At 49.3% G+C, this 72,089-nt stretch overlaps 2 protein-coding genes and 1 pseudogene across 2 annotated transcripts; 2 read left to right on the top strand and 1 right to left on the bottom strand.

The window, feature by feature from the left end:
• Positions 1-7,270: 7,270 nt before the first annotated feature.
• On the bottom strand, positions 7,271-7,714 carry LOC136470305 (uncharacterized). Its single transcript, XM_066468193.1, has one exon. The coding sequence runs from the start codon at positions 7,712-7,714 to the stop codon at positions 7,271-7,273; it is 444 nt and encodes a 147-aa protein (XP_066324290.1).
• A 3,506-nt stretch (positions 7,715-11,220) lies between these two features.
• On the top strand, positions 11,221-15,183 carry LOC136474242 (uncharacterized; annotated as a pseudogene).
• Positions 15,184-42,504: 27,321 nt separating this feature from the next.
• LOC136474241 (uncharacterized) lies at positions 42,505-69,985 on the top strand. Its single transcript, XM_066471835.1, has 5 exons — positions 42,505-42,666; positions 63,873-64,007; positions 66,748-68,544; positions 68,855-69,041; positions 69,127-69,985. The coding sequence occupies exons 2-5, from the start codon at positions 64,005-64,007 to the stop codon at positions 69,789-69,791; spliced, it is 2,652 nt and encodes an 883-aa protein (XP_066327932.1). The 5' UTR covers positions 42,505-42,666; positions 63,873-64,004; the 3' UTR covers positions 69,792-69,985.
• Positions 69,986-72,089: the final 2,104 nt, after the last annotated feature.

Here is a 72,089-nt window from a genome sequence, read left to right as displayed (position 1 = left end):
GGCACCCACTGCTCTAGCGATGGCTCGATGGAGGCAGAGCTAATGCAGGTGAGGTAAGGTGAGGAGGGGCGAGACTCTTCGAGTATTTATGCAGGGGGAAGGCAAAACGAACGGGCGACGAAATCGGGGAAGTTTCCCCCCCAATCCGGCGCAGTTAACCACGAGCCGATTTCGCCGACCCACGCGCCCACTTCTTTCTCATTAAATGCGAGAACAGTTACGTCCCATCCACCACGTCACGCTCGGCCACTACGGTAGCAGGCGTCGTTTCGCCTCCCTAGGAAACCGCCTCAAAAGGCACGCCACCCGTTGCCGAGCCAATGGGGAAGATATTCCCCCCGGCCTATTCCTTTCATACGAAGGAACCAGGCTCTGAGCCTATTACGGTCCAGGGGTTTGAAGGCTAGGCCCCAAGGGGTTTCGACAGCCGCCCCAAGACTACAGAGTCAGGGACGACAGCGGGCGAGCCTATACGGGGCCAAGGCCCAAGCAAGCGAAACGCTTGGGACGCCCTAAGTCGTGTCCGAGACCGGCAGGAAGGTCTCTGAATGGGATCCCACCGTAGGGAGGCACCGAGCCATCGAGGCCCAGCGAATGGCCTCGGCACCCACTAGAGAAACCCTCTGGTACTCTTGGAGTGTGTCTCTGGACCTTTAGTCGTCCCCTAGCGAATGGGGCATGGGCCTCCACTCGGACTTACCCGATAACAGCTCACCGGAAGTGCCAACGCTTGTGCCCATCGAGGGTAGCCTGGCACATTCCACCCCTCCTTCCGAGCAAAAAGGAAGCATGAGGGTCGCACAAAAAAGTCAGGGGAACCCCCGACGGACCTCTCGCCCCGTGCAGAGGCTAGGGGCTCTTCCTACAATCTTGCCGAGACCTAGCGACCCCGGCTCGCACTCGAGGGGGCTCGGCAAAACAACCCCTCCTTCTGAGCGAAAAGGAAGCGCGAGGGTCGAACAAAAAGCCAGGGGAGCTCCTGACGGCCCTCTGCTCCATGCGGAGGCTAGGGAGCCCTTCCTGCAACCTCGCCGAGACCCCACGACCAAGGTTCGCGCCCAAAGGGGCCTCGGCAAACAAACCCTCAAGCGCGAGGGGCGTATAAAAAGCCAGGGGAGCTCCTGACGGCCCTCTCGCCCCGTGCAGAGGCTAGGAGGCTCTTCCTGCAACCCTATCGAGACCCAGCGGCTCCGGCTCGCACCCGAATGGGCTCGGCAAACAAACCCTCCGTCCAAACGAAAAGGATATGTGAGGGTCGAATAAAAAAGCCAGGGGACCCCTGACCACCCTCTTGCTCCAGACGGAGGCTCGGGGGCTCCTCCTGCACCCAAGACAAAGACAAACGGTCTAAGTCCGTGCTAGAAGTTTCATTACAAGTACGATAAAGGGCACCAAGCCTGTTACGGTCCAGGGGTTCGAAGGCTGGGCCCCCAGAGGTTTTGATAGCCGCCCCAGGGCAATAGAGTTAGGGACGACTTCGGGGCGAGCCTAGAATGGCCGAGGCCCGAGCGAACAATCGCTCGGGGCGTCCTAAGTCGTGTCCGAGACCGGCAGGGAAGTCTCCGAATGGGATCCCACGGTAGGAAGGCACCGAGCCACCGAGGCCCAGCGAACGGCCTCGGCACCCACTAGAGAAACCCTCTGGTACTCTTGGAGTGTGTCCCTAGACCGCTAGCCGTCCCCTAGCGAACGGGGCACGGGCCTCCACTCGGACTCACCCGATAACAGCTCACTGGAAGTGCCAACGCTCGTGCCCATCGAGGGTAGCCTGACACATTCCACCCCTCCTTCCGAGCGAAAAGGAAGCGTGAGGGTCGTACCAAAAGCCAGGGGGGGCCCTGACGGACCTCTCGCTCCGTGCGGAGGCTAGAGGGCTCTTCCTGCAACTTCGCCGAGACCCCCGCGATCCGAACTCGCACTTGTGGGCTCGGCAAATACGATAAAAACTCCTCACTCAAACACGAAAACGAAAAAAGCCCCTGGAGGAGTAATTCCACTCCTCCAGGGCCTCGGGGGCTACACCCGGTGGGTGCGCTCGCGCGCACCCACTAAAACCTCAAAAAATAGAACACAATCCCTAGGGAGCGGCTATAAACCAAGCCTCGGCAAAACCCTTAGGGAGAGTGCACGCACTCCCCTGGAGGCTCGGGGGCTACTGTCGGGTACCGTAGAACGGGGTACCCCGAGCATACATCAAAAGGGTCACTTAAGTCCCATCAAAAACAAAGCTAGAAGGTAAGCCATGGGCTCATCACCGGCCACGTCCGAGCCCACCAGGCTCTCCGCCTCACCTCGAGCCTCGCACAGGAGGTCTCGGCGTCCTGACACAATCTTCGTCTCGCACGAGGCCTCTCACGGAAGGCCTCGGCAAGGAGTCCAATCTCCGTCTCACGTGAGGCCTCATTCTCCGTATCGCTCGAGGCCGGCTTGTCCCTAGCCCGTCACCCCTGCCTCGACTGATCTTCCCGACAGCACGTCATGTCCCATTAATACGTCAACCACTCCCGCAATCTCAGCTGGACGATGGCTTGACACCGTGGAATGGCCGACGGGACGTGAGGTCGCATCAGCGCCATACCAGCTGAGACAGGGCACGGCGGGGATTACCGGTCACTGTATCCCGACGCTGTGCCCACGATCAGCGCCCGCACTACACTGTGCCCCACGATCCCCGCCTCGAAAACAACACGACATGGGCAGCCTCGCCTGGGTCATCATCGCCTCCAAACCTGCACACCAGATCCACCGCTCCCTCCAGGCCTCGGCACTCTGCACCAGGGTCTTAGCCATCTCGGGACTCATGTCTGCTGAGACCCCCCACCGCGATTCGGCCTCGGCACCGACCGAGCCTCGACCTCGTGCACAGTCAATCCACAGCGATCCGCACCCTGACCGCCACACCCGCTCCGAGGCAACCCAGGAGCTCCCATGACGCACAGGGTCGGATGTGACCGGCACGTCGCCCCAGCGCTCCAAGGACGGACCACTCCGACGACCGCGCCGCCATAGGAACAGGCTACAGGGCCCGGACACGCCGCCTCTGTTCACACGACACCGTATAGTTAGCACACGTATCGTCCTTGTCCTCCCTTCAGGCTATAAAAGGAGAGGACTTGGGCCATTTTAGAGGGGAGATTGATGGAGAAGAACGCCCTGTAACACACACTTCCCAGCCACCTAAGAGCAATGTCTCAAGTAGCCCACACCTCGCCGAGACCTGGGACTAACTCCCTCTCTCACCTAGCTTGTAACCCCCTACAACAAGCATTTCGGTGCAAGGAATACAAGATCGATCTCCCAGACTGGACATAGGGCCCGAATTGCTCGAACCAGTATAAACCTTGTGTCTCTTTGCATCACCATCTGGAATTGGGAACACACAGGATAAATTCACTAGTTGGTTGAGGACCCCCCGGTTTGGAACACCGACACACAGTTACAGCAAAACGACATCTATTTCACGAGAAAATCAAGAACTAAACAAAACTCCAAACCCTAAGGAGAGCGACGACTGCTAATTATAGAGCCCCGGACGTCAGCCACCCTGGACGCCCCCCCTAATGGGCCCAAACACGATACACGGTCCAACGGACCAAAAGACAGTGTCATAGCACCTTGGCAGATTCTGGACGCTGACTTATTTCAACGATTCCCATTTATTCCGAAGGGCTTTTGATGTGAGACCACTTGCATTGGATTCCTTATCTAATTAGCTTTACATCCATATGTGGATCGTCAAAAATGGAGCCCGGACGCGCCCGTGTGACTAGTTTTATGACAGACTGGTCCTAAAACCTGAGATGGGCTCGAACTTGATTTGGGCCTCCACCTTGGTGACTCGAACCGAATGAGCTTCGGGCCTCCTTCTCAGTTAGGACACCCTCGCTGATCTCCTTGTCCTCTATCTCCAAGCATGGTCGTATGCATGGAGCTCATGTCCTTATCAGGCACTGCCGCTCTGCTGATTTGCAGCAGGGGTCTGCTCCCCCTCAGCATTAGGTACGTCAGCTGAAATTGGTGCAGTAGCAACTTGAGGAACCACCACTTCAGTGACTTTATCTTCTTATGGTCTAATATCACCAATAGCTAATTGCTTGATTGCTTCACATGGTAGATCCTCCTTTCCTACAACACTTGAATCAACTTGCTCCACTTGAGAGCCGTTAGATTCATCAAATGTCACATCTACCACAACCTCAACTCTCCCGGAGGTTTTGTTGAAGACACGGTAGGCATGCTCATTTGATCCATAACCAAGAAGAAAATCTTCATCAACTTTAGGTGCAAACTTAGAGATTTTGGGTTTCTTGTTAAGTATGAAACACTTGCACCCAAACACTCTAAAGTAAGACACCTTAGGTTTGTTACCGGTTAGAAGCTCATATGAAGTTTTCTTCAACTTTTTGTGTAGGTAGAGGCAGTTGATGGCATGGCAAGCGGTGTTGACGGCGTCACACCAAAAGATGTCCGGCGTCTTCTACTCATCTAGCATTGTCCTTGCCATGTCAATGAGTGTGCGATTCTTCCTCTCTACCACACCATTTTGTTGAGGGGTGTATGGAGTTAAAAACTCATGCTTGATGCCCTCTTCATCAAGAAACTCCTCAACTTGGGTGTTCTTGAATTTGGTCCCATTGTCGCTTCTTATTTTCTTGATGGGGAGACCAAACTCCTTTTGAGCTCTTCTAACAAAAGTCTTCACTTTGTCTCTAACTTGACACTTGTCAAACAAGAAAAATACCCAAGTGAAACGAGAATAATCATCAACAATAACAAGACCATATTTGTTACCCCTGATACTTAGGTAGGCGACCGGTCCAAAGAGATCCATGTGTATGAGCTCCAATGGTTGTGTCATGGTCATGATGCTCTTTGGTGGGTGAGGTACGCCAACTTGCTTTCCGGCTTAACAAGCGCTACATATCCTATCTTTCTCAAAGTGAACATTTGTTAGTCTAAAAATATGTTCATCTTTTAAAAGTTTGGCCAAGTTTCTCATCGCAACATGGGCTAGTCAGTGATGCCAAAGTCAACCCATGCTAGATTTTGCCACTAAACAAGTCTCAAGCTTAGCTTTACTTTTGTTGAAATTAACTAAGTAAAGCTTGTTTTTTAATTGACCCGTAAAGACAATAGAGGAATCCTCCCTTCTAAAGACTTCCACACCCTTATCCGAAAAGAGACAATTATAGCCCATCTCACACAATTGAGAAACAAACAACAAATTGTAACTTAACGAATCAACATGTAATACATTTATAATTGAATGCCCAAGGGTTATAGCAACTTTACCGAGACCAATCACATCCCCCTTTGAATTGTCTCCAAAGACAATATTTTCATTTGAATACGTCATCGGGGATTATGACGAGAACATGCTCCTTTCTCCGGTCATATGATTTGTACATCCACTATCAAGCACCCAACTTGATCCACCAGAGGAGTATGCCTGTAAAACAGATTTAGTTGCTTGATTTAGGTCCTCAATTTGACATGGGGCCTTGCATGTTAGTCACAAGAATCTTAGGAACCCAAATAGAAGTATTCCTAAATATGTTGGTTTCCTTTCCATCATATTTTGCAACCATTTTCCCACTGTTGTTGTTCCTCAAAATAAAACACGAAGTCAAGCTTTATCGAGGTGGTTGAAACTTTGGTTGGTAGGCATACTTGTTTATAGTGCCCCACACTGATTCATTTGGCTTCTACTGATACACCTTCTTCTTGGGCTTAGTTTGATCAGGAGCAGAATTGGTAGCCTTCCCATTTTTGCGGGGAGCGGCATAGCCGGCCTTCACTACGGCACTGCCGTGGTGCGGCACTGCCGCTCTAGACTACAACACTACCGCTGTCTGTGCAGGCTGATCTGTACCAACTCTTTCCTTACTCTCAAACTTGACACACTCATAGCCATTTATGATCTTTATTTTATTTGTCTTGGCTCCTGCAGTGTGTCCAAGCCCATGCTTGATTAAGGGGTGTCTCCCTTGCTTGAATTGAGGCACTTTTGAATCATTTGCCTTCTTGTTACTTACTTGAGCCTTACCACTCAAGCAGCCCTTGCCAATAATCTCATTGAGTCTAGCAATTTCTTTTCTCATTGCCTCTATGTTTGCAAGGTTAGTGGAATAAGCATTCAAATCAGTATTATAACATTTTCTACAACCTTGACTAGTGGAGGTAGTAGAGGCATCCTTTACCTTAGAGAGATATGAGTTGTTATCCCAAAGAATGTTATATTACAGCTCAAGTTCTTTGTGCTTTTCACCTAAGTCACAATACTTTTTCTTGAGAGCAATATTTTCTTTCTTTGTGATAGCATGGTCCCCTTGTTCTTTGGCCAAGGCCTTACGCATGGATTCCACCTCACTTCTCTCTAATGCAAGAGCTTCCTTGCTAGCAATGTAGAGATTCTCTTGTTGGATAAGAGTTTTCTCTCTAGATTCTAGCTCAGCTTGGACACTCTCTAAATCCTCTATTAGCTTAGTGATGAATAATTTGGTATTTCCATCCAAATTTTTAGTTATCATGTCTATTTCTTCATCACTAGATTCATCGTTACTAGAGCTATCACTAATATCACTACTAGAGATATCACTAGGAGATGGAGGTGGAGGAGCTTTGGCCTTGGATTTACTTTTTACCTTCTCACCCTTTGCCCATAAGACAAATGTGAGGGGAGTAGTAGTCATCATCGGACATGTTGGTGAAGAGTCTTGGTGAAGAAGATGGCTCATGGATAGCTATGGTTACAACTTTCTCATCCTCTTCACTTGTGCTTTCTTTAGTTGAGTCCCATTCATGCCCAATGTGAACCTCTCCCATGTACTTCTTGCTCTTTCTACGGTCGGCCTTCTCCTCTTTCTTGTTCTTCTTGTATTTGTTGTCCTTGATCTCATATAGACACTTGGTAATGAAGTGATCGGTGCTTCCACAATTGTAGCATGTCCTCTTTTTCTTATTTGGGAAGCTTCTCTTCACTACCTTGTAGCCTTGCTTCTTTAGCCCCTTGTGATACCTCTTCATAAAGAGAGCAACATCATCAACTTTCTCATATTGATCATCATCATTTTCACTTTCACTTGAAGATGATGTGGTCTCTACTCTTTCTTGAACTTGCTTGCTTGCTAGTTGAAGCTTGCTTGTTGGTCTTGGACTTGCTAGTAGAGCCTTGCTTGCTTGATTTGTTGGCCTTGAGAGCTACATCCTTATTGATCTTGATATCTTCTAGCTTTGCTTGCAATTCTCCAAGCTTCTTTCTTTCACTTGCTTATTCTCTTTGCATGTCAAAGGTCAAGATCCTCTCAAGTACATCATTTAGTGTGAAGTACTCAAACTTCTTCTTGTCTCTAATTAGAGTTACTACGGTCTCATTTCTTGGTGAATAAGCTTCTAACATAATCTTGACAACTTTGTGATCATCTAGCTCATCACAACCATAGCCTCTAATCTTGTCCACCATAGTCATCAACCTATCAAATATCTCTTGTGGCCCTTCTCCATCCAAGATAACAAATTGGTTGGGCTTGGACATCAACAAATCAATTCTTGCTTTTCTCACTTTGTCAATCCCTTCATGTGCAAGATGCAAAGTATCACAAATTTGCTTGACAACATCCACACCAATCACTCTATTATACTCATCACCATCCAAGGCACTAAGTAGCATACTAGTAGCTTGATTGTTGAGGTGGATGATTCTCATTTCCTCCATGGTTGGACTCTTGGGATCAACCGGTGGCTTAAATTCATTGCAAACAACCTCCCAAATGCTGGGATGAAGACCTATAAGATAGGCTCTCCTCAAGTGCTTCCACTTGGCAAAGTTAGTCCCATCGAAATGAGGTAACTTGCCCGCGAGCACATTAATGAAAGACTTGTGATCATGGTTAGTTATAGACATAGAAGAATAGTTAAAGGATACGGCGGCACATTTGTTGTCGTTATTCTTTTTGTCCTTTCCTTTCTTGTCCTTCTTGCTATGCACTTGGAAGGACTCATCATCATCACCATCTTCGGAGCTGCTAGATAGCTCACTTGAAGATGCATTGGAGGCTTTTGCTTCTTGTTCCTTCTTTTTTGCTTCTCTTCTTTTTCTTCTAGCTTCTCTCTTGAGTCTTCTTTCTTCTTTTCTTGCTTTCTTCTCTTCTAACCGTTGTTGCTCCTTCTTTTTCTCTCTTGCTTCTCTTTTCTCTTTTCTAGTTGCCCTTCTTCTTCTTTCTTCTTCATTTTGAGCTTTTTCGGCATCAGTTGTCTCTAGCTACGGGAGCGTGGAGTTGCTCGCTGTAGAGGCGCTAAGCTCACTGCCGTCAGTGTCATGCAGCCCAATGTTCTCCAGATCGACGTTGATGGGCTTCACAACACCGGATCCTCCCCTAGGCTCCATACGTCATGCGGTGAAGTGCACACGAGGTAACTAGCTCTGATACCACTTGTAGGATCTCTGGTATGCCTAGAGAGGGATGAATAGGCCTGTAAAAATTCAACTCAAACCGAAGTCAAATTCACCCGCGGCACTGCCGCTCTATGAGCGTAGCACTACCGCACCTACTGGAGAGATCAGTTCACAGTTCAAAATCTACCCAACAAAATTTAGATCGTGTAAATTTCTTAGCTTCCTGCAAGGCAGTAGATCACAGATCGACAGCTTAAAGTGGTGGGAAATCCACACACAAGTAGATCGGCCTCAAATCCTAAAAATCACCTCAACCATAATATGTCACGCAAGTAATGTAAATCAAGCACAAGTGACACAATAATTTATCCCGTGGTTCGACTCGCCACCAAGGCTTGCCTACCTGCACTTTGTTGAGGTTAGCCACTAAGGCTCAGGGCTTTTCAACCCTTCCTCGTTCTCAAGTCAAGAGACTTAACTCTTGAGATGAGGAATGAGTTTACTAGCTTCAAAAGATGGTTACAAACCTCTCAGGGCTGCCACATAAGTTGGCAAGCTCCATGGGCGACGCTCTAACCGGCTAGGAGCCAAGCTCCAAGAGTAACAAACACAACCGTCGGCCAAAACGTGAACCAAGTGCTCTTTAGAGTTAGGAATCAATGGGGCTGCTCTCTAATCAAGTTTTGGACCCTTTTCCTCAAGGATTGATGGGAAATCAATGGATTTGCTTGAGGGCTCAAGGTCAATAATGGAGAGAGAGAGAGAGAGCTCCTGCTCTGTTTTGAATGTTCTGAAGTGAGGAAGAAGAGGCAGGTTACCGTTGGGAAGGAAGAAGAAAGGTATATATGACCTGAGCCCCCAACGGTCACTTAAATAGTAGATAGCCGTTGGGGAGAAAAGGGAAATATATATATATACCCCAGCCCTCAACAGACATTGCGCCCAAGAGGTCGGGCGAGACGAGGCCACGACCAAAGGGTCGGGTGAGCCGGAGCCCACGACCTTGGGGTCGGGCGAGATGAAGCCCGTGACCTTAGGGTCGGGTGAGACGGAACCCACGACCAAGGGGTCGGGCGAGCCGGAGCTCGCGCATAAGGGGTCGGCCGAGTCGGAGCTCGCGCACAAGGGGTCGGGCGAGTCGGAGCTCGCACCCCGCAAGACAGCAAGGGTAATAGTGAATTGTAGACTGTCTTGGCTGTGAATCTAAGGATGCTTATGGTTGTTTGAGCACTTGGTAGTATATATTAGCTTAATCATTGTGCCCCTCTTTATAGTACGACTTTTCCTATACTTAAATTCAATATAAAAGAATTTAAACCTCCTTTGAGTTTGAAGTCATCTATATTTATAATTGGGGGTTCCTCCGTTTCGTGTACAATCATTGAATATAAATTTCCTACTTGTCATCTCGATAATTCTCATTAGTTCTCTAATTGCATGGTTATTATCACCAAAACCATACAATTAAGGCTTGATTGCACTTCCAGCTTCCCTTCACTTTTCTGTGGGGGTTCATGTATAGATCGATTGCTGAAAAACACAAATGCTTGTGAATACTAGCAGTTCTATTTGTGCAAACAGTTGCTTGGCTCAATACTTGAATGATTTGTTTTCTTGATGTGATGTTGGTTATTAGATTCATTATCTCTCCCCTCTCTACCTATTTTACTTATATACTCTCCAGTTCCAAATAGTAAGTCATTTTAGCTTTTGTAGATACTCCCTCTGGCCCGTAATAAATCAATTCCTAGAGTTGTCTTATTTTTTTTAAAAATTAACTCAATTTATAGAACAAATACTAATATTTATAACACCAAATTAACATCATTTGATATACCATAAAAATATATTTTCATAATATATATGTTCATTTAGTGTTATATGTATTTGTGTTTTTTCTATAAATTCATTCAAACATAAAAATGTTTGACTTAAGATAAATTAGAAATTATTTTATTCAAGGATAGAGGGATTATGCAGATTTTGTTATGCAACTAGATATACACTTTGAATCTGATTGGTTGCTTGTATTAGAGCCTTAGCCTGCATTAGACCTTATGTAGCATAAAAGTATGCAATATCTTGATTCTGCATAAATAAGTTGCATTTTATAAAATTATGTTTGGTTATTTATATTTTGTTACATGTAGTTACCTCCATATTCTAGTTAAGAATTTACATTTCTAGTAGAGGTATGTGGGACAAGAAATATTTTTATTTTTGTGAGAGCATTGGATCGTGGAAATTTGCGTTGTTTAATACTACCTCTGTCCTGAAAAGAATACAACTATGGATTGCGTGCCATGAAAAGTGATTCACGTTAAACAAGTTTTTAATGAATAATATTTACAATTATGTCTTTAAATTAATTTATTATGAAAATATATTTCGTAATTAATCTAATGGTATTTATTTGGTGTCATAAACATGAATACTTTTTTATATATAAATTGGATCAAACTTAAGTTACTAAAACATGATACTATACTAGAATTGTATTCTTTTCAGAGACGGAGGTAGTATAGTCAAATCTGTCGTACTAAACACTATGCAAACCTATTGCATAACCTTAGATAGATAGATATATATAATAAGATAATAATACAGGGCAACCAAGAATTGGTCTTGTTTCCGCGTATTATTACCGTTGTCAGTGTACTTAAGGCCGGGCTAAAATTGCGGGCCTCGTGCCAGCCCATTTAGCCCGGCCCATCTGGCCATCTATAGCCGCAACCGCAACTGTCAACCCGCAACGCGTGAAGGTGAAGTCCCCGACACCCGAGTTTTGGCGCGCGCCGACCCAAAACGACGGCGCGGCGGCGTCGATGGACCGACTACAGCGCCGGAACCCTAGCAGCCGGACCCATTCCACTTCGCTGAAGCCCCCGCGGCCTCCGCGAGGGCCAACCTTTCAGCCCCTGCCGGCGTCGAGGCCCCTACGGGAGCCGGAGCCCTCCTCCCCAGGTCTTTCCTAACTCCCTCCGTTTCTTGTTTCTTGTTTCGTCTTCAGGAATCTCCCTAGTTTTCTTTTGACGTATGTAATCGGAGATGTGTTCTTGAATCGGAGCCGAAATCGCTGGCTTGTGGTTGAGCTGGGATTAGTGAGGTTGGGTTGGATTAGAGATAACTCAGAAGTTTGATTGCAACTGAATTGGAACGCAAGGCATGAGTTCTTGCGGTTTGCTCATGAGGGGAAAGAAGACCGGTTGTAGAGTTAGTGTGCGTAGGTAGATTTGTTTTGCTTGGTTTAGTTGATTTTGGTGTTGTTTAAGGCCGTATGCTTCTCATCCTTACATCCATGGACATCCCTCCCTCGTAGCAATCGTTCTGATTTTTTTGGTCTGATGCAATGATTACCTGATAGCAGATGGAAGGCAAAGGAAAAGGGTTCGATTTGCAAATGAAGCTGGTAGTCATTGCATAGGTGGGAAACACGTTGCGAACATACGCGAAGATGCAAAAAACAAACCTCAAGGTGCACCACCCCTAGTGTTAAGCGTAACTCCATCTCTTTTCTACAATGCTGCATGCAAATATCCCTCCCTTTTGGAATTTCTTATTAGATCAATGTCGTTTTAATTAGCAATTTGTTTCTTCATCTTCACTTCTTGACATTTCGGTACTTCCAGGAGTGTTACTGTAGTAACATAAATTTTACATTGTTCTTATATAGGATTATATGATCTACATAGTCAACATTTTCAGTTGTAAATTGTAATAATCAGAAGTATTTTTCTGCCTGTAGCTGTTAGATGCTTGAGCATTTTAACATTTTCGTTTTATATGCTAAACCCATCATTTTCTATGCAGTTTGTGATGCGAAAACTGCAGAATATAAATTCTTTAAGAAATTGTGTGAACAGTCAGGCCATAGCTCTCGTTCATACAAACATTCTCATCAAAGCTTTGAATCAAAGGTTTCCGAGCAAAAACAAGGTATGGGAATTGGGTTCATACACTCTTCCATTGCTGTTCTGTTCTGTTGTTCCTTCTTACTGTAAATATTATAATGATCTGCAGTGGGTGAGTAGAATGAATTCCTGTGTTATTGCTGTGTCTTGTAGGATCGTGCAATGTGACTGCCCCGAAAAAGTTCTATGTCCATGAGAATACTGTGTACTGTGATGACCCCCCTGCTACACCAGCTAAGAATGAGGAAATTCCTGGCGAGAAAATTAGTGTGCAATCCACCCATTCTGGTCTGATATCTCTATCAGGCCCTCTCTGTTTATGAATATTGCATATCTAGACTCTTATAACTGTGGATCCTCTTCTACGCAGAATATGGCGATAAAGATACACCTCAAGTCAGCCCACATGATCGCCTGCTGGGTATTCATGTTCTCACACCTATAGCTCAGGCATCATTTGATGTTACAGGGATTTCAGGAAATGTTGGTGAGCACGTGTTAATCTCTCAGATCTCAGCATACATGCATAATTTAGTTGCTGCTGCTGAAGTTTTACCATATCCAGTATTTACATTTCTGGAAACTTTTCAGCTATATCGCTTGCATGAAAAAAGTTACGAGACAAGGACAATCATAAAGATCACCCTGATTCTTTATTTAGAAGTTTATAGGAGAGAATAAAAATATATATCTTGATAAATGAGAATAAAATTAAACTATGCCCACAATCATGGGCTGTTTCTTAAAAGTATTTTTTTGCCTTGCTGATGCACTGAATTAGTATGTCTGCAATCTCATATGCTACTTGCAACTATGGGCTGATACCAGCACAGGTTGCTGACAAGTCTCATCATCGGACATGACGATTCCTTATGTATTGATTCAGGAACATTTCTTAATTTGCAATAGGTCTTTTGAAATTGGTACTTACTTTTGACAACTTATGTTTTGTTGCATATCTCGGAATATGTGTGTGCATTATTATTCTCTACAAACTAACATTTCCTGCACTAAGCTGGGATGTTAAGCACATGACACTTACACTTATGTTTATAGACAGAGAGCCTGTCAGGTGGAGAGATCTTTTCAGAAAAGAGAAGCAATTTATTGAAGATAGCAGCAAAAACAGTGTCAATGGGAAGTGCTGAGTTGTCTCAAAGAAGGTTGTGGTTCTATATTGCAGAAATCCATTCGGCTTATATTTTTTTTTCTTATACGGTTGCATAATTATAGCAAATTTCTCAGGTCAGAATTTGTAGGTAACATCCTGCAGAGACTAGGCACCGACAACATCACGAGAAAAGGTATGCTTTGTGCTTTGTAATTCAACACTTGGTGCAAGCATACTGCTACATTTGTTGTTATAGTTACACCATTGATTATTATTATTAATGTAATGCTGCAGCAAGAAGGGTCCATGAGGCACAGGGAAATGGACTGCAGACAAGCTCTTGCTATTCCCAAAGGCCATTTTGATAACTTGCTAGATTACAAGCGAAGTGACTTTAATTCATTAGCTAAGCTGAGAAGAACTGGTAAAATGTCATCCTCTTATGCAAGCGATGAAGAATGTGAGTTCATGGCTTTACCATGGGGATACAATCAGGGCCCTGTTGATCACAAAAATGACTTATCTCATGGGGGTAGTGAAGCACCTGAGTGCATGGCATTGCCATGGGTGTGGGTTAATGATACTCTGAGTTCTGATCGTAAGGGAGACATTGATCACAACCAGGTTTCAAACTCATTACTAGAGGATGTCAATCTCAATCCATACATCCATGGAAGATGTGCTTCTGCTAATGAATTGAGTTTGAATGTTCAAACTGATTCATATGATCAACATAGATGGGATCCTATGTTGTCAGTAACACTTTCCAAGTCATTTCGTGACAGATTGTACTTCCCCTGTCAGAATGAGGAGCAGCATGCAGTACCATTTGGAATTTCAAATACTTCTGGGCAACCTGACCTATGCAGCTCCATAGAACAATATACTTCTAGTTCAGTTGGATTGTGTGGTAATTCTGATGCTGGGTTTTCAACCAGGCTTGCTCAGTTAGTTGTGAAACCAACTATTTCAAGCATTTTGGACAGTGGGAATGAAATTCTGGATCACAATGATTTCAGATGTATCTCCAACTTCGATGTAAGTCAAAGCAATAACATGTTCAGTTCAAACTCAAGTTGTCTGAATTCCATGTCAACTCCAGAGCAGTCGTACAAGGTTGACGCAAAGAGCCTGCTTGAATCTTCAGTTTGGTCTATCTTGTTTGGCTGGACTGGAGCAGTACTCCACGGAGGTAGAACTGCCTGATAATTCTGATAGGCTTCTTCAGGTGTTGGATCAGTTACCTGTGAAGCTTCATCCCTTCAAGTTTTGCAAACGACGATTCCAGAATTTGGGACCATCAGTCTTCATATGCAGAGCCTGCTTGTAAGCAAGATTGGGGTAGCTTACATGAGTCTTCTACAGAATTGTGGTCATCAGTGCATCAATCTCCAATCTCATGCTGATTCGGGAGCTGTGCTTGGTTTCATGCCAAATGGAAGTGCTTACAGTAATTTAGTGGAACGTCATCACAGCCTCATGCTAGCCCAAGGAATCCTGAACAATGACATTATTGGTACTACTGATGTATCATTCTTTGGTTCTTGCTTAACTTTGGATAACATCACAGAGGCTCCTATGTTATCTTCCGATGGCATAACGTGGTAGTTGTGTTGGTCCACTCTGAAATTTCCATCCAGATAACCTTTTCAATTTAATAGTATTACTGGAGACCAGTTTTGCTGTATGAAATTTTAGATTTGATGAAGTTGCACGTATAGGTTAAGTTATTAGCTTCAATTTAAGTTGGAAACAATGACCAGAAAGATGTGTGATATTTGCAATCATTACTAGACAAAGGACACTTTTAACATGAAGAGATACCATGAGGTCCAAAATTATGACTTGAATTTTGGTACTTAATTACTGAAGAATAACAGCTCTAGTCGGCACCTCTTTGGCGCGTTTGGTAAGTTTGGCAATCCAGCTTGCCTTGTCTCGTTTGGCAAGGTCAGCATTGCGGGGGCCGAGAGTGTTTTTTGGCCCTCTCTTCTTGTCGAGAGGAATCCAATAAAGTGTGAAAAACGAAGTAGCAAGCAAGACAACCAAACATGGATTTTCTTATCCAGTCTGACAAAACAAACCACGGCAAGGATTCCAAACAAGTCTGTTACACCTAAAAAATAGGGAGAGCTTTCGTCCAACAAATTTTTCGTGCGCAAGCCTCTGTTAAACTCCGAGCGGAGTCACGGTATAGGTGGAAACCACGGGCCCCACCTTCCTCTGTTCCTACCAAAAGAGATAGACCGGCGCTTCCTCTGTTCCTACCAAAAGAGACACACCGGCAGGCCCCACCTAGATCCCACCTGGGCCCTACTCCACGTCCGCTCTGAAGCTGATTTTGGAAGGGAAAATTGCATAAAAAAAATCAGTTCTACAATCATTTCAAGCCTAATAACTCAAACGTTTGATAGTTCGATTATCCATTGCTCTTTATAGTAAACTTCCACATTCATCACCGACCACTGCAACAGATTTTTTTTAAATGATCAGATCAGCTTAAACTTGTAAAATAAATCATCATAAATAGCACAAGTATTTAAAAATATAAAACCAATTTTATTAGGTTTCTATAAAATAGATCTATACAATATAGGTGATAGATCATGAAACGAGCTCTATATTTTCTATGTAATTAAATTATAGAATTCTTAATATATAACTATGCCACAAGCCACGTGCGTCACTAGAGGTGTGGATAAAAATTCATGATCCCGTTGCATCGGGCACATATCTAGTTAAGGAAATAAATTGGTAGCACAAAAAAATCTAATATAGAAAATTAAATATGGATAATCCATTATGAAAGAAACGGAATACATTCTTCGAAGAATCAAGATTCGTAATCAATTCTTGTCTGGATTGGGCCTAACTTTCTTAACCAAACTGCAAACATGGAACTTTACAAGAAGAACTAAAAAAAGATAATTGAAGTAACTTTGAATCAACTTTCGTCAGGGTTCCCAAAACAAATAAAAATAAATAGAAAAGGTAAATTCATGGAAGATTTCCCTTGGTGAGGTTAACATAAAAAAGGATAGAAGAATATTCGATCGAAACTCTTCTCCTTAATACAATGATACGCAAATCTTTTGCGTATTCGAGAAAAAGAAAAATATTCGACCGTTTGCTCAAAAAGAGAATGAAATCCATCCTACTAAAAAAAGCAATAATCTAAAATAGATTGAACTTTTCCAAATTATATTCTTTATTTAGCTTTTATTATAAAAGTCTCCCGAAAATCCATTTTATTTTTCAACGGGGCTAGATGGACATATGGATAGAGGGGCTAAAGGAGTGACTTCTTCCATTTCAATTTTCCGTTGAACTGACACGCTCTTTTTAAATAGCACTTCCTTTTAGGTTTCTCTTTGTTTTTGACATTAGATACTTCCTTTGCTGCTATATCGATACCGTAATTAGCTATGTTTAAAGTACATCGAGAACCTCCAAGATCGAGGTAAATCTCGAGCTTTGTCCGTGTAAAGGGAGTTGCCTCCGTAGCTTTTTGACTGAAGATTTTTACCCTAAACACGTGAGACTTTGTTCTAAGGAATTTATTTATAGGAATAGAGCTCGACAGTGAAACGACCCAATTTCCGCGAAGGGAAAATCCACAGCGTCGAAGTGTAATAAGATCGTTGTAGATCGTATTACCCAAATTCTAGTCGAATATCACATCCATACGATGATAATATCAGAGTACAAATAGTGCGGAATTACATAATTTATTGCATCGCCGCATTGGCGGAATCAAAAGTAGCATTCATTCAGAACAGCTTGAAGATAAGATCGTCAAACTCGAGCGTAGGAACGAACCCCTCAACCGTCAAACTCCTCGGAGCTATACTCCTCAGCAGAACCTATGTGCCAAAATTTATCAGTACGATTTGTACTGGCCACTCCCAACCCTATGAGCATTGCTTTGTGGAAATTGGATGCAAGTTGGATATAATCAAAAGGAACCTATAAAGCTGGCGTTTCCTATGTATTAGCATATCAAGTTCATAATAATGGTTGGTCAAGTTTTAACACCATTCTCACCCATTCCACTCCATTCCCATTCTAGAGCCAGGTTTCGATCCTGGGATCGATATACCACCATATCCACACCATCACCATACCACACTCATTCCATCGCTCAGTCGACAGGCCAACTCCCTCTCGGCACTGTCTCAGGGCCCGTAGCCCCTGGCTACGTCCGAACACTCATCCCAGGGGGAGAAAAAGAAAGACTCATCTCACTATCTAGTTTAAGCGAAACCCAGAAAAGGTCCATAGCCGACAAGTCGGCATATGTATCGATCGATCAACCATACACTCTGTAGATGTTTTACATAACCACAAGATCTGCCTTCCTCGCTGACCGTCATCAACTAGGCTAATTCCGGCCGCTTGCTAGCCTAGGATAATGCCACTCTACCATTCAGCCCTGGTACACCCCAAGTCCAGTCTGGGGTGGCTGAAACTGTGAGTCATGAGCCGGGCCCACAAGGTCTCCATGAAGTCTCGGAAGGGTGTGGGGGAAATCCTCCGCACCCCGTACCTCCTTACACTGTCCGCTAACAACCTAGCAGTAGTGGCAATATCCTACCAAGTAGTCCGGCCGTCCCGCACCATATAGGGCGAGTGGTACGTAAGGCTTCCCGGTGAATCTGAGTACTAGTAAGTCCTTAGGGATGACCAAGCCAGAATGTCTTCATCAGGGTTTCCATTTACAGTGCCACCACAGCACCTCCACCCTGGACTCCTCCCATCACAGGTTCATACCTAGGGCCACCTTATATAACATTTACCCACCACAAGTATCCATTCCAGGGGTGCCTAGGTAGCACCCCACGGCAAGACTTGCCCCAGGCTCGTCGTATACTCCAACTTGGTCGACACAACCCTCACCCTGCATCACCCAAGTCACACACGCAGCACTCTCCCCATGGTCCAGATAACACCAATTTTCACCACGCCTCCATATAGTGCAAGCGTAGTAGAAGTAGTAAGCAATGAAATATATTAGCAAGCGTGTGACTAGCCTAACAGCAGGGTGAGCAGGGGTAAGGTTGCGTCAAGGTAAAGGCCATCAAGAAAGCATACTACCATGCAAGTCCTACCATAATGTGATCATGACAATAAAGTAAGTGCTAGCATTTCTATATTAGCCATGCGTAATAGGTGCTACGAGATTGGGTGGGATGTGGCACCTTCAGTGTAGTTGTCTCCGTACTCCTCACGGTACTCATGATCCTCGTTCGTCCGGTTCTCCTCCGAGTCTGCAAACGACCGCATTATAGTCGCGTTAGCGACGTCTATAGAATAGCACAAAAATGCAATGAAAATTCAAAAGAGCCAAATGCACTCAAACATGGGTCCATTGCGTAGAGCTCGATTTTAGATGAATTTTGGTCCTGGTTTCGTATTTTTCCGAGGTCGTATGAATTAGTTATGAATTTCCGAAGATTAATTCCATTTCTGAAAATGAAAAAGGCTGAATTAATCCTGGGCTGACACGTGTCACGCTGTGGTTGGTCCACGTGGCTTGCTGATGTCAGCATGACGTCAGCATCAAGGTTCCGAGCTGACAGGTGGGGTCTAGCTGACGTCAGCATGACGTCATCAACGTCATGCTCACCGATAGGTGGGGCCAGAGGCTATTGAGTCACTGACAGGTGGGTCCGGTCAAAGTCAACGACGAGTCAACAGTCAACGTCTTTGGTCAACGGTCAGGGTCACTGACGTGTGGGGCCAGGGCTGCTGACGTCATCAGCTGATGTCAGCGTGACGTCAGCATGACGTCACCTCGGCTGTGCTAGCTTCTGACATGTGGGTCCCGCGTGACGTCATCACGACACCAGCATGACGTCATCATCTGATGTGTGGGTCCAGCAACACTGTGTCACTGACATGTGGGGCCAGGTCAACGGTCAACGTTGACCGGTCAACGATCAATACGGGCTGGGTCCGAACTGGGCTCTGGTGGGTTCGGGTTGGGCCGGGCCGAGCCAGACACGTGGCACGCTGTGATGCTGCCACATCACAGCCATGGGCCCTTATTGGGCTTCGTCCACAGCGCGGCTCACACCGTGTGGTTCACGGTCGACCAGCGCTCATGGTCCATGGACCTACAGCAGGGCGCATGGTGGACCAAGTCCACCGTCTCTTCTCCTTGGCTCGGCTCATGTGCACCGAGTCTACGCACGGGTGGTTGGTGAGGGGGGGTGTTCCCCTGTTTCTTACCGCGGCGGTGCTCCTGCCGGCGGCGAGCTCGCGGTGAGCCCCCACGGTGGCTCTGGTGTCCGATTGGGGAGGGGAAAAGCTTCCCCGGGTCACGGCGACTGCGTCTGTGGGGTCAAGGTGGCGGCTAGAGCTTTCCAAGGTGCTAGCCACGGCGAGCGGCGGCTCGGTAGTGCTTGTCGACGGTGAAGTCACGCGTGCGGCCTTCCGGGTGGCTCGACTTGAGCGGGTATAGGCTACTGCGAGTCTGTGGGGGCACGGTGAAGTGTCCAGGGCTCAAGGCGGGGCTTCGGCGTTTCCATGTGGCCAGCAGGGATTTCCCGGCGGCCACGGCGCCATGGAGACGACGACGAGGCGTGTGGGTGATCAACGGGGCTCCAACGGGGTGGTCACGGCGTGGTCACAGACGTGTGCGTGGGTGCGGGTGTTCCCAGCGGCCGGCGACGGCCTTGGCCTACACGCTCCTGGTGTGGAGCACCATGGTCGGTGTGACAGAGTCCAGCGGCAAGCAGAGGGATCGGAAGGAGGGCTCACCGTGGGTGCTGTGGAAGAGAGGATAGCGGTGCCGTGATGAGTTGCGGCCGTGTAGCTCCGAAAGTCGTGCAGTGCCGACCTGTGGCGGTGCTCTGAACTCCGGCGTGCTCCCGATCCTTCCCCGACAGCGGCTTCGGCGTTTCCCTTTCCCCCTTCTTCCCCTTCTCCCTCTTCTCTCTTGGTTCGGGTGTGCTGAGGTTGGCCACTGAGGTGGCGGCGGGCGACGGGACGAGTGCTAGGGCTCTCGGCCGAGGCTCTTATAGCCGAGCGGGGATCGGCGAGCCCGGTGATCGGCGGTTGGGAATTCAAGGGCGATCGGGGCGCGAGCTTGCATCCAACAGTGTGTGTGGGGTTGCGTGGGCGCGGCGCAAGGGGGAGACAGGACCATGCCCCGGGCATGACCCCTGGCCCACCCTACCATTGCTGTCGGAGCTCTATCGTGCGGTGGTTTGAGCGTGGCATGGGGAAGAAGCACAGTAGCGCTGACGTGCAGGGTCCAGCAGGCAGCGGCTGCAAGCGGAGATGGGGAGACACACAGGCATGGGCAACGTGCGGCTGACACGCGGGGCCAAGGTGGCAGCGACCGTGAGCGAGGCTGACGGGCGCGCGGGCGACGCTGGGCCGCAAGCTGGGCCACGCGAGCCGAGCGGCGGGCTGGCTGCAGCGCGTTGGTGGGGCTGGCCGGTGGCTGGCTGGGCCAGTTGCTGGTCGTGCAGGTTGGGCCGAACAGCTGGCTGGGAGGCCTTCTTCTCTTCTTCCTTTTCTATTTTTCATTTCTTTTCCATTTGTTTGAATTCAAATTTGGTTTGAAATTTGATTTCACAACTGAGGTGACTTGTTCATTGGAGTTTAGGGAATTTTGTTTTAATAATAACTTTTTGGTTTATTATTTTATTGGAGTTGTTTAGCAATCATAACTCAAATGGAAATTCAAATCACATTTTGAATTTAACAATGTATGCAACATTATATTTGTTGGAAATTAATAAACACAGTTATCTAATGACATGCCATGCTTATATGTTGACTGGGGTTAGGTTAGACCTAATGCATCTCTTAGGTTGGGTTTCTATACATGGCACTCATCATCACATGGGATTCTTGAGAAAATTTTGTAGCTGGTATTTTTTGGTGTATACATTTTTGGGTTGTTATAGTCCTACCCCCTTAACAGAATCTCGTCCTCGAGATTAAAGCGTAACGTTCTCTTCAAAGAGGTAAGGATATCGTAGCCGGAGGTCAGACTCTTTTTCCCATGTTGCTTCTCTCTCAGTATGATTACTCCATTGGATCTTGCACATAGGAATAATCTTGCTTCGGGTTTCTTTAGTATCTCTGCCTAGAATTCTGATAGGATGTTCTCTATACTCAAGTGTATCCTGAATGTCAAGTGTATCAGTCGAGATCACTTCATCAGGCACTCTCAAACACTTGCGTAGCTGTGAGACATGGAATACGGGATGTACACCCGTCAATTCTTCAGGTAACTCGAGTTTGTAGGCGAGCTTCCCAATTCTCTTGCAAATCTTGTATGGGCCAACAAATCTAGGGGCAAGCTTTCCTTTCACATGGAATCTGACAGTCCCACGTAGCGGGGATACCTTGAGATAGACAAAGTCTCCCACATTAAACTCAAGTTTTCTTCTCCTTTTGTCAGCATAGCTCTTGTATCGACTTTGAGCAATTCTCAAATTCTCTCTTACTTGAGCAACTCCTTCTTCGGCATCTTGAATCTTAGCGGAATCAAAGAATGATCTTTCACCCGGTTGAGACCACATCAAAGGTGTCTTACAAGGTCTGCCATATAGGGCTTCAAACGGCGACATCTTGATACTAGCTTGGTAGCTGTTGTTGTAAGAGAACTCTGCATAGGGTAAGCATTTCTCCCAATCAGAGCCATAATTCAGCACACTAGCGCGAAGCATGTCTTCTAAGATCTGATTTACTCGTTCTGTCTATCCATCTGTCTGCGGGTGGTAAGCGGTACTGAAATCAAGTTTAGTTCCAATAGACTTATGCAGAGCTTCCTAGAATCAGGACACAAACTGAGGACCATGATCAGATACAATACTAGAGGGAGCTCCATGCAGTCTGAGAATATGCTCAATATATAGATCTGCTAATTTTTCTGCATTGGTCTTGGTCTTCATTGGTACAAAGTGAGCAATCTTGGTTAAACGATCAACAATCACCCATATGGAATCATTGCCTTTCTATGAACGGGGCAATCCAACTATGAAATCCATGGATATGCTCTCCCATTTCCACTCGGGAACGTCAAGAGGCTTTAGCAATCCTGTAGGCCTTTGATGTTCAGCCTTGACTCTATTACAGGTGTCACATCGTGACACATGTCCTGCAATGTCTGTCTTCATGCCTTTCCACCAAAAGTGTTTCTTCAAGTCTTGATACATCTTTGAATTTCCAGGGTGGATACAGTACTTAGAATCATGGGCTTCTGATAGAATTTCCTCTCGTAGGGCTGGATCAGAAGGTACACAGATTCGGTCCTTGAACCAAATGGTTCCTTGTTCATCTTCATGGTGGTTGGTCTTGTAGCCTAGTTTCATCAGACCATGAAGATATTCGATCTCTTCACAATTTTTCTGAGCTTGACAGATGCGATCTGTGAGATCATACTGTATGCGGAGCTCATTCAATAAACCATGTAGTAGTATCTCCAGTTGGAAATCATCAATCTCTTCCTTGAGCTCAGGTGGTACGGATTCAGTGATCAAAGTGTGACAGTAACTCTTTCAACTGAGAGCATCTGCGACTACATTAGCTTTCCCCGGATGATAGTGAATTTCCAGGTCGTAGTCCTTGATCAACTCTAGCCATCGGCGTTGCCTCATATTTAGGTCTTCCTGAGTGAAAAAGTACTTCAAGCTCTTATGATCGGTATAGATATCACACTTGTTACCTATCAAGTAGTGCCTCTAGATCTTCAGGGCATGCACTACTGCGGCTAACTCAAGATCATGAGTTGGATAACGGTTCTCGTGTTCTTTCAACTATCGAGACGCATATGCTATCACTCTTCCATTTTGCATCAGTACGCAACCAAGTCCTTGGCGGGATGCATCGCAATAGACCACGAAATCTTTGCTGATATCAGGCAATGCTAACACAGGGGTTGTGGTAAGCCTCTGTTTCAATTCTTGGAAGCTTTGCTCGCACTTGGGCGTCCATTCAAACTCCTTAGTCTTCTTTAGAAGGTTAGTCATCGGACGGTCTATCTTGGAAAAGTTCTCGATGAATCGGCGATAATATCCAGCCAATCCCAAGAAACTTCTGACTTCTGTCACATTACGGGGTTGTTCCCATTCTTTCACAGCCTCAATCTTAGCTGGGTCAACTGCAACACCTTCAGCTAATAATACATGGCCTAGGAAAGCAACTTCCTGTAGCCAAAACTCACATTTGCTGAACTTTGCGTAGAGCTGATGTTGGGCTAGTTTCTCAAGTACAGTTCTCAGATGATGTTCGTGTTCTTCAGCGGTAGGTGAATAGACAAGGATGTCATCAATGAATACTACCACGAACTTATCCAGATCATCCATGAAAACCTTATTCATCATGTTCATGAAGTATGCGGGAGCATTCGTGAGTCCAAAGGATACCATAGTGAACTCAAACTGTCCATACCTAGTCACGAAGGCTGTCTTCGGTATGTCACTCTCTCAAATCTTCATCTGATGATATCCAGATCTGAGATCAATCTTGGAGAAATACTTGGCACCTCTAAGCTGATCAAGTAAATCATCAATCCTTGGCAGGGGATACTTGTTCTTGATGGTGACTGCATTCAAGTTCCGGTAATCAATGCACATTCTCACTGAGCCATCCTTCTTCTTAACAAACAGAACAGGAGATCCCCAGGGTGAAGCACTGGGTCTGATATATCCCTTCGAGATGAGCTCATCAAGCTATTTCTTGAGCTTGGCTAGTTCATCTACTGACATGCGATAGGGTCTCTTGGCAATGGGTCCTGTTCCCGGCAAAAGATCAATGATGAACTCTACATCACGGTCTGGTGGCATACCCGGTAATTCTTCAGGGAATACATCGGGATAGTCTCTGACCATAGGCACATCATGAACTGTCTTTTCCTCTTCTTGTGATTCTGAACTTGCTTTAAGGACACATAGGATAGAGGTGGACTTTCCAGACTAGGGGTTCACATCTAATAATTTGGCCTGATGGATGGGTCACTTGGACATATCTAGGTGAACATGATATGATACCTCGGTGAATGGTTAGCCAATCCATGCCTAAGATGACATCTAGGTTTGTGGAAGGTAATAGGGTTAGGTCGGCTTTAAAGGTAAGACCCTCAATGGTAAGACTCACTCCCTTACAGATGTGGGTGCATTTTAGGTCTCCTAAAGGTGAGCTGGTGATGATAGGCTTTTCACGTGGTGTTACAGGCAGGTCATGCTCTCATGCAAACTTGGATGATATGTATGAACAAGTTGCTCCAGAATCAAATAGAACTGATGTAGTATAGCCATTAACTAAAAACATACCGTACACAACGTCAGGGGTAGTCTGTGCTTCCTCAGCGTCCAGATGGTTGAGACGTCCACGGGTAGCAGATCCCTTGAACTGAGACTTCTAAGCAGCTGAGTTCTGAGGACATTCAGTGGCTTTGTGACCTGGTTGGCCATAAGCGAAGCAGGTGAAAGGCGCACCGCCTGTAGGGGTTGGCGCGGGTGCCTTCCAGTTTCCAGTGCCTGGTGCGGAGCGGTTCTGTGCTGGGCGTTCATTCGCTGAGCGGGAATGGTTGAAATGATCCTGAGTGTTGCGGTCCTGAGCATAACGGTCCCTGGTGTAACGATCCTGAGCAGGGCGAGAGTATTTGGCGGTGTAGCCTCCACTTCCCTTACTCGATCCAGGGTTGTCATCCCTATTGTGGCGTGAGCGTTCCCTGGATGGTGCATCTCTATGGAACCTCTTGCGATCATGGCCACAGAAGGACTCCTTAGGCTTACGCTTTCTCTCCCTGTACTCTTCTCCAGCTTCAGCATGGTCTTTCTCAATCTGGATGCAGCGATCCACCAGAGCACGCAGTGTGTTACTCTCAATACCGCCAAACTTCAGCTTGATGTGTGGGTTAAGTCCCTTGCGGTAATAGTACAGCTTTTCCTTCTCAGAGTTCACAACATAGGATGGTGCATAGCGTAGAAGGTTGGTGAAACGAGTAGTGTACTTAGTCACCTTGTCCTTTCCCATCTTGATGTTGCGGAACTCCTTGGCTTTGGCCTCCATGATACCCTTGGGAATGTGATACTCAGTAAATGCTTCGGCGAACTCATCCCACGAGATATTGGCAGGGTCCTCATGGGAATCACTAAAACTATCCCACCAGGCACGTGCTGCTCCTATGAGCTGGTGTGCGGCAGCTCCAACACACTCATCGTCAGTGAAAGTGGTGAGGTCAAGCTTCTTCTCCATCTCCTTGAGCCAGTCATCGGCTATAAGCGGGTCAGGATCGGTGCCATCATAGGTAGGTGGCCTTAGCTTCAGGAATCCTTCTAGCTTCCTTTGGAAGTCATTCTGCTGACCTCCCTAGCGATGGTTTGCTCCTTCAACAAGAGCTGCAAGAAGCTGGGTCTGCTGTGCCATCACTTCTGCCAGGTTCGGTGGTGGTGGTGGTGGAATGTTCTCCTCAATAGGTGGCGGGGTATTCTCTAGGTTGAAGGGTATCCCTCCGCATCCACGGCCATGGCCACGGCCACGGTTGTTGCCACCACGGCCCCCGTTGGGTTCGGCTGGTTCGGGGATGGGCGCACGTCCATGGTTCATTAGGCGAGCAGATCGGCGGTTCGGCATCTGCAACACGGACCATAAGAATTTTAGTGCTCGTGGCATAAGTGCTTATAATTCAATTATGTTTATATGATTTCGACGATTTAAAGAAAATCATTTATACTATCCAACACTCATTACAAAGAACCAATAAGATCCATAAGATGCAATAAGATCCAAATCATTCATTACATGGGTTTTATTACATAGCATCATCTCCAGTAGCTACACTTGAAGACATGCGAGAATCGTACTATGCATAGTGTCTCATAATACATCTCATAAGGGATACATCATGGGGTTCAACTCATGGAAGCTACTGACATATCTCATGACCACGCAGGGTCATCTACTCTAACTCGTACACCGCAGCTGGGATACGACTATTCTCGATCTCGATCTCCTCGTCAGACTTGTGAAGTCAGGACACGTACTTCAAGGCCTCGGCAAGCTCCTCAGTGGGCTTAGCTCTAGGTAGGGTAGGGCAGGCGTCTAGGTTGAGGCGAGTTGGGGCTAACTCAAACTCCTCCATCCTAGGCCTCGTCTTGCTGCGAATCTCCTTAGGTAGCTGATCCCACATACCCTTCATCTCCCTGAGGCGCTTCTTGTCAGACTTCTGCCAAGCCTGCCATGTCCTCTCACACTTGTCCTGTAGGTACTCGGTCTACCTGAGTGCCTCGATCAGGTGACCCTGGTTGCGAACGGCCTTCTTCCTGAACTCCTCCAGCTCCTAGGTCAGGGTCTTGTTCTGAGATTGGATTTTCAGCATATCAATCCCCTTGGACCTCTCTCTGTCTCCTCTACGGTTGAACTCGGCCTTCTTGTCGTCCAACTCCCTCTGCAACTCCAAGACCTTGTTGTTGAGATAGCAGTTCTTGTTGCCTAGGTCGGCTGCTTTGTCCTGTAAGTCAGCGACCTCGGCTCTGTGGACTTCCTCACGATGATTGAGCTTGTCCTATAGCTTGGCAACTGCCTCGAGCAGACTAGCTCGCTCTAGTGCTCCCTGCGAGTCTCGCTCCTAGCACTCCCATAGAAGAGCCCGGTCCTGATGTCTCTTCTGCTCAAGCTGGGTCACGTACCTGTCCTACTCTAGTAGGTGGATAGCCGAGACACAAAGGCATCTGTCCTCCTCTGCAAGGATAACTCTACCAGCTGTGAAACTCTACTCACTAGGGGTAAGGCTGAGGTCAAGGGCCTAGGGAAGTAGATGAAACTCTGTCGTCTTCAGGTGCTCGTAGTGATCCCTCATCACTCTGCGAAGTGCCTTGTGTGAGATAGCTCGCAGTCCCTCCTCAACTGTGTCCTCTATAGTCAACTCGGTGGAAGCTGGGACAGTCGGTAAGGTGGTGCTAGCTGGGAACTCGACTGAGGTGACAACTGGTCCTTCAATTCCTCCTCCTTGAGTTGACTTCCCGGTACACGTGACCTTGACAAGCTCGTCAGGGACTCCTAACATGACGAGAACTCGGCAGAGGGTCTGTGCAAAACCCCCGAGCTCACGTAGGTCAAAGGTAAGCTTGGCGTGGTCCAGAGGTAGCGGTCCTAGAGGCGGCCATTCGACGTTCGTTGCCATCTGCATGTTTTAAGGAACAGGTGTTAGCAGGTCAATAAATAGATAAGCCTTGCATAAAAGAAAATGCAGGGTCGGTATATAACCGAAAGAAGGGCTGTCCATGTCCTATTCTATCATCCATTTCTAAGGGTTTCGTCCTATGGTCAAGTATGACTCTGATACCAACTGAAACGACCCAATTTCCGCGAAGGGAAAATCCACAGCGTCGAAGTGTAATAAGATCGTTGTAGATCATATTACCCAAATTCCAGTCGAATATCACATCCATACGACGATAATATCAGAGTACAAATAGTGCGGAATTACATAATTTATTACATCGCCGCATTGGCGGAATCAAAAGTAGCATTCATTCAGAACAGCTTGAAGATAAGATCGCCAAACTCAAGCGTAGGAACGAACCCCTCAACCGTCAAACTCCTCAGAGCTATACTCCTCAGCAGAACCTGTGTGCCAAAATTTATCAGTACGATTTGTACTGGCCACTCCCAACCCTATGAGCATTGCTTTGTGGAAATTGGATACAAGTTGGATATAATCAAAAGGAACCTATAAAGCTGGCGTTTCCTATGTATTAGCATATCAAGTTCATAATAATGGTTGGTCAAGTTTTAACACCATTCTCACCCATTCCACTCCATTCCCATTCCAGAGCCAGGTTTCGATCCTGGGATCGATATACCACCATATCCACACCATCACCATACCACACTCATTCCATCACTCAGTCGATAGGCCAACTCCCTCTCGGCACTGTCTCAGGGCCCGTAGCCCCTGGCTACGTCCGAACACTCATCCTAGGGGGAGAAAAAGAAAGACTCATCTCACTATCTAGTTTAAGCGAAACCCAGGAAAGGTCCATAGCCGACAAGTCGGCATATGTATCGATCGATCAACCATACACTCTGCAGAGGTTTTACATAACCACAAGATCCGCCTTCCTCGCTGACCATCGTCAACTAGGCTGATTCTGGCCGCTTGCTAGCCTAGGATAATGCCACTCTACCATTCAGCCCTGGTACACCCCAAGTCTAGTCTGGGGTGGCTGAAACTGTGAGTCATGAGCCGGGTCCACAAGGTCTCCATGAAGTCTTGGAAGGGTGTGGGGGAAATCCTCCGCACCCCGTACCTCCTTACACTATCCGCTAACAACCTAGCAGTAGTGGTAATATCCTACCAAGTAGTCCGGCTGTCCCACACCATATAGGGCGAGTGGTACGTAAGGCTTCCTGGTGAATCTGAGTACTAGTAAGTCCTTAGGGATGACCAATCTAGAATGTCTTCATCAGGGTTTCCATTTACAGTGCCACCACAGCACCTCCACCCTGGGCTCCTCCCATGACAGGTTCATACCTAGGGCCACCTTATATAACATTTACCTGCCACAGGTATCCATTCCAGGGGTGCCCAGGTAGCACCCCACGGCAAGACTTGCCCCAGGCTCGTCGTATACTCCAACTTGGTTGACACAACCCTCACCCTCCACGCACCCAAGTCACACACGCAGCACTCTCCTCATGGTCCAGATAACACCAGTTTCCACCACGCCTCCATATAGTGCAAGCGTAGTAGAAGTAGTAAGCAATGAAATATATTAGCAAGCGTGTGACTAGTCTAACAGCAGGGTGAGCAGGGGTAAGGTTGCGTCAAGGTAAAGGCCATCAAGAAAGCATACTACCATGCAAGTCCTACCATAATGTGATCATGACAATAAACTAAGCGCTAGCATTTCTATATTAGCCATGCGTAATAGGTGCTACGAGATTGGGGTGGGATGTGGCACCATCAGTGTAGTCGTCTCCGTACTCCTCACAGTACTCACAATCCTCGTTCGTCCGGTTCTCCTCCGAGTCTGCAAACGACCGCATTATAGTCGCGTTAGCGACGTCTATAGAATAGCACAAAGATGCAATGAAAATTCAAAAGAGCCAAATGCACTCAAACATGGGTCCATTGCGTAGAGCTCGATTTTAGATGAATTTTGGTCCTGGTTTCGTATTTTTCCGAGGTCGTATGAATTAGTTATGAATTTCCAAAGATGAATTCCATTTCTGAAAATGAAAAAGGCTGAATTAATCCTGGGCTGACACGTGTCACGCTGTGGTTGGTCCACATGGCTTGCTGACATCAGCATGACGTCAGCATCAAGGTTCCGAGCTGACAGGTGGGGTCTAGCTGACGTCAGCATGACGTCATCAACGTCATGCTCACCGACAGGTGGGGCCAGAGGCTATTAAGTCACTGACAGGTGGGTCCGGTCAAAGTCAATGATGAGTCAACAGTCAACGTCTTTGGTCAACGGTCAGGGTAACTGACGTGTGGGGCCAGGGCTGCTGACGTCATCAGCTGATGTCAGCGTGACGTCAGCATGACGTCACCTCGGCTGTGCTAGCTTCTAACATGTGGGTCCCGCGTGACGTCATCACGACACCAGCATGACGTCATCATCTGACGTGTGGGTCTAGCAACACTGTGTCGCTGACATGTGGGGCCAGGTCAACGGTCAATGTTGACCAGTCAACGATCAATACGGGCTGGGTCCGAACTGGGCTCTGGTGGGTTCGGGTTGGGCCGGTCTGGGCCGGGCCGGGCCAGACACGTGGCACGCTGTGATGCTGCCACGTCACGGCCATGGGCCCTTATTGGGCTTCGTCCACAGCGCGGCTCACACCGTGTGGTTCACGGTGGACCAGCGCTCATGGTCCATGGACCTACAGCAGGGCGCATGGTGGACGAAGTCCACCGTCTCTTCTCCTTGGCTCGGCTCACGTGCACCGAGTCTACGCATGGGTGGCCGGTGAGGGGGGGTGTTCCCCTGTTTCTTACCGCGGCGGTGCTCCTGTCGGTGGCGAGCTCGCGGTGAGCCCCCACGGTGGCTTTGGTGTCCGATTGGGGAGGGGAAAAGCTTCCCCGGGCCACGGCGACTGCGTCTATAGGGTCAAGGTGGCGGCTAGAGCTTTCCAAGGTGCTGGCCACGGCGAGCGGCGGCTCAGCAGTGCTTGCCGATGGTGAAGTCACGCGTGCGGCCTTCCGGGTGGCTCGGCTTGAGCGGGTATAGGCTACTGCGAGTCCGTGGGGGCACGGTGAAGTGTCCAGGGCTCAAGGCAGGGCTTCGGCGTTTCCATGTGGCCGGCAGGGATTTCCCGGCGGCCACGGTGCCATGGAGACGACGGCGAGGCGCGCGGGTGATCAACGGGGCTCCAGCGGGGTGGTCACGGCGTGGTCACAGACGTGTGCGTGGGTGCGGGTGTTCCCAGCGGCCGGCGGCGGCCTTGGCCTACACGCTCCTGGTGTGGAGCGCCATGGCCGGTGTGACAGAGTCTGGCGGCAAACAGAGGGATCGGAAGGAGGGCTCACCGTGGGTGCTGTGGAAGAGAGGATAGCGGTGCCGTGACGAGTTGCGGCCGTGTAGCTCTGGAAGCCGTGTAGTGCCGACCCGTGGCGGTGCTCCGAACTCCGGCGTGCTCCCGGTCCTTCCCCGGCAGCGGCTTTGGTGTTTCCCTTTCCCCCTTCTTCCCCTTCTCCCTCTTCTCTCTTGGTTCGGGTGTGCTGAGGTTGGCCACCGAGGTGGTGGCGGGCGACGGGATGAGCGCTAGGGCTCTCGGCCGAGGCTCTTATAGCCGAGCGGGGATCGGCGAGCCCGGTGATCGGCGGTTGGGAATTCAAGGGCGATCGGGGCGCGAGCTTGCATCCAACGGTGTGCGCGGGGTTGCGTGGGCGCGGCGCAAGGGGGAGATAGGACCATGCCCCGGGCATGACCCCTGGCCCACCCTGCCATTGCTGTCGAAGCTCTGTCACGCGGTGGTTTGAGCGTGGCGTGGGGAAGAAGCACAGTAGCGCTGACGTGCAGGGTCCAGCAGGCAGCGGCTGCAAGCGGAGACGGGGAGACGCACGGGCATGGGCAACGTGCGGCTGACACGCGGGGCCAAGGTGGCAGCGACCACGAGCGAGGCTGACGGGCGCGCGGGCGACGCTGGGCCGCAAGCTGGGCCGCGCGAGCCGAGCGGCGGGCTGGCTGCAGCGCGTTGGCGGGGCTGGCCGGTGGCTGGCTGGGCCGGTTGCTGGTCGTGCGGGTTGGGCCGAACAACTGGCTGGGAGGCCTTCTTCTCTTCTTCCTTTTCTATTTTTCATTTCTTTTCCATTTGTTTGAATTCAAATTTGGTTTGAAATTTGATTTCACAACTGAGGTGACTTGTTCATTGGAGTTTAGGGAATTTTGTTTTAATAATAACTTTTTGGTTTATTATTTTATTGGAGTTGTTTAGCAATCATAACTCAAATGGAAATTCAAATCACATTTTGAATTTAATAATGTATGCAACATTATATTTGTTGAAAATTAATAAACACAGTTATCTAATGACATGCCTTGCTTATATGTTGACTGGGGTTAGGTTAGACCTAATGCATCTCTTAGGTTGGGTTTCTATACATGGCACTCATCATCACATGGGATTCTTGAGAAAAATTTTATAGCTGGTATTTTTTGGTGTATAGATTTTTGGTTGTTACAGAAAGTACTACTATCTCCACAGTAAAAAGCTACATATTCTCTGCACAGTTGGACGCTTTGCTTTCCTTGGCAGTTTCTGGCGACCATAACCACTTTTTACTACTAGACCCAAAGGCCTGGTCTCGCTCCTCAATTCTTCATCATGTGCTCTGGTATGGCAGAGATATTCCAAAATCCACGCCAGCGTGACTGACACTGAGCTGGTGAATGGTGATCATCTGCATGCATATGCAACTATGCGAGATGCCATCATAACAAGTGAAAAGCGCAAGTCGTAAAATATGAGAGAAATCTGTCGTTCGGGGCGGAACAACCTTGATGCTTTCTTGTCGAGAAACATGTCATGGGAGAAACCCGTAATAAAATCCACTTGTATTCTCCCAAGAAGATACCACGCCGTATCACTTGAATTTCCGTGCTAGGGATTTTATTCTTTGGTGGCGGACCGGCCGCCGTGCTGCAAGAACCCTAAACAAAATATTCTCAACAACTTCCATGCTCTTGAACTCCGTGATGGTTCCACCAGATTTGCTGCTTTTAGCATGTACGTACGTACGTACTGCTGTCTATTGGGATCCAGCTGAGTACTCTGACGTTCATAACCATCATCGCCCATTACTGCCCCTTGTATAGCTGCAACACATCCTCTTTCTGCAACCACGTGACCACGTCGATAGGACGGTTATTCCACACGTTAGGCAAAGGACGAGTATGTTCATGTGGGTTCGCTCACAAGACAGAACAAACGTACTCGTGGATCGGAGACCAGTAGACGGCCAGATGCATACACTGGACTGTTCCAAACGACAGTGAAGTGGTATGAACCAGCCACGCGAATCCCCCTGCCTCACTCACGGTCACGGCTGCACGCATCTTGGCTGCATCTCACGCCCGCGAACGACGACAACGGCTACTATGCGGCCAAAAAATTCCGATTTGACCGCTCGTCATTTAATCCCGAAAGGCACCGATCGTGCGGGAAAGCGCCTGCCTCCTGCCGCTGCTGCTGTTGCCGCTCAGCGAGCAACACAGGGACGCTTACGATGCAATGCAATAGCGCATCAGCATGTGACTGGCCTGACTGGTCGGGCCGGCAAAGCGGCGTGCACCGGGGGCCGGCGGGGGAGCAGCAGCACGTCGCCCTGCTTGTGCTTCCGTCCCGTCCGTCCTCGCGCCCCGGGCGCGTCGCGTAGCGCGGGCGTAAAACTGTGGCACTCGCGTGCCGGACCTGGGCACCTGGGCGCGGATGGATGTGCATGCTGCGCGCCTGCGCCTGGTGAGTGGTGAGGGCGGGCCGGTGGGTCGCGGGCGTTGCTGTGCGCTGCTACTGCACTTGCTCATGCCTGTCGAATTGCCGAGCGATCGGGGTGTGGGGTGCCCGTGGACCCGTGCCGTGGCTGCCTGCCGCGCGCCACCGTCGTTACTGATCACGGCGCGGCGGTGCTGCTGGTGTGCTGGGACGGCGGGACCGCCAGCGCGCCGCCCGCGCGTCGGGGCGCGCGGATCGGAGTCGGAGGCGTCTGCGCACGAAACAGTGGCGTCTCTCGGGCAGAACTGCCAGCGAACAGGTACATGGATCCGGTGGAGGTGGAGCGAGCTGGGCAGATGGAGTTGGGGTGTGCCACCACTCCACCGCCGTGCAGTTCGTACTGCTGCTCAACGAGTGGACCGGTTCGTCTCATCTTCCTTTCATCCTTTCCACACAAGAGGAAGTAATCCTGGTTGTGTGAGATGGAAATGTAGAGGTGAGAAATGAATAATATATACTAGCCACTGCTGCCCGTGCTTCGCTGTGGGTGATGTGTTTGGTATAGGAAAAGTTTTAAAAAATATGACTCATATATCTAATATATTTTCTCATCGTGTTGGTACGGACGGTTGGTCTCAATATTGTAAACGAATATAGATGTTGGTTGTCATTCATGGTGCCTATTCTAGGCCAGCAAATCAATGACATGTTAGTGGAAAGAAGTATTTGATGGAGTTGGGCTCAAGCAACTAACACACCTAGATTTAAAGCACAACATTGGGTAGGATTACATTATACGTGAAAATAACAAAAACTACAACACAATTACTTCTCCTAACGCGAGGGTTTACAAAAAAGTGAATTAGGATCCACTCCCCTTAGGCGAAACTACAACACGCATCCAACAACTACGAACGACAATAACGACAAGAGTACAATACAGGAGGACAGCGATGAAAAGCACTACTACTACGGATACAGCATCCCAAGGCAACTAATCTACCTTGGAACCACGCATCTTTATTCCTGTGCTCGGCGGATTCTTTTACCGCCCTGGCTATGGATCTGCATCTTCTCGTGGCAATGGCTGAGCGAGAGGAACCAAGGGTTCTGCTTCTAATACTTCCGAAGGTGGAGGTGCTGGCGGTTCTGCATCACCGGTTCTCCTTCCTTCAGGCGGATGGATAGGGATCCCCTCCAAGATCGAGACATCCTGCCTTTCATCAACCAGCGTCCTCCGCTTGGCCCTAGTGAACAGACAGGCCTCACCCAGCTGATGAACATGCCGATCTTCGGCCTCCTTCAGAGCTTCTGACATTACAGTCTCCCGGCTCTCAGCAGCTGCAGCACTGGCATGCGCTTCGGCGAGCTACACCTGGAGCATCCGAGTGAAGATCTCGGCTTCTTCGGCACGTCGGAGGCACGCCCTTAGCTCCAAGGCTTGCCGGTCATACTCCTCATCCAGAGCAAGCAGGTACGTGGTCAGGTGCACCACGGTAGGACTATCTTCTTGCGCATTCCGCCCTTGTAAAGCCTCTATGCGAGCCCTCCATGCCCGCCGATTCCTATCCAAGGGTGGAAAGAATCTCATGGGGGTACGGGCAATGGGCTCTTCATAGAGCTAGCAAAGGCATCGCAAGGTTTTGCGGGCCACAACCTGGTAGGTGTCGGTGAAGCTAAACCCGGTTGCGGTCACACTCCAGGCTTCGGTGATGTCGGGGAACTCTTCACTCTTCCCAATGTAGACGGTAACCTCACACTGATCGGTGCCATGCTTCTCATACTCACAGCCCTCATACTCGGGACGATCTTTGACTCTGAGCTTTTGCAGGGTGGCATGCAGGATTCTAGGAAAACCCTCAACGTTCAGGCAGTGACTACTAACCCAGGCTCCTGCTATTTCTGACGGTGGCTACAAAGAAGGGCTGAGCAAAAAGCTTGCTCAAAGGGAAAACCTAAGCGAGCTAAAGTGCGCCGAGTGGTGGTACTAATGGCTAAGCCAGGCTCTGCTTATAAAGGCGGAGCGGTCTGTGGTCCTGGCGCGGTTCACTTAGAACTGATGAAGATCACTACTTTTCGTCTTTGTCCTACAAGCATGTGTACTGCTTTTGTTTTCCCTTCCCATTTTAGCTTTAGTCAGTGCTTCCATGGAGGCTTCCAGTTGTTCAGTGGCCATAGCTAACAGACCTAGAGATTGCTGAATTCTATATACATTCAATTTTCATGGGCGCATGCATCTTATGTCTTAGCATAGTCGTATCCATCCTGGCTACTAAACATCTCTGCCTATTAAACATGTTAATAGTATTTTGGTTCTTTACTTAGCAAATCGTGTTCTTGGTATGGGTAAAGGACATTGAAGTGTTAGTATTTTTGTCGGGATGGGTGCTAGTTGGCCTGAAGCCACGGCTGGTTTAAAGGTGTGCATGCATGCACTGTTGCTGCCGTTGGCCCACTTTTAACGTATTCTCGTAGAGAAAGGACAGGCCATAAAATTTTACCTTCTCACAAGGAGATAAGAACGGGTACAGCTGGGGCACCGGCCATGCATGCAAAGCAAGCAAGGCCCCAGCAGCATGCACGTATGCGTACTCGCATGCGTGCCGACCACCATGCTAATTAGGCACCGGCCATGCAGGCACACCGTCCGTCTATTAGATGCATGGATGCATGTGTAAGTACAAATATTCCTGCACGGTCGGTGGATTGTTTTTATCTGATGGTAAGGCGGAGAGGCATTAAATGTGTCCACCTACCCGACTTGTTTTTATGTGATGGTAGCATGGAGGGAAGGCATTAAATGCGTCTACATGCTTTCGACCCACCATGCGTAGGTGAAAATGTCCAGTGCTTTCAAATTTACTGAGTGAATTTCTAGATACCTTAGGGAATGGCCTCGGACACTGCTCATCTCGTGCGCGCAAAAATCTTGGCGCTTTCCTTTTATTGGTCTCCGCGCCAGACTCAATGGTGGACTGCGCCAAGACCAATGACCGCTCTACCATTAGGAAATGCCTATCCTAGCCACTTGGTACCACCACTCGGTGAGTCTCAGCTCACCGTGGGATCGGACGGGACAACAGATCAGAGCAAATCCCATACCGTTCGGTGTGGACAGTTCGCACCAGTCACCATCGAGTTGGTAGCCTACGATGCGATCCCGATTCCAGCGCAAACTCCAGTGACCGCGAGACCATAAATTTTAAAAATTGATTAAAATTTATTTAAAATGACTCAATATAACAACCAGCCGCTATGTATATTAGTGCATCAAAGCCAACATGTCAACCCCGCGTTAGTTAGGAATCTAAGCTAGTCAGCTAGACATTAGTTAGGAATGCATGCTAGATATTATAAACTACTCTCTCAAGTCCAAAGATATCTAATGGACATTGGATTTTCTAACTTGCTCTCCAATGAAATTCGAACACCACTGAATCATACATGGGGATGATATCAAATCCAAATGAACCTTATCCAAGCATAGCCAAAACAACAAATAATATCCAATTAGATTTTGGATGATCCAAATCCGCTGCCAGCTCTACAAGCAAATATCCAAGCTTTCTTTCTGACAGAGCATCAGGCTCACCTTTTTTTTTCTTTTGTTTTCCCTTCCTTTCTTTCTTTTTCTTTCTTTCTTTTTTTTACTATCTACACGATACAATGTGTGATACGTTCGCAAAGAACAAAATTCAGGAACAGATAGGCTAAACCTTTCCAAAAAAAATGTTACACTATTATTCTCCTTTTAACGATGCTGATACATGGTTCCACCAGAAACTATGCCTCTACAAGTCCTTTGCTGTGTGCTTTCTTCTTCCCACCTTTTGTTGCTTTTGAACTTGCTTGGGCATCCTCTTCGGTCTCGGTTTCTACCCTTGCAAACACTGGCTTTGGCTCCGACATTACCTGGCCTGCTTTAAGGCCTCCCCATTTCGTATCCTCCTAATGAAATAGCTGAAAATGATTACATGCTCTGGAAAATATTGAGGCAGATTCATAAAAGATTGAAGACTGCATTTTCCTGATGATGCATGATTGTACTGTTGAGGATGACCATGTATAAATAAGAACATAATCATACAGCACGTCTGTGATGTAAGAACAAACCCATCTCAACACCCTAAACTAGTCTTCTGTGAAACCAAGCTGTGTGTAAATCCTCAGAGGAAGGCTTGGAGTGATAGGAGATAGTGCGATTGCAATTATCCTCATTGTCTCTAAAATAAGTACAAGATCCTATAGATAAGTTGAGACAGATTAAGCAATGTAGTCATATCACAAAAGTACAGACACGGAGTGCAATTCCTCTAGAATGTGTATCATAGCTTGCCAAACAACATCTGAAATAACAATCATTTATGGTTCCATCCAAACATTTCACAACAGTGGAACAAGTTTTGTAGAGAGCTAATAAGGAGCTTCATGCATCGTATACATCAGATAACATTAGATAAATCATTGACCTATATTGTCAGCACATATAAGATTCATTGCTGATGTTCGATATCAGAGAGAGTATACCAGTAATAGTGAAATCAGAGCTAGGATGCTGTCAGAACAGTCAGATGTATAACAACAATAGTATTTTGAGGCTCCAAGGGAGGCCACTTTCATAAGCTACAAACTGACTAGATGTTTTGACTTTTCAAGGAGATGGGGATGGGATAAGAACCGGAGACGGGGACGGGATGGGAGCCGTGCCGAGCGTACAAATGTTCCTGGCCCCAGCAGCATCGCATGCGTGCCGACCACCACGAATTAGGCACAAGCCATGCATGCCGACAATCCATCGTAGCAATTGGTGAAATGGCAGCACACATGCTGATCTCTTCTTTTCTGGCAGGTGGTCCAGCAACTACATATCTACCGGCAGCCTACAGAACTTGAAGCAAAGGAATATTGCATCAGTCATAAATGTATTAATAATTTCTAAGCAAAAGGAAGGGGCAGATGGCAGCCTGACAGGGCAACCATGTTTAAGCCTTCATAGATTATATCTCATAGGACCGTATGCCTGAGCCTTTACAGAACATCACAATGCATAGACGATCTAAGCATCAGAAGCACCCCCATAGTCAGGTAATCAACAGAGAGAGAGAGAAACAAGAATAAATTAACAACACAAGAAGAACCAAGGCTTGTGCTAACTACCAATCACAAACATAACAAATTTCAGCTGAGGGAAACAGTATCTGTAATCAGCTAATGATGTGCAGACTCAGATTGAAGGAGAAATAGCATTATTAGTCGGGAAACAAAAATACACAGGCGTTGGCTGAGTCTGTTTAGGGAAAAAAAACTTCAGAACCTGTTTCAAAGTCTGCAGATCTTAATTAAAAGGCGATGTAGCTGGGCTTGAATGATCCAGATCAATGGGAAGCAGCAAGCGGCATCAGGTTGGCATGACAGCCATCCTAAACTCCACCAAAGGGCAATAGGTTTCGATTTTTTTTCTTAGATCAAAACGCAGTTGGAGAAGCCTAGTCGATATTAAGTTGTCAACTTGCATAAACCCCATAGTTCATTGCAGGTGCTAAGATAAAAAAAACCAACCCATGTTATACTATAATTTTGTAGAATTCGCATAGATGATATATGATATATGTCAGTTGAAAGAAGCACAAGGCCACAAATAAAATAAAGTTAGTTGAATAAGATCATTATTTGGGTCACTGACTACGTTTGTAGTACAGTCAAAACCTAAATCAACCTCCGAAAGATAAACGTGTCCACAGCATACAGTGAAAGGCTAGAAGCAGCCAATTCATGATTTCGGCTGTAGCTGTAGCATAGTAAACAAATAGGAGGCATCAGAGTAATTACTGAAGCTTTGTCATATGCGCTATGTCAAACACCAATGCGAAAAACTGGGAGACCCTGCCAATGAGCGAAATAAAGACAAAGGGAAAATTATTAAAACAAAGATAGAAAGAAGGAACAAACTAACAATTGCGGTAGAAGGTTTTCCTAATATTTTTTAAAGAAAATCTAAGAGGCTCGAGGAACACAGATAGACTACTATAGTATATAAATGCGAAGTCAGGAAAGGCAAAACAAACCAGAAGAACAGCAAAGTGTATTGCTCGTATTTCACTATCTGAAATCCCTAAACTCGTTACCTGCACAAATCCCAATCAAGCCCGCTGCAGACTGCATAATGCCAGGTTGCAATTAGTTAAAAAAAGAATAAATATCTGAATATGTGTAGCCAATCCAGAGACAAAAACAATTTCAATCCAAAGATAAAATAGAGAGGATGTATCCAGTTGAGGTCGCAATTGCTAAGGACAATGAGCATTTATATCAGCTAACAAAACACACAGAGGAAGAGTCTTTTTTTCTTATCTAAGACAGTAATGCTAGACAGATGGAATATATCATGTCCAAGACACCCCAGGAGAGGAGAGAGAGGAGGGGAGGAGCGGGGCTGCCGCCGCCTACCATTCACTCGAGAGAGAGAAAGAGGAAGGCGCACCATTTTACGTGTGACGACCACGGTGGAGCCCAGCTCTGCAAAGCAAACAAGGCCTCGCATGCGTGCCGCCCAATAGTTAGGCACCGACCATGCATGTCGAGAATCCACCGTTCTCTGCTACGCGCCACCGTCCATTTACATGTCGCCTACGATCAGAGGAAGCTGTACTTCATTTAATGCGTACAGTTGCTTCATCTATCTACTGCGGAATGCACGGATGAAGGCCGGTTGTGATGCGCCTCATCTGTGCCATGGAATTCCTATCTAACGCACCAAATAAAAAGAACGTACGTGGACACCCTGAGAGACCGCCGATTTGGTGTGCCTTCGTATCTTTAATATTGACACAGTCTGTTTTTACAGCCCGGTAAAAATGTAAAATTTGAATCCAAATGCCGTTGCATCCCATCACTTTTTGCAGGTTGGATGCTAGCTCTACGGCAGCACCTGTCTCTCACCTCCACATTCCATTTCCGCCTGTCCAGGTTAAAAGGCGACCCCCAACAAACGCAGAAACGCTCCAATCGTACCATGCCCAAATTAAAACGCTATTAATTATTTTGCAGTTACTTAAACAAGCAATGATGCAATCTGAATTTGAAACCCGAGACTTGAAATATTCATTTCCTACTTCAATGCTCGTAGCAGCTAGAAGTTCTCAACATATCCGGTACCGTTAGAAACTCTGCACTTGCACTTTTGTGCTTTTCAAATCAAATTCGCGTCCAAAATTTTAGGTGGTGTTTAAATCCGGAGAATAAAGTTTAGGGATGTTACATTGGGGTGTCATATGGGAGTATTCGGATAGTAATAATAAAACAAATTACAGAAGTCCCCAGTAATCCGTGAGACGAATTTATTAAGCCTAATTAATTCGTTATTAGCACATGTTTACTGTCACATTGTCAAATCATGGACTAATTAGGCTTAAAAAATCGTCTCGCAAATTAGTCGCAATCTGTGCAATTAGTTATTTTTTAGTCTATATTTAATACTCCATGTATGTGTCAAACATTCGATGTGATAGGAAGTAAACTTTAGGGGAGGAACTAAATAAGGCCTTAATAAACAAAAGTGTTAGAAGTAAGTGATAAACTCCCTCTAGTTAAAAGTAAGTGATAAACTGATGATTTATGATATCAAACGTACTAACTTCGACTATTATTTTATAGTAATATAGTATAAAGACAAACCCACTCATATCACTTCAAACATTCAAAATAGCACTGTTTTTAGTCAAAGTTACAAGAATTGACTCAACGGAAGACCGTCAATTATTTATTAATATGGAAGAGGTACAATTAAAGGCCTGTCTGGATCACCAAGGACTAAAAATTTAGGTGGAGTAAAGTTTAAGTGGCTGTAATTTAATTCAATGTTGTTTGAATATATATGGACTAAAAGCAAGAGGCTTTCCTAAACAAGGACTCATGTGCACCTTTAAATCCACGTCACTACACATCCAATTAATGAACTAGTTGCTACCTAGGTTAAAAACTAAAAATTAGTTTATATTTTAATCCATAATGTTTGGATACATAGGAATAAAATTTAGTCCAAGGTATCAAACATGCCCTTGGAAGCAATGGCGGAGCGTGGTGCTAAATGAAGACGGGGCTAATCTGACAGTTGGAGTTTACATTCAATAAAATAGCACTGATGGGGGGGGGGGGGGGGGGGGGGGCGGTTGGCGAGCACCCAGTCTGCCGTTCGCTGCCCTCCGCCAGTGCCTGGAAGAGGAAACGAATCCTTGCTTAGCTCATGACTAAGGTCCTATTTGGGACTGTTTTTTTCATGGTAGCGGTCGACAGAAGCAAACAATCCCACCAAACAGTCCATACCAGACTCATCACCGCAGGATTTGAACTACACGAGTGATTTTACATATCGCAGGTCTGCCATTGCAGCTCGGCCACCGCATCGTGCGGTTCGATTAGGCTGTCTCCTGTAGCGCAACCCAAATCTAAAATAAGTTTTCAACGTAGTACCTATAACCTCTAACAGAGTATCTATATAAAAAATATATTTTAGATGATAGGAGAGGCATAGCCCAAATCTAAGTATCCTCACTCTTGAAAGGATTGTCTTTTAGGTCTTGTTGTTGAAGAAGACCAAAAATAGATATCGAACCCTTTGCCTATAGTCTATCTAAAGGACGAATGTGTCTTGTATTTTGAGTCGCAGTTTATAGAGACAGTCTTACACGGTCCCAAATATGGCATAAGGACTCTCCACGTTCCACATTTAGGTCCCTCTTAAATGTGAGATTTTTTTTCTATTTTCTATTGGTTCCGTTCGCTTGGAGAAATTCTAGAGGAATCTGGATGAATCTAGAGGAATTTGTGAGAGAAAAACACTGTTTCGGATGAAAAAAAGAAGCAGATTAAGCCGGATTTAAGGGCACGCGAACGGGACCCTTATTTTTCTGTTAAAATGAATTCAATACTCTAAAATTCTTGTGTGTTCTAAGTCAAATTTGTAAATCTTTTCTAGGGAACTAACGCCTCTTGCGCTAGCTTGATTAGTAAACTCAACTTTTCTTTGACCGGCAACTCCCCCGTCTCCCCGTCGGTCACCAACGGTCCCCTACCTGGCCTTCGCGCGCGCGCGCATGCAGCCCTCGCTCGACGCGTTGCGGGCAACGGCAAAAGCAAACGAAACGCACGCACCCGCGGCCGCGGAGGAAACGAAAGGAAACAACAAACAGCCAAACCAAACGGCTCGCAAAGGAATCGCTACCTAACTGTGCTCCAGCAAACCAGCACTCTCCCACTTAAACCTGCCGTCGCCGCCGCCGCCGCCGCTCCCTCTCCCGGCCACCACACTGGGCTGCGAATGCTCAGCGTCCGCGTCTCGTGAGGTTAGCATCCGGCGCTTATCATCCATAGACTCTCTCCCTCTCCCCCAGCCCCGCCATCTCTCGCTCTCTCGCCGCGACGTGCCGACGGTGCTTGGTTGCTTGGGGGTGGTTGTGTTCGCTCTCTAGCTGTGGCTTCCGCGGGGTACGACAATCGAGTTTGGTGTTGAAATGCCACCTCCCGATTCAGTTCGAGTTGTCTTCTCTATAGACCGGTCATTTTCTTTTGCTCTGAATTCGTGTTAGGGATACTGATACATGTAGTAATTTGAGGCGAACTTATGAGTGGGTGCTTGGTTATTGGAAGTTAAATTAGAAAAAAAAACATTTCTATGATTCAGTGCTTGGTTGGAAAGATAAAATTTAAAATTCTATGATTCAGTCGGAGAAATAAGAAAAACCGAGTTAGGATTCAGCGAGTGAAATGCAGTGCTCATCGATTTGCATATGGCACCTGTTGTGTCATTATTATGTCACCTCTATGTACACTCCATATTTTTCCAAAAGAAAGTAATAAATAAAAATTCAGACCTGCATATGCCGTTTTTGACACATCTATGGTACATATGGCAATAATTTCGTGCTCTGTAGACTGTAGTTCTTCAGTTACCTGAATGGTTCAATACGTGTCTTTGAACAGCTTCTCCGATGGAGTTGAATTCGTTTGGAAAAATGTTTGGCAGAACAGCTGCCACAAGCTGTGTACGGTTCAATCCGTAGAAGCTAGTTTTTTTTCCTCCACAACGGTATGGTGTTAAATGAGCAAGGGCCGGGTCGTCACCCCCGTGATGCGCCGTGTCACGATCAGCGGCGAAGCCAGTGCAAAGTTGTCGGGGTCATGCGACCCCGATAACTTTGTACGAATCAGTGGAACCCCGCGTATTCCGGCCAGCTACGACCCCATCAAATTGAGTTCATGAATCTGTGCGACCCTGGCAGCAGTTTAGTCTAGATTCGCCGCTGGTCGCGATCTGGGCACGGTGTCAAGTGAGCAAGGATCGGGTCGTCGCATCCTTAGTGGCGCGCCACATCGGCGCCCGAGTGTGGTGCAAAATGAGCAAGGGTCTTCACACCTACCTCGGTGGGTGCGAAGGGTAAGGAAGCTAGTCGAGCCAACTAGGATCCGTTTAGGTAGCTGGAATGTAGGGTCCCTTACGGGTAAGTTAAGAGAGTTAGTGGACACAGCGGTTAGGAGACGTGTAAATATCTTATGCGTCCAATAGACTAAATGGAAGGGGCAGAAGGCGAAGGAGGTGGATAATACTGGCTTCAAGCTCTGGTACATAGGGACAACTTCAAATAAAAATGGAGTAGGAGTTTTGATTGATAAGAGCCTCAAGAATGGTATGGTGGTGGTGAGAAGGTAAGGGGATATGATCATCTTAGTTAAACTTATCATTAGTGATATAGTCTTAAACGTAATTAGTGCGTATGCCCCCAAATAGGCTATGATGAGAGTGCTAAGCGGCTTTTCTAGGAAAACTTAGATCGCTTGGTTAGAGCTGTCCCTAGTAGCGAGAAACTTTTTATAGGATGTGATCTTAATGGCCATGTAGGTACATCAAGTGCAAGTTTCGAGGTAGTTCATGGGGGTTTCAGATATGGTAGTAGGAACCAGGAGGGAGAGGAAGTCTTAGACTTCGCCATAGCTTTTGATCTGATGATAGCTAACACCTCTTTCGTAAGAGACAGTCCCATCTAGTAACCTTTAGTAGCGGCCAGTACTCTAATCAAATCGACTTTGTCCTTACAAGAAGAAGGGATAAACGAACATGCGTGGACTATAAGGTGATGCCTGTAAAATGTGTGGTCGCTCAACACAAGCTGGTGGTGGCTGACTTTCGCTTTCTGGTGCAAGCTCGTGGGAACAAACAAGCTAGGGTTGCTAGAACGAAGTGGTGAAAATTAGAAAGAGAGGCATCAAAGGTCTTTAAGGAAAATGTCATTGGAGAGGGCCCTTGGAAGGATGAAGGCGATGCAAACAACATGTGGGAGAAGATGGTAACATGCGTTTGGAAGGTTGCTTCAGAGGTGCTTGGAGTGACCAAAGGGAGCAGATGTGACTCGAAAGACACTTGGTGGTGGAATGAAGATGTGCAAAAGGTTATTAAGGAAAATAAGGAGTGCTATAAGCGCTTGTATCATGACAGGTGTGCAGACGACATAGAGAAGTACAAGGTGGCAAAGAAGACTGCAAAACGAGTGGTGAGTGAGGCAAAGGGGCAGGTCTTATGAGGACCTTTACCAACGTTTGAGTACGAAGGAAGGAGAGAAGGACATTTATAGGATGACTAAGGCTCGCGATAGAAAGACAAGGGACTTCAACTAAGTCAAGTGCATAAAGGATGAGAGGGAGCAGCTCTTGGTGAAGGAGGATGAGATCAGACATAGATGGCAAGAGTATTTTGATAAATTATTCAATGGTGAGAACGAGAACATCACCGTTCAGCTGGACGAGTCGTTTGATGACACTAACAGGCTTTGTGCGGAGGATTCAAGAATTGGATTTCAGAGAAGCCTTGAAAAGGATGAAAGGGGACAAAGCGATGGACCCTGATGGTATCTCAATCAAGTTGTGGAGATGTCTCGGGGATATAGCTATAGTATGGCTAACCAAGATGTCCAACAATATCTTACGATCGAACAAGATGCCTAAGGAGTGGAGAAGAAGCATATTGGTACCAATCTACAAGAAAGTTGTACTAATTATCGGGGAATTAAGTTGATGAGCCACACTATAAAGTTATAGGAGAGAGTCACCGAGCAGCGCCTGCGAGGAACGACGCAGATATCAACAAACCAATTTGGTTTCATGCCCGGAAGGTCAACCACAGAAGCAATCTTCTTAATAATACAAGTTATGGAGCGGTTTAGAGAGCAGAAGAAGGACCTCCACATGGTTTTTATTGACTCAGAGAAGGCTTATGACAAGATAAAGAAATGTTATGTGGTGGACTTTGGACAAACATAAAGTCCCATTAAAGTAGGTGACCCTCATTAAGGACATGTACAACAATGTTGTGACTAGTGTTCGAACAAACGATGGTAACACAGATTACTTTCCGATTAAAATTGGACTTCATCAAGGGTCAGCCTTAAACCCGTATCTCTTTGCCTTGGTAATGGATGAGGTTACCAGGAACATACAAGGGGATATCCCTTGGTGTATGTTGTTCGCTGATGATGTAGTGTTAGTGGACGAAAGTCAGACGGGAATAAATAGGAAACTAGAGTTATGGCGGTAGACCCTTGAGCCTAAAGGTTTTTAGATTGAGCAGAATTAAAACCGAATACATGAGATGCGACTTTGGCGGAGTTGCATAGGAGGAGGGAGATGTGAGTTTGGAATGTCAAGTAATGCCTAAGAAGGATACCTTTCGGTATCTGGGATCGATGCTATAGAGGGATGGGGATATTGATGCGGACGTGATTCATAGAATCAAAGCAGGGTGGATCAAGTGGCGACAAGCTTCTGGCATTCTCTGTGACAAGTGGGTACCACAAAAGCTAAAAGGTAAGTTTTGTAGAACGGCGATCAGACTGGCTATGTTGTATGGAGCAGAATGTTGGCCTACAAAGATTCGACATGTTCAACAACTGAGTGTTGTAGAAATGCGTATGTTGCGATGGATTTGTGGTCACACAAGAATGGAACGAGTTCGGAACGATGATATACGTAATCGCTTAGGGGTAGCACCAATTGAAGAAAAGCTTGTCCAACATCGGTTGAGGTGGTTTGACCATGTCCAAAGGAGACCTCCAGAGGCACCAGTGCATTGTGCAGTCCTAAGCCAAGCTAATAATATGAGGAGAGGTAGAGGAAGGCCGAAATTGGCATGGGGGAGACAATAAAAAGATATTTGAAAGCTTGAGATATATCTAGAGATTTATATTTGAATAGGAGTACTTGGAAAGCAGCTATTGAAATGTCTGAACCGTGACTTGGGGCTTTTGGTGGGTTTCAACTCTAGCCTACCCAACTTGCTTGGGACTGGAAGGCTATGTTGTTGTTGTTGTAGATGTGTAGAACAAAAACGGCTTCAGCTTTATGGTTGCTCCTCGTGCGAAGCTGTTTTTCTGGTAGCCATTTGGCAGGGCTTCTGTAGATTTGTAGAAGCCAGAGGTAATAAAGCCGGTTTTGAAGCCCTACCAAAGGGGCCTAATGTGGTACTAGAATATACTAAGGCCTGTTTAGCATGGATCCGAAAGTCTCCGGCATCATACCACAATGCACAGAGGAGCCAGAGTCGGTGAAGTAAAAAATAATGGCTTCACTAGTCTAATTTATTTTGAGAGAGATAAAAACGATTTCTTGCTACAGTGCACAGAGGAGCCGGAACTGGCTAGGGCCCCACCAAACTGGGCCTAAGAGTCAGGAATGAGCAAACCAAGACAAAGTGTCGGGTACCTTAGAACGGGGTACCCCGAGCGAACATCAAATGAGTCGCTAAAGTCCCATCAAAAAATAAAGCTAGAAGGTAAGTCGTGGGTCCCTCACCCGCCACGACCGAGCCCACTAGGCCCTCCTCTTCACCTCGAGCCTCGAGCAGGAGGTCTCGGCATCCTGACGCGAACTCCGCCTCGCGCGAGGCTCTCCACGGAAGGCCTCGGCAGGAGGTGCATTCTCCGTATCGTGCGAGGTCTCTCGCGGCATGCCTCGGCAAGGAGTCCGATCTCCGTCTCGCGCGAGGCCTCATTCTCCGCGTCGCTCGAGGCCGGCTCGTCCGCAGCCCGTCGCCCCCCGCCTCGACCGACGCTCCCGACAGCGCGTCATGTCCCATTAATATTTCAACCACTCCCGCAATCTCAGCCGGACGATGGCTCGACGCCACAGAATGGCCTACGGGACTCGAGGTCGCATCAGCGCCATACCGGCTGGGACAGGGCACGGCGGGGATTACCGGCCACTGTGTCCTAACGCTGTGCCCACGATCAGCGCCCACACTACACTGTGTCCCGCGATCCCTGCCTCGAAAACAACATCGCACAGACAACTTGGCCCGGGTCATCACCGCCTCCAAACCGACGCACCAGACCAGCCGCCCGCTCGAGGCCTCGGCACTGTACACCAAGGTCTCGACTATCTTGGGGTTCATGCCCGCTGAGACCCCCCCACTGCGGTGCGGCCTCGGTGCCGATCAAGCCTCGGCCTCACGCACAGTCCGTCCACAGTGATTTGCACGTCCACCGCCGCACCCACTCCGAGGTAATCCCAGGGCTCCCACGACGCACAGGATCGGATGGGACTACCACACCGCCCTAGTGCTCCAAGGACGGACCACTCCGACGACAACGCCGCCACAGGAACAGGCCACAGGGCTCGGACATGCCGCCCCTGTTGGCACGACGCCGTGTAATTAGCACATGTACTGTCCTTGTCCTCCCTTCAGCTATAAAAGGAGAGGACTTGGGCCACTTAGAGAAAAAGAACGCCTTGTAACACACATTTCTCAGTGGCCTGAGAGCACCGTCTCAAGCGACCCATACGACACCTCGCCGAGACCTGGGACCAACTCCCTCTCTCACCTAGCTTGTAACCCCCTACTACAAGCACCTCGGTGTAAGGAATACAAGATCGATCTCTCAGACTGGACGTAGGGCACCGATTGCCTGAACCAGTATAAACCTTGTGTCCCTTTGCATCACCATCCGGGATTGGGAACACGCAGAACAAATTCACTGGTTGGTTGAGGACCCCCCGGTCCGAAACACCGACAGTTGGCGCGCCAGGTAGGGGCCTCTGCGTGTTAGTTTCGTCATCCCAGCAGGTTCCGGATGGCAAACCCCGTACGACCATTGCGTCTCGGCACGGTGGTTTGGTTTGGGAGCCTAGAGTTCATGTCCCTAGGGCATGAGTACGACATGGTACTCCTCACTCCTCGAGCCCCACCAACCGACGATGAAGTCACGCACCAGCAGCCCAGGCGCAGGCGGCGCCCGGGCGGCCGCTCTCGCCGCGCTCGCCAGGCACGATGCGAGCATGACCACCCCGACGCTACGTGAATCCGGAGCGGCACGCCGCTCCCCGCCGATATCCTACGACCAGCTGTTGGCACAGGGTCCCTGGCTGGGGACCTGTCTAGCCTGAGCTTGGACAAAGGAAAATCGCCGGTGGCACACGGCGATGCCCAGTCATCAAGCTCCGCTCCACCACTCCCCGAGGAGCCGATCCCGACGGAGCAGAGTCTGGCGACGGCACCATCCCCATACCCCTTTGGGTTGAGAAATGCCGCCGCCTCTTACGCCTACGCTTACACTGCCGCTCACGAGGATCCCTCAGAACGCCGCCAGCGCTTCGCTCTCGACCTGAGCACCCGTGCCTACTCCTCGGAGGAGGACGAGGCATGGCCCGGAGTGGATTTCTCCGGACTCCACGACCCTGGGGCTTATGCGCCAGTTCTTGGCCGCAAGCGAATACTGCTTCGGACTACTCCGACTCCGACGACGAAGGGCACTACGACCCCACTCGCGAGTGTTTTCACGTCGGGCTCAGGATGCCGAGGACGGGCGAAGAGGACGAGGGGGCAGGTAGCCGTTCCCCGCTTCGCCCAGGTGCGGGCGCCGCCACAGCCCCCACGCACTGTCCTGCCGGCCGCACAAAATGAGAACGTCGCTCTTGCACGACCTCAGTGCCCAGACCTAGAACAGCTCCGTGAGCTCCAGGCCAAGGTCGAACAAGACCAACTCCTTCTGCAGCAGCTTCGAGACTCTCTCGAACAAGAACAGCGAGGTCGCGGCGAAGGCGGGGGAGCCCGACGGAGGGCCCGCGATGTGCATCACCGCATCCATGACGACGAAGGGAGTGAGCAACCCCCAGTCTTCAATCGCGCTAGCCAGAACGTCGCGGCTGCGGCAATGCTGGTCCGCGCAATGCCCAAGCCTTCTACCACGGAGGGGCGGCGGGTCCGCGGCGAGCTCCGGGATCTCCTAGAGACCGCCGCGGTTCAGCAGGCCGAGAGTTCCGCCTCCCGACGACACGGGGGCGCCTCGAACCTACCCACGGCACCGCCTCGGCAGGACAGGGAAGCCCCGGCTCGTCTCGAGCCCGACCGAGCGCCGATAGCCCACAGGGTCCCCGTGCTTCTGGACCGCCTCGACAATCGACGCGAGGTACAGGGAGACCATGAGGTGGTCAGCAGGCGACGACGCCACGACAACGAGGGGCCCGCTCGGGGCTACCACCCACACCGAGGCGGTTGCTACGACAGCGGGGAGGACCGCAGTCCTTCCCCTGAATCGCCAGGCCCTCGGGTCTTTAGCAGGGCCATCCGCGCTGCTCTTTTCCCTGCCCGATTTCGGCAACCAGCCAATCTCGCGAAGTACAGCGGCGAGACCAACCCTGAACTCTGGCTTGTCGATTACCGCCTGGCCTGCCAGCTAGGTGGCGCGGATGATGACCTGCTCATCATCCGCAACCTCCCCTTGCTCTTGTCGGACTCAACGCGAGCCTGACTCGAGCACCTTCCTCCCTCATAAATCCACGACTAGCGAGACTTGGTTAGGATCTTCGTCGGGAACTTCCAGGGCACATACGTGCGCCCTAGGAACTCCTGGGATCTTAAGAGCTGCCGCCAGAAGCCGGACGAGTCTCTCCGAGACTTCATCCGGCGCTTCTCCAAACAGTGCACCGAGTTGCCCAGCGTCGGCGACTCGGAGATCATCCAGGCTTTCCTCTCCGGCACTGCCTGCCGAGACCTGGTTCGAGAGTTAGGGCGGAACGTGTCGCGCTCTGCTGCCGCGCTCCTCGACATCGCCACCAGCTTCGCCTCGGGTGAAGAGGCTGTTGGAGCCATCTTCCCCGACAGCGACACCAAGGGTAAGCGGAGGGACGAGGCCCCCGAGGCCTCAGCCTCCCACCTCTCCAAGAGAAAGAAAAAGGGGCACCTAGGGAAGCAGGAGGTCCTGGAGGCTGATCTGGTCGCGGCCGCAGAACGCAAGAACCCCCGAGGCTTCAAAGGCCCTAGGCCTTTTGACGACATGCTCAAGAAACCCTGCCCTTACCACCAGGGCCCGGTCAAGCACGCTCTCGAGGATTGCTCCATGCTGTGGCGTTACTACACCAGGCTCGGGCTCCCCGACGACGACGCCAAGCAGAAGAGCGCCGGTGATCGGAACGAGGACCAGGACGACGGTTTCCCCGAGGTACGCAACGCCTTCATGATCTTCGGCGGACCCTCGGCGTGCCTTACGGCGCGGCAGCGCAAGAGGGAGCGCCGAGAAGTCTTCTCGATCAAGGTGGCCACCCCCCGGTACCTCGACTGGTCTCGGGAGGCGATCACCTTCGATCAAGACGACCACCCTGACCATGTACCGAATCCCAGGCAGTACCCACTGGTCGTCGACCCGATCATCGGCAACACTCGACTATCCAAGGTGTTGATGGACGGAGACAGCGGCCTCAATATCCTCTACGTCAATACCCTGGAGCTCTTGGAGATCGACCGGTCGAGGCTCCGAGGCAACGTCGCACCCTTCCATGGCATCGTGCCAGGGAAGCGCACGCGACCCCTCGGGCGCATCGACCTTCCCGTCTGCTTCGGCACCCCCTCCAACTACCGCAAGAAAGTCCTCACCTTCGAGGTAGTCGGGTTTGGGGGAGCCTACCACGCCATCCTAGGGCGGCCGTGCTACGCCAAGTTCATGGCGGTCCCCAACTATACCTACCTCAAGCTCAAGATGCCAGGCCCCAGCGGTATCATCACAATCGAGTCCACGTACGAACATGCATACGACTGCGACGTCGAGTGCATCGAGTACGCCGAGGCTCTGGCGGAGGCCGAGACCCTCATCGCCCACCTCGACCAACTCAGTGGCGAGGCGCCTGACTCCAAGCGTCGCGCAGGGGCGTTCGAGCCCACCGAGGCCATCAAACTCGTCCCGGTCGACCCCGCCTGCCCCGACGACCGAGCGCTGAGGATCAGCGCCACCCTCGACATCAAATAGGAAGCTGTGCTCGTCGACTTTCTCCGTGCGAATGCCGACATATTCGCATGGAGTCCCTCGGACATGCCGGGCATATCGAGGGAGGTCACCGAGCACTCCCTGGACATCCAGGCCGGATCTAGACCGACGAGGCAACGCCTGCGCCGCTTCGACGAGGAAAAGCGTAGGGCCATCGGTGAGGAGATACAGAAACTCTTGGTGGCCGGGTTCATCAAGGAAGTGTCCCACCTAGAGTGGTTGGCTAACCCCGTGTTAGTCAAGAAGAAGAATGGGAAATGGAGGATGTGCGTAGACTACACCAGTTTGAACAAAGCCTGTCCGAAAGTCCCCTTTTCATTACCCCGAATCGATCAAATCGTTGATTCCACTACAGGGTGCGAGACCCTGTCTTTCCTTGATGCGTATTCTGGTTACCATCAAATCAAGATGAAAGAGTCCGACCAGCTCGCGACTTCTTTCATCACACCATTCGGCATGTATTGCTACGTGACTATGCCTTTCGGCCTCAGAAACGCAGGTGCCACGTACCAGCGGTGCATGACCCAGGTCTTTGGCGACAACATCGGACAGACCGTCGAGGCCTACGTAGACGACATCGTGGTCAAGACCAGAAAGGCCGAAGATCTCGTCGGTGACTTGAGGATAACCTTCAAATGCCTTAGAGAGAAGGGCATCAAGCTCAATCCCGAGAAGTGTGTGTTCGGGGTCCCCCGAGGCATGCTCTTGGGGTTCATAGTCTCGGAACACGGCATCGAGGCCAACCCAGAGAAGGTCTCAGCCATAACTAGCATGGGACCAATCAGAGACCTCAAGGGAGTACAGAGGGTCATGGGATGCCTTGCGGCCCTGAGCCGCTTCATCTCGCGCCTCGGCGAAAAAGGTTTGCCTTTGTACCGACTCTTGAGAAAATCCGAGCGTTTTTCTTGAACCCCCGAGGCCGAAGAAGCCCTCGACAGACTCAAGAGGCTGCTCACAAATCCTCCCGTCCTGGTACCCCCGGCCAGGGATGAGGCCCTCTTACTCTACGTCGCCGCGACGACCCAAGTGGTCAGCGCAGCCGTAGTGGTAGAAGGCAGGAAGAGGGGCACGCTCTACCCACCCAATGTCCTGTTTATTTCATCAGCGAGGTGCTCTCCGAACCAAAGCACGCTACCCTCACATCCAGAAGCTGGTCTACGCCGTGGTCCTGGCCCGGCGCAAATTGCGTCACTACTTCGAGTCGCACCCAGTAACTGTGGTATCATCTTTCCCCTTGGGCGAGATAGTTCATAACCGGGAGGCCTCGGGCAGGATAGCCAAGTGGGCCGTCGAGCTTATGGGGGAAACCTTGACTTTTGCGCCTCGAAAAGCGATCAAGTCTCAGGTCTTGGCCGATTTCGTGGCTGAGTGGACAGACACCCAACTGCCACCTGCTCAAATTCAGACGGAGTGCTGGACCATGTACTTCGACGGATCCCTGATGAAGACCGGGGCAGGCGCGGGTCTGCTCTTCATCTCGCCCCTCGGAGTACACATGCGCTACATGGTGCGGCTCCACTTCGCTGCCTCCAACAACATGGCCGAGTACGAGGCCCTTATCAACGGCTTACAAGTTGCCATCGAACTTGGGGCACGGCGCCTCGACGTCCGGGGCGACTCGCAGCTCGTCGTGGATCAAGTGATGAAGGAGTCAAATTGCCTCGACCCCAAAATGGAGGCTTACTGCAAATTGGTACGTCGCCTAGAAGACAAGTTCGACGGCCTCGAACTAAACCATGTCGCGCGGAAGTACAACGAGGCCGCCGACGAGCTGGCAAAGATGGCCTCGGCACGGGCCCCGGTCCCCCCGAACGTCTTTGCCAGAGACCTCCACAAACCTTCCATTGACTACACCCTGGTAACAGAGGAGGGCCCGTCTGTGGAAACCACGGCCAGGCTCGATGTTCCCTCTACTACCGAGACCCCCTCGACCGAGCCCGAAGTCATGGAAGTCCGCGCCGAGCCTCCGTAGACCGACCAGGACGCGGATTGGCGAATCCCGTTCCTCGAGTGGCTCGATCGGGGGGAACTTCCTAGCGACAGGACCGAAGCCCGACGGCTCGCGCGCCGAGCCAAGGCTTACGTCCTCTACAATGATGAATTGTACAGGCGAAGTCCCTCAGGTGTCCTCCAACGATGTATCAGTGCCGAGGCGGGCCAAGCCCTGCTTTGGGACTTACACGCAGGCGCCTGTGGGCACCATGCGGCGCCTCGGACGCTCGTAGGGAACGCTTTCCGCCAAGGGTTCTACTGGCCGACAGCGGTTGCCGACGCTACCAAGCTAGTACGCTCCTGCGAAGGATGCCAGTACTATGCTCGGCAGACACATCTCCCGGCCTTGGCCCTGCAAACCATCCCCATCACATGGCCGTTCGCCGTGTGGGGGCTCGACATGGTCGGGCCTCTGCAAAAAGCCCCCGGGGGCTACACCCATCTACTGGTATCAATCGACAAGTTCTCCAAATGGATCGAGGCTCGTCCGATCAATCGAATCAAATCCGAGCAGGCGGTGTTGTTCTTCACCGACATTATCCACAGGTTTGGGGTCCCCAACACCATTATCACTGACAATGGGACGCAGTTCACCGACAAAAAGTTCCTGACGTTTTCCAACGACCACCACATCCGTGTGGCCTGGTCGGCCGTAGGACACCCAAGGACCAACGGCCAAGTAGAGCGTGCCAACGGCATGATCCTACAAGGCCTCAAGCCAAGGATTCACAACCGGTTGAAAAAGTTTGGCAAGAAATGGCTCGCCGAACTCCCGTCGGTCATCTGGAGCCTGAGGAACACTCCAAGCCAAGCCACGGGGTTCACACCTTTCTTCCTGGTCTATGGGGCCGAGGCCATCCTCCCCACCGACTTGGAATATGGTTCGCCGAGGCTACAAGCCTATAACGAACAAAGCAACCGCACCACCCGAGAGGACGCCCTTGATCAACTGGAGGAAGCCCGAGACGTCGCGCTACTACACTCGGCCAAATACCAGCAGAGCCTACGGCGCTATCAGGCCCGACGCGTCCAAGGCCGAGACTTGAAGGTAGGCGACCTGGTGTTGAGGCTAGCACAGAGCAACAAGGGTCGCCACAAGCTGACCCCGCCATGGGAAGGACCGTACATCATCGCCCAAGTACTGAAGCCTGGGACCTACAAGCTGGCTAATGAGAATGGTGAAGTCTTCACCGACGCTTGGAACATAGAACAGCTACGTCGCTTTTATCCCTAAATTTCCAGGCATTGTACATATCGTTTCTCGAAATACAATTAAAAAGCATTCTTTAGTTGGTCTAATTTTTCGAGAAACCCCCCGAGCCCATCGTAGGGCTCGGCAATTCAGTAACACGGCAAGGGAGACTCGGCTCTGCCTCGGCAGAACCGAGCCTCCCTCGGGGGCTAAATGGGGGACTCCCCCCGAGATCCCACGCACTATTCTTCAGTTGTTTTTCACAAAAATTCCTACGCCAAGACCCTAGCAGGCTCCGACGGATCAGTTGTAAAAACTCCTCGGACCAAGGTCTGTTTCCTAAGCGAGAGGCCGGTAGAGTCGCGAGACGGCCTACGCCTCCGGGCTACGGCACTCCCTCACTACCTCTCGCTCAAGGGACGGCTTAGGCCCCAAGGGGGTGTTTTGCAAATGAAATCTGATCAGGAGCAACAGAGGGCAGAGGCTCGGAAACATAAGAAAAACAACTAAGAAACACAAATACTTCGAAAATAAAGGCCTCGACGGCCACAAGCGTTACGATACAAAAAATAACCCCTATTCTATTTTTACATAGCCCCCGGGGCCCAGATCAAGGCTCAGGGCCTTCAGCACCGGCAGATGGTAGGGGAGGAACCACCTCCTCTTCGAAGAGCGTCGCCAGCGCCGTGCCAGGGCCTTCCGCCGCCTCCATTAGCTTCGTGACCACCTGCGTCCGCCTCCTCGTCATCATCAGGCAGGACATACCCATCACTGATGGCCGGGAGGTCGACGTCGACGTAGTGAGAAGAGATGACGGCCAGCGCGCGCTTGACACCCGTGTGCAGCGCTCCTCGGAGCCGCTCGCGCATCTGGTTGCTCAGCGCGATCAAACGGCTCCCCAGGGAGCTGCCTGACTGAACCCCCTCAACCTCCAAGGCCTCGCAGGCGGAAAGGGCAGCACGTTTCAGCGCCTCGTGCTCCCCGATCTCGGTCTCGAGCACCGTCTGCACCGCGCTGGAAGCCTCGGCGGCCCGAGTGATCTCCGCCTCTAACTCTGCACCACGGAAAATGGAATGAGGTCGAGCGAGGGAAAAAACAACCTAAGTTAGGGACGGAAGCCCACGGAACTCACCCTTGGCCTTCTGCTCCCAGCGTCGGGTCTCGACCTGACAGGCCTCGGCTTTCTCCTTCCAGCGCAGGGCCTCGGCTCGGGAGGCCTCGACCTTCTCCTTCAACCGCTGGGCCTCGACCCGAGAAGCCTCGGCCGCCCTGGAAGCTTCACTTCCCAGCTCTGCGTCATACAAGGAAGTTAGGGAGCAAACATAAGGAAAAGGAAACAAAACAAGGGGACTGAAACTCACCCTCGACCGTCCCCTTCCAAACCACAGCCTCGATTTGCGAGGCCTCAACCGCAGCAAGGGCCTCGTTCAGAGTGCCTCTTGTTAGCTGGTGCGCACTCTCCTTTGCCCCCAACTGCCCGGCGAGGGTCTTGCCCGAGGCCGTCGCTTCTTCGTCCCGGGACCTGAAGGCATCTCGATCTCCGACTGCACGGGTGAGCTCTTCCTCCAACTCCTTCACCCGCGCCGCCAGAGGGGCGAGCTGCGTCTGGGCCGTGGCCGCCTCGACCTTCGCGTCGGCACAACGAAGGCGGAGGTCCTCCACCTCCGCGCTCCGCGCCGACAGGAGCTCGTTGGCGCCGGCAAGAAGGCCCTTCTGCCGCTGAAGCTGGTCCCAGATGCCCCTCTCCCGCCGGAGAAAGACCGACTTCCCAAGGGACCAGGTCTCGAGCTCCTGGGGAAGCAGGACAGGGGTCGTTGATTGCAACAAAACCGAGAAAAGGACAACGTCACGCGAGAAAGGAAAACGCAAACCTGGGCGACTCCGGGCAGTTCGTCGGCCACCACGGACAGGGCTGTCCGCAGCGACCGCTCCGCCAGCTGGCGGTATTGCTCGAAGGTGCCCCAGCGCCCGCCCTCGGCTACGTCCTCAAGGGCGAATAGAGGCTCCCCCTCAGGGTCGTCCCGGCTCCGCCACAATACCCGCGGGTGATCCCACCCGCGAGGCTCGGGTCGCGCCCGCACGAGGGCCGAGCTTCCCTCGTCCAAGACCGGCGCCGGCTATTCCACGGCACCGGCATCCTCGGCGTCGACCGCCTCCAGTGCCCGGGAAGTATCGTCGGAGGAGATCGGATAGACCTCCGCCTCCCGGGCGCTCTCTCGCAACAACGGTGACCCCTGAACCAAGGGCGCCACCGAGGCCTCCGCCGCCTTCATCTCCGCCTCCTGGGCAGACGGCCTCACCGCCATTACGACGGCCTTGGTGATCTCGGGGGCTCCGGCCTCCGCAATTATAGCCTCGACGGCCACGGGGGCTCCAGCCTCCGCCATCGTGGCCTCTGAGGACGCAGAAACACCGGCCGCGGCCACTGCGGTCTGGGTGGCCTTGGGCGCCCTGTCCTTCGTCGCCTCAGCCTCGGAGACCCCGGGGGCCTCGGCAACCAAGGGCACGCCGGCCCCATCCGACTCGTGAGCCTCGCCCCCGTGGGACGGAAGCGCTCCCTCCCTCGTCTGTGTAGGGGCCGCCTCGGCAACCCCTCCTTGGGCGGCCGGCTCTTTCAGGTCGACCCTCGCCGACGCTGCGCCACGTTGGATAGCGGCTTGTGCCTCCGCCACCCAGTGGGCGGAGGAGCCGGGGCTCGCCTTAAGTGCCTTAAGGGGCGCCAAGGGAAGGTCGTCCGCAGGCCGCTTCCGACTAAGGAAAATTAACCTACAGGGTCAGCGCGAGACAAAAAAAACGAACGGAAGGCACTATGACCCTGCCAAAAATACACTTACCTTGAACGGGGCGGCAACCGCTTCGCCACGGCAAACCTCGTCCGCAACGCCGGAGGCGGCGGCAGAGGCGTCGCCTCCGTATCCATCGGCGCCGTTTGGTCCTCAGCGGACCCCGGCGCCCCTTCGGTCCTCTGCGGGGGCGGTGGCGTCGCCTCCACCGCCACCTGCTCCACCACGGCCGCCGAGCCTACCGGGCTGACGGTGCGTTTGCCTAGCGCCCGCGCCTCGGGCGTGTCGGCCTCGGCCCCGGAGCGGGCAACCGCCGGCCCCGGGTCCGCTTCTCCTCCCCCTCCCGGGGGTGCCGGGCTGTTTGCCAGCGCCCCGGGCACCACCTCCACTACGTTAGGGAGGTGGTCCAGGGGACCTCGCCCCCCTCGCCCTTGTCACCCCGTCCGAGGCCTCCGTCGACAGCGACGGCGACGGGGATTCCTCCAACGGGAGGCCATCTTTCCTTTGTTGACGGCGGCGCTGATCCAGCCCTTCGCGCGCGAGGATTTGCCTCGTGCGCTTCGCCGCTTTGGCGTCCTTCCGTTTCTTCTGCGCGTCGGCGTGCGCCCGGTTGATCGCCCGCCGCCTCGCGTCCTCAGGAACGGGCGGCGGAGAGGAGCGCACGTCCCTCATCCCCTGAAGGAACGACAAATGCGCATAAGGGAACAAGGGGTAAGGGGAGACTGAGGAGGCTCAGAGGCTACAGCGGCACACGACTTACCAGCGAAAGGAACCCCCGCGACGGTCGCATCACGAAGGGGGTCAAGTTGCCGCCCTTCAGCTTCGCCTCTACCGTCTCCCCCACCCGACGAAGAATTTTCTCGTCAGAAAGGGCGGAGGAGGACATCCAGATGCCCTCAATGGGTTCACCCGGCTTCATCTCAAACAGCCGCCGCCACCGAGCCATCAGCGGCAGCACCCTCTGGCGGTGGAAGGCGGCCACGACCACAGCCACGGTGAGGCCATGGCCCCGCAGCCTCGCCAGCCCCTCTAGGAGTGGCTCCAGCTTGGGCTGGTCGTCCTTCGGGACGCCGTACTTCTATCTCTCCGGGCAACTCCCCACAATCCGCCCAGTATAAGGGGGAAAGTCCTCCGTCATCGTTACGAAGGTAGAACCAGCTCGTGTACCACCGTCGGTTGGAGGACGCGAGCTGGGCCGGGATGTAGAGGTGCTAGCGGTCCTGGCGCATTTGGAGAGTGCAGCCACCGGCCCTCGTCGCCTTCCTCTTACCCGACGTACCCGTCGGCTTGGTAGTGTGCCCCGCCCGGAATAGGTGGAGCCACAACTCCCAATGGGGAGCAATCCCCAAATACCCCTCGCAGACGGCAACAAAGATAGCCGCCTGAGCGATGGAGTTGGGATTGAAGTTGTGGAGCTCCACGCCGTAGTAGTGCGGGAGCGCCCGCATGAACCGATCCGCTGGGACGCCGAGGCCGCGCTCGTGAAAGGAGACGAAGCTCACGACATAGCCGTCGCGAGGCCTCGGCTCTGGCTCGCCGTACGGAGCAATCCACTCCATCCTGGTGGGGTCTGTCACCGGGCGAAGGAGTCCACCGTCGACAAGCGACTGAAGCATCTCCTCGGTGACGTCCGACGGATCACAGGAGTCCGCCCCGACAACGACGATGTCGCCGGCCATGGGTGCGATGGAGGAATCGGGTGCGGCGGTGAGTTTTTTCTCTCCCTCCCACGCTCTCGCTTTTTTCTCGCTTTCTCCCTAGGCTCGCTTTTCTCTCCTCTTCTTCCCGGCACCCGCTGCTCTAGCGACGGCTCGACGGAGGCGGTGCTAATGCAGGCAAAGTAAGACGAGGAGGGGCGAGACTCTTCGGGTATTTATGCAGGGAGGAGGCGAAACGAACGGGCGACGAAATCGGGGAGGTTTTCCCCCCGTCTGGCGCAGTTAACCACGAGCCGATTTCGCCGGTCCACGTGCCCACGTCTCCCGCATTAAATGCGAGGACAGTTACGTCCCATCCACCACGTCACGCTCGGCCACTACGGCAGCAGGCGTCGTTTCGCCTCCCCATGAAACCGCCTAAAAAGGCGCGCCACTCGTTGCCGAGCCAATAGGGAAGATATTCCCCGCGGCCTATTCCTTTCGTATGAAGGAACCAGGCTCTGAGCCTATTACGATCCAGGGGTTCGAAGGCTGGGCCCCAAAGGGTTTCGACAGCCGCCCCAGGATAACAGAGTCAGGGACGACCGCGAGCGAGCCTATACGGGGCCGAGGCCCAAGCAAGCGAAACGCTTGAGACGCCCAAAGTCGTGTCCGAGACCGGCAGGAAAGTCTTCGAATGGGATCCCACCGTAGGGAGGCACCGAGCCACCGAGGCCTAGCGAACGGCCTCGGCACCCACTAGAGAAATCCTCTGGTACTCTTGGAGTGTGTCTCTGGACCGCTAGCCGTCCCCTAGCGAACGGGGTTCGGGCCTCCACTCGGACTACCCGATAACAGCTTACTGGAAGTGCCACCGCTCGTGCCCATCGAGGGTAGCGAGGCACATTCCACCCCTCCTTCCGAGCGAAAAGGAAGCGTGAGGGTCGCATAAAAAGTCAGGAGAACCCCCGACGGCCTTCTCGCTCTATGCAGAGGCTAAGGGGCTCTTTCTGCAACCTTGCCGAGACCCAGCGACCCCGGCTCGCACTCGATGGGCCTCGGCAAAACAAACCCTCCTTCCGAGCGAAAAGGAAGCGTGAGGGTCGTACAAAAAGACAGGGGAGCTCCTGACGGCCCTCTCACCCTGTGCAGAGGCTAGGGGGCTCTTCCTGCAAATATGCCGAGACCCCACGACCCGGGCTCACGCCCAAAGGGGCCTCGGCAAACAAACCCTCACGCGCGAGGGGCGTATAAAAAGCCAGGGGAACTCCCGACGGCCCTCTCACGTAGAGGCTAGGGGCTCTTCCTGCAACCTTGCCGAGACCAGAATGGGCTCGGCAAACAAACCCTCCGTCCGAACGAAAAGGATATGTGAGGGTCGGATGAAAAGGCCAGGACACCCAAGACAAAGACAAACGGTCTAAATCCGCGCTAGAGGTTTCGTTACAAACACGATAAAGGGCACCGAGCCCGTTACGGTCCAGGGGTTCGAAGGCTAGGCCTCCAAGAGGTTTCGACAGCCGCCCCAGGACAACAAAGTCAGGGACGGCTTCGGGGCGAGCCTACGAATGGCCGAGGCCCGAGCGAACAGTCGCTCGGGGCGTCCTAAGTCGTGTCTGAGACCGGCAGGGAAGTCTCCGAATGGGATCCCACCGTACGGAGGCACCGAGCCACCGGGGCCCAGTGAACGGCCGCGTCACCCACTAGAGAAGCCCTCTAGTACTCTTGGAGTGCGTTTCTGGACCACTAGCCGTCCCCTAGCGAACGGGGTACGGGCCTCCACTCGGACTCACCCGATAACAGCTCACCGGAAGTGTCCACGCTCGTGCCCATCGAGGGTAGCCTGGCACATTCCACCCCTCCTTCTGAGCGAAAAGGAAGCGTGATGGTCGTACCCAAAGTCAGGGGGACCCCTGACGAACCTCTCGCTTCGTGCGGAGGCTAGAGGGCTCTTCCTGCAGCCTCGCCGAGACCCCCGCAACCCGAACTTGCGTTTATGGGCTCAGCAAATGCGATAAGAACTACTCGCTCAAACGCGAAAATGAAAAAAGCCCCTGGAGGAGTAACTCTACTCCTCCAGGGGCTCGGGGGCTACACTCGGCGGGTGCGCTCGCGCGCACCCACCGGAACCTCAAAAAACAAACCCCAATTCCTACGGAGCAGGTATAAACCAAGCCTCGGCAAACCCTCAGGGAGAGTACACGCACTCCCCCCGAGGCTCGGGGGCTACTGTCGGGTATCTTAGAATGGGGTACCCCGAGCGAACATCAAATGAGTCGCTAAAGTCCCATCAAAAAATAAAGCTAGAAACCCGCCACGACCGAGCCCACTGGGCCCTCCTCTTCGCCTCGAGCCTCGAGCAGGAGGTCTCGGCATCCTGACGCGAACTCCGCCTCGCGCGAGGCTCTCCACGGAAGGCCTCGGCAGGGGGTGCATTCTCCGTATCGCGCGAGGTCTCTCGCGGCATGCCTCGGCAAGGAGTCCGATCTCCGTCTCGCGTGAGGCCTCATTCTCCGCGTCGCTCGAGGCCGGCTCGTCCGCAGCCCGTCGCCCCCCGCCTCGACCGGCGCTCCCGACAGCGCGTCATGTCCCATTAATACTTCAACCACTCCCGCAATCTCAGCCGGACGATGGCTCGACGCCACAGAATGGCCGACGGGACCCGAGGTCGCATCAGCGCCATACCGCCTGGGACAGGGCACGGCGGGGATTACCGGCCACTGTGTCCTAACGCTGTGCCCACGATCAGCGCCCACACTACACTGTGTCCCGCGATCCCCGCCTCGAAAACAACATCGCACAGACAACTTGGCCCGGGTCATCACCGCCTCCAAACCGACGCACCAGACCAGCCGCCCGCTCGAGGCCTCGGCACTGTACACCAAGGTCTCGGCTATCTTGGGGTTCGTGCCCGCCGAGACCCCCCACTGCGGTGCGGCCTCGGTGCCGATCAAGCCTCGGCCTCGCGCACAGTCCGTCCACAGTGATTTGCACGTCCACCGCCGCACCCACTCCGAGGTAATCTCGGGGCTCCCACGACGCACAGGATCGGATGGGACTACCACACCGTCCTAGTGCTCCAAGGACGGACCACTCCGACGACCACGCCGCCACAGGAACAGGCCACAGGGCTCGGACATGCCGCCCCTGTTGGCACGACGCCGTGTAGTTAGCACATGTACTGTCCTTGTCCTCCCTTCAGCTATAAAAGGAGAGGACTTGGGCCACTTAGAGAAAAAGAACGCCTTGTAACACACATTTCCCAGTGGCCTGAGAGCACCGTCTCTAGCGACCCATACGACACCTCGCCGAGACCTGGGACCAACTCTCTCTCTCACCTAGCTTGTAACCCCCTACTACAAGCACCTCGGTGCAAGGAATACAAGATCGATCTCTCAGACTGGACGTAGGGCACCGATTGCCCGAACCAGTATAAACCTTGTGTCCCTTTGCATCACCGTCCAGGATTGGGAACACGCAGAACAAATTCACTGGTTGGTTGAGGACCCCCGGTCCGAAACACCGACACAAAGTTTATGGTTCATGGTGTATTTTATTCTATAGACACTGCAGCATTGCTGCATGGGGGAAGTGTCTCGGTTTCAGGGCACATGTGGAGACGTACATTACCTAAACATCTCGTTATTCTCATTCTTGATTGCATATTTTATTCAACGTAGAGTGCGTGCCCTCTACTTTATCACAACATCATTGCCCTTTTCTTTTCCTGGATTACACTGTTAAGATTCAAGGTGCTGACGAGATTTCCAGAGAAAATCTGGAGCCTTTAAGGATGGTGTTGGTGCAGACTGCAGAGTAATCTTGGCATTATTTTGGTTGTCCATGGCTTCATAGTTATTCTGTGCCAATTCTTTTTTTAGTTTTCACACTTGTCTTATCTGAGTAAGTGTAAAGCATTCGAAATCTGTGCTCTTGATTGGTATTTTTCAGGTCACTCTTATTGCCATTCTGCCTTCTATTACCTGACAAAAATGCAGTTTTCAGAGATTGTTGTCTTTTCTGCAAGATTCCTTTTGGGACTACATACGAACTCGTTAATGTCACGTCCTTATGCGTCCAAATCGTTGTTACTTGTGTTCGTTGGCTCTGTGGACTTGCTTTTATTTTGTCCTTTTATCCGCCACTCTGCTAGACTGTCACTATTCCATACTGCCAAGTGCTGCTCTGTCCACCTCGAATATTTTAGTTCTCTGTGCTGATTTTCTTTTCATGTAAGTAAAGTTGGACAAGAAGAGGCCATAAACTGTGCTTCTCTTTTGCACCAATCTGGCCTACAAGTGCCTGCAAAATGTTCATGTGTCTCTTGAAGTTTTCCCAACGAGCATCTTCCTCCTACAGTAATGGCAACAGACCTTTTGTATCTAGTATCCCTTACATTTAAATCCTAAGGGCTTTAGACGCTAAGAACCTCCTGAAATATATTCATTGCAGTTATGCATTCCTCTCGAGTGTTGCTATGTTAGTGCTAGTTGGCCACTATTCTAATGAAAATTTCCTGCTCTTAGAGTTTACCTAGCCACCTAACAAGGGTTGTGGTCTGATCGTATGGTTAATTTACCTGGTTTTAGTCATACAACTCACATAAGGTTCATGGAGTTTCACATCTTTTTGTTTGCTTTTCAGGATTCCATGTTCCAAATGGATTGTTTTAAGCTGGGTGAGCTACCTTTTATCAGGAGAAATTGATCGGTTTGAAGTTTGAACTGTGTACCAGAATGTCTGAAGTAAAGCCAGTAATTGATCAAGCTCGTGGAGATGGTATGTATCACTTATAATCTCTTTTGGGCGCTTTTTGAGTAGGTCCTATATTTATTGTGTTACTTTTGTATTTTTGTGACATTTGGATGTAATGATGGGGGGTTACTTTTACAAAATAATCATGGGATTAATTGTGAATAAGACCTGGCAGGATTGCTTTATAAAAAATGTCATCATTCTGCTTTATGTTGGGATAAATCATAGATGATATTGTATTGGAGTATTCAACAAGTAGTGGATTGTAGTATTATTCCTTCTTGTGTTTTCAGATAATGACAAAACAATTATTTGTTCTGCCATTCCTGTTTTTTTATTGCTTGGTTTATTTTTATAAGTCAAGTTTTTTTTTTTTTTGGTGAATAGCTTGCCTTTCATTATCATCTGGCCGAAGCCTCAAACATGATCAAGTCATACGCACATGCTGGAGTAACATGCCACATCTCCGAACAATGCGAACTCGAGACCTGTCGAGCTAACAAGTGTGCTACCTTATTACAGCTTCTACTAACAAAAGAGAAAGAAAATTCATGAAAGGCAAGACTAATCTCCTCCATCTCCTTCAGAACAGGATCAATGATGGATCTTTGCGTCTCCTTTTTCTTCCACAACTGCACAACCTGAAGACAATCGGTTTCCAAAGCCACACGTTGAAGTCCCAGTTGTACAGCAAGTTTCAAACTGTCCCTACAAGCCAAAGCTTCCATGGTACAGGCATCAAGTCCATGATCATACCAGATTGCTTGTGCTGCTTGGAATGCACCATGCTCATCTCTAACAACAGCCGAGGTTGCACCCTGCTTGCTCTCTTCAGTGAATGCAGCATCCGTATTGATCTTCGACCACCCCACCTCCGGTCGTTTCCACTTAGCAGTGTCACACTTTGGAGCTGGATTGCCATGGCAATGGCTCAGCTGCCATAAGTCAAAGGCCGTATCCTTAGCCCAGAGTACCGCCTGATGGACTGGCATCGGCAGCTCACCATGGCGTCTCTTGTTCCTCATCATCCAGAGAGCCCACATGCCGATCATAATCAGAGCGCGATCTCGCCTTGGCCACAACTCTGACATCAGGTCAGCAGCCCAGGTTTCATCATTCAAACTCGGTATCTTCACCCCGGTTGCCAATCTCACTTGTGCCCAAAATTGCCTTGCCACTGTGCATTCCAGGAGCACATGTTTGATCGATTCTTCAGGCACTCCACAGACCTCACAGTTAGCCACCGGTTCAATGTGCCTTCTAAAAAGAATTTGTCTCGACGGTAGGAAGTCATGCAAGACCCGCCACCAGAACACTCTAACTTTGGGAGGGACCTCCAGTTTCCAAACTTTTTTCCAAATAGGATCTACAGAGGCGCTTGGTAAGTGACCGAAAGACTCCTCCCACTTCCGCTTGTAGATAAGCTTATATGCAGAGCGGACTGTGTATATCCCAAAACGCTCGGGTTCCCAAGCCCAAAAATCAGTATCACCTCGTCCACGCGGCTGTCTCAGAATAGCCGCTCTATCAATTGGCAAAAATAGCGCCCGCACTGCCTCTTCGTTCCAGGCCCTGCTGGCCGTCAGTAACTCAGAGACCAAGTTCGGGTGCCCATCAACCCTTGGAGTAATTGGCTTAGCATCAAAATGGTCCGCAATCCACCGATCACCCCAAATAGCAGTTGATTCTCCATCAACCACCCTCCTGATCAGGCCATGATATAACACGTCACGGCCTGCTAGGATGGCCCTCCATGTACTGCTCGCGTGCTTTTTCCGAGTAGCCCGCAAGAACTCCGTGTCATGATAATAGCGCCCTTTGAGAACTCTAGCACACAAGGAATCTGGTCTCGTGATGAGGCGCCACCCTTGTTTTCCAAGCATTGCCAGGTTAAAACTCCTCAGGTCCCGAAAACCCATACCTCCTTTGTGCTTTGGCAGGGTGAGACGCTCCCAGCTCATCCAGTGCATATGCCGGTTATCAGCTGAGCTTCCCCACCAATAGTTCGCAACTGCACTTCTCATCTTGTTGCATATGTTGAGAGGTAGAAGAAAACAGCTCATGGAATAAGTAGGTACTGCCTGAGCAATTGACTTGATCAACACCTCCCTTCCCGCACAACTTGCTTCACGTCCACACCAGCTTTCAATTTTGCCCTTTACCTGAGACGGTAAATATTCAAAGCAGTCACTTAAATTCCTTCCTGCCGCCGTGGGTAGACCAAGATAGCGTTCAGCCAAGGCTTCATTTTGAATGTCAAGCCTCTGACTGACCACCTGCTTCATTTCTGGAGAACAGTTTCTACTGAAAAATATAGCCGATTTGTCCCGATTTACTAACTGTCCTGAGCCTCGATGATAAGGCACTGACCTTTTACTTTGTATCATTTACATCAAAATACCTTATTCAATGTTTCTCCTCTCAGGGTTATAAGTTCAAAGAATCATCTCAGAATTGAAGAAAATTACCAATCCTGTCTTGGAAAAACTTGTGTCATATACAAAATTTATTTTAGAATTTTGTTCCCTCACACTTATATTGGTGAATGTCATTTGATAAGGACTGTAGGGACCTTTCGATATGATACAATTTGAAAATAAAAAGAAAGGGAAATATATATCCCTACATGTAAAGATTAGCTATCAGTTAGTGCTAATAGAAAATTTTATGGTATTATATTCTCCTGAAGGGCCTGAGGAAAAATAATATATACAATTGATTTTTGTCTTGATTATTGTTTTTGATATTGTGGGTTTATCAACAGGGTGCTGATGACAATTCTTCAAGCAGAAAATCTAATGCAACATCATTAAAAATGTTATTAGAGAAGGAGATGTCTAAAGAAGCGGAGTCAAAGAGAAGACCTCCAAGTGTCATTGCCAGATTAATGGGTCTTGAGGAGGATTTACCTACTAAAGAACCAATTGTACACCATACCGTAAGTGACTTGAGTGGAGATTTAAATGCCACAAACAACACCTTACAGGGAAAAGAATGCCATCAGTTCATAATGTTGAAGACACAAAATGACCAATGCTGTCATGAAAAAATTGATTACAATGATGTTTATGAAGTATCTGAAGGACAATCAGGAACAGGCTATTTTCATGATCGAACTTCACAGAAAGGATGGTGTTTGGAGAACAAGAGTAAGCAATTAGATGTTGCACAAGACAAGATCATGGAACCAGAACACTTTGCCATTGAAGAGAAACTCCTTTGTACAAAGGAGTTACCTGAAGCTCTTGTTTTTCCATGTTCAAATAGAGATTTATTTCTTGAATTTCCTGAAGAACATAACGCCACTTTCTCAAGACAGTCGAGTGGGCTTCACGCAAACCGAGCACCACCTCAGACCAAATGCATTACAGTGCTGAAACCAATTAGATCTGTTGATATTAATGGCATAAGACTATCCAAGGCAGAAATTGGTAAGCAAAATGTATTGAACATGAGAAGGTTCCATCAAATTCCTAGTCCAAAGGAAGAGATACCTTCCCAGCCAAGTAGAATAGTACTTTTGAGGCCTACCCCAGGGAAGCCTAGTATATCAAAGGCAAAGCTGACCTCCAGGGCAACTTCATTTCAGTTAACTAACCGTAACAGTCTCAATGGATCATTAGATGATAACCAGGCATCCATAGGATCTGCAGGACTAGTGCATGGTATCATGCAGTGCCGGCAAGATGGATGTAACCAAAGAGATGACTCTTTATTATCTTCTGCATACTCAAATGGATATGGGGGAGATGAAAGCTCATTCAGTGATTCAGAAGTTGATTATACCAGTGGTTCTGAAATCAACTATATTGAAGATGGTGATACCCTCAGTGACTCCGAGGGAGGTAGCCCTCTGTCAAAACATTCATGGAATTACATAAGAAGATATGAAGGTCAATGCTCAAGCTCATCCTTCAGCAGAATCTCCCACTTTTCTGAGTCATCAGTAATCACGGAGGCCAAAAAACAGCTTTCAGAGCGATGGTCAATGGTTAGCTGCAATGAGACAAGTCAAGTGCAACTGTCGAGGAGAAAGTGCACGTTGGGTGAGATGCTCTCCGTTAAGGAAGCAAAGAAAGATGAGGTCACCACTGGGATGTTTTCTGTTTCCAGTAACCAGTCATGTGGCCTGGAAAATGAACTGACTACACGTTCTACAAATGTAACTACTTCTAGAAAGAATGATGACAATGGGGTATCTTCTAGGAAATTGCCAAGATCAAAATCTGTTCCAGTGATTTCATCCACGTCTGAAAACATGGTGGTGAATGTGCAAGCTTCAAATCCTGAGAGCCACAAACTGAAAGTGGCTGTTGTGTCAAATAAAGGAAAATCAGCTTTCAAGGGAAGAGTTTCAGATTTTTTCTTGTCTAAAAGTAAAAGGCCAAGAAGGCAAATGTCCATCTATCATCCATCTGATTGCTTTGCTGAGAGGCTTGAAGGTTGTATTATTCATAGTAGACAGGATTGCAATCATGAAATGGATGCCATTGAGAAAGTCATGCATTGTGAGGACAGATTCGATAGTTTTTCGACACAAATATCAACTAGCACATCAGATGTAAGCATTTCTCGAATATCATGCAGGTTTAATACTCCATCCATTCCAAATTATAAGACGTTTTGATTCTCTATGTATCTAGACACAAAAGCTGCGTATCTAGAAAAGCCAAAACGTCTTATAATTTGGAACGGAGGGAGTACAATGTTATATTCTTCTATTCTTGCATAAGAAACATACCACATTGTTGGAGTGCCTTTTCTGTTGAGTTTCTTGACTTATCGCTACCTGTTTATTCTTGCAAAAGAACTATATCGCTGGATTCCAAACTTCTTGGCCTCAAAACAACTGATAAGAAATTGCATTGCAGAGAACAACTTCTGGTGCTTCTGTATCATTGGACAATTCAACCAGAAACCTGGATGAACTAGGAGTAAATAAATGCCTAAATAGTAACCGTGATCAACCAAGCCCTACCTCAGTTCTTGATGCACCCTCTGAAGATAGCAGTTGTAATGAACCTGAAACACCTGGAATAACTACTTCCAAGAATACGAGTAAGTCTTGTTTTTCTGTATCAAATCTCTCCATTACTCAGTCTGGTTTATATGTTGATTGTTTCTGATTTATTCTCTGAAGCAGTATCAAGATCTTCAGCAATTGAAACTGTTGCCCGTTTCTTACCATGGGATGACACCACCTCAGAGTCACAGTCACTTTGTAACCCAAGGCCGAGTTCTCGTCTCCCTGATGAAGGTGATGATGAGTCAGAATGCCATGTCCTTGTGCAAAATATAATGTCATCAGCTGGATTAGGCACTTCGCAATCACGTATGGTTTTCACCGGTTGGCACTTACCTGACCACCCTCTTGACCCGGTACTGTGCAACAAAGTATTGGAGCTGCAGGAGAAAAGTTCATACAGAAGGCTTCTTTTTGACTGCGTGAATGTTGCTCTAATAGAGATCGGTGAGAACACCTTACTGAGTGCATTTCCATGGAGTAAAAGACACTCCAGGACATGGAGAGGCACCTCATCTCCTGATCTGGGTGTAGAAGTCTGGAGTATCCTGAAGGACTGGATATACGGGGCACGGATGTTTGTGGTGAGCAAGAGAGATAATGCTGGGATCATATTGGACAGAATTGTGAAGCAGGAGGTGGAAGCAAGAGGGTGGGTGAAACTGATGATGGCGCAGGTGGTTGACATCACTGAGAAGCTCGAAGGGGGAGTAATGGAGGAGCTGGTTGAAGAAGCGGTGCTGGATTTTTACAGTTTGTTTTCAATGATGAGATATCGATTGTAACTGGTAAAACTTTCCAGGGAGCAGCTGGTTTGTGTATGCTCTTGTTTTGCAGCTACTCCGGTCGTTCGTCGCCGTATCCCCCCTGATTCTATTTCTAGCTGGTTCTGCTTGTTGTATTACGAAGTTCTATAAACTTCTGGTAGATGAGAACATGGTAATTGTGCAGTTCATGAGAAGTTTTGTAGGCAAAATGAAGTGAGCCAAACTTTCCATGGTGGGATCTGCTGTTTGGACATGTCACATTGTTCGTTCGTTAATGAGCAAGAACAGCAAAAGCTTTGCCAGCTTAAGTGCTGTGGAGCATATATCTCATTGAGCATATGTAAAAAGTAAAAACTACATATCTAAAAAGATAACGATTTATGATTCAGAACGAAGGGAGTACGCATGACGACGAAGATAATTATTATCAATAATTAGCAACTATCAAGTATTTACAAATCTTTTAGCAATGTTTATGAATTATGTATGCCGTGACTTGAGGCTCACGGAGGGTTTTAACTCTAGCCTATCCTAACTTGCTTGGGACTGAAAGACTATGTTGTTGTGTATGCATTTTTGTTTTGCTATATAATATATTTGCATATATCCCTGTATCATTGTTTTTTGAAAAAAAAGGCGTATCAGTATTGGCACATCGCGTATCCGTACGAAGTAGGAGTATCTGGGTTTTGATGAGTTCCGGAAGTAGTAAAGCTGCACTAGAATATTCCTCTGGCTACTATGATAATGTAGGCTAGGAGCCTAGGACATATGAACAAATGCAGCCCATATTCAATTTGCAAGGTCACTGAACTCGTAATTGATCAATAATGGATGCACAAACAGGCTTCCAGTTCCCACTTAGAATATGTATAACCTAGGACATTTGAAGAAATGCAGTCCCTTTTCGATTTGCAAAGATGTAGAGCCCCATAATCGTCCAACGAAGAGTCAAATTAGTGCCACTTTTCCATGCTTACATTACATGCAGCCTGCCGATGGAAGTCAGAGGTTTCCATGCCGATGAAAGAAACCGGCCCAGATGACTCCGGTGCAGAAAGCGGCAGCGGCCTCTGGGCCTCCACCCTCCGGGGGCGGGGAGGCTGCAGAAGAGGAAATGAGAACAGCAGCCGCTGGAGAAGAGTTCGCTGGAACTTGTTTTCTCTCACAACATTCAGCCTGGCTTATTAGAAAAGTATTGTTCGCTGATTTATTGTGAGAGAAAAATACTGTATCATGACTGATAAATTCAAGCGAACTGGTGTCACAGGTGTACTAGTGTATTATCTATTTCTCAAAAAAAAAAACTAGTGTATTATCTATATGTTTGGCCAATATTGGCATATCCCTAATCATATATTATTTGGTTGGGTTCCTTGTTGTGGAACCTGCACACTCGGGTTCAAGTCATCGACTTGGCACGGGTGCATTCAATGGTAGGCGACGTCTCCTTGACAGCCGGTCCTAAACCATTGATAAAATTGCCCACCGCCATGATTATGCAAAAAGTTAGCTGAAAATACAATTATACATATTCCATTATTACCCACTCATGCCATTATCAATAAGATTCTCAAAATAAAAAAAGAATCTCCACGTTAATTTTCATGGTCAAAGAAAATAAAACTAAAGTGTTCCTCAACCATTGATAAATTGCCCACCGCCACGATTATGCAAAAAGTTAGCTGAAATACAATTATACATATTCCGTTATTACCCACCCATGCCATTATTAATAAGAAAAATATGAATTCGACCAAAGAAAGGAAAAATTATAAAGCCAACCACATATGTACATCATGCTTACTGCATTTACAACTTTGAAACTAAAATGAAATAATATATGATAAAATACAAATAGAGATAAAAATCCAATCCAAGAGGATAATGATCCATCTATACTGTGAACAATGCAAGCGTGTACATTTTTGGGTCTATCTATTATCCCCTCACAATAGAGGAAGGGGATAACTCAATGTAAGGTCAAAATAAATGTGTACTTAGGATACTACACATGGTGGTGTTAAGTGGTAATTGACATCAGATTGTGTATCCTAGCAGATGACAAGATGAATACAACAAAACAAAAGGCATCTCCATTTGCATTTATTACTAGATTGGCCTTGTTCGCTTGGGCTACTTTTTCAACCATGGAACAGTATTTTTCTCTCACAACATTTCAGCATAGGCATCAGTATAAACTAAATTTCAGCATAAGCGAACATGACCCACAATCGAACCGAAGGAGACATGCATTTTATTGTTTCCGTTCTGGGCTTGAGCCTATAGCCTAAGGCAAAAAGAAAAAAAATCCAC

The sequence above is a fragment of the Miscanthus floridulus genome, chromosome 8, assembly GCF_019320115.1.
Source record: "Miscanthus floridulus cultivar M001 chromosome 8, ASM1932011v1, whole genome shotgun sequence".
NCBI lineage: Eukaryota > Viridiplantae > Streptophyta > Magnoliopsida > Poales > Poaceae > Miscanthus > Miscanthus floridulus.
The sequence above is the reverse complement of the archived record's forward strand: the minus strand, read 5'-3'. Positions and strand labels throughout refer to the sequence as shown.

Excerpts from the sequence above, each read along its gene's own strand:
- LOC136470305 (XM_066468193.1), bottom strand. The coding sequence starts at position 7,714 with ATGGAGGAAATGAGAATCATCCACCTCAACAATCAAGCTACTAGTATG.
- LOC136474241 (XM_066471835.1), top strand. Across the intron at positions 68,545-68,854 it reads TATCAACTAGCACATCAGAT|AGAACAACTTCTGGTGCTTC; the intron begins GTAAGCATTTCT and ends ATTGCATTGCAG. Across the intron at positions 69,042-69,126 it reads AACTACTTCCAAGAATACGA|TATCAAGATCTTCAGCAATT; the intron begins GTAAGTCTTGTT and ends TCTCTGAAGCAG.